Below are 72,089 nucleotides of genomic sequence, written 5' to 3'. Positions count from 1 at the left end.
TATCTGTCTATCCATCCTTCCTTTCATCCATCTCCCTACAGGGTGAGAATATATGTGCAGATAAATAGCACACATAGGTACAATATCCATCTCCAGCTCTATTTTGAAATCCCACATATTCTATTGAACCACCAGTCTTCTGTCTCGTTGACCATCCTCGCCATCAGACCATGGGTTCTTTGGTGGGGGAATCTGTTCTTTCTTTAGTATTTCAGAAATGGTTGTATTAATTTTATTTTTGGCTGTCCTAGGTCTTTGTTGCCGTGGGGGTCTTCTCTAGCTACGGTGCACGGGCTTCTCCCTGCGGGCTTCTCTCGTTGTGAGGTGAGGGGTCTAGGACATGTGGGCTTCAGTAGCTGCGACTCCCAGGCTCTCAAGCACAGGTTCAGTGGGTGTGGTGCACAGGCTTCAGTTGTTCCACGGCACGTGGACTCTTTCTGGACCAGGGATCGAACCTGTGCCTCCTGCATTGCAGGTGGATTCTTTACCACTGAACCCCTAGAGAAGACCACCTATTCTTTTTTCTCTCTCTTTTTTTTTTTTTTTAACAAAATTGCACTACTTCACAAGTTTTCAAGTCAAACTCCTCTTTTACTGTAAAATGCAAAGTCCCCCTTCTCCCTTTCTCACAACAGGAGGGCTTTGCTTAGGTCCTTCAAGAAAATAGATGGAAGCTCTGACGCTCCACGGGGTTCCTGGTTCATGGTTTGGGAACCACTGCTTTACTGTGTGCTGGGAATGTGAAAGTCTCTGCCCTCAGACTGGGGTCCACGTGGGAACCGTTGGCATCCTTCTGCTTGATGTGATATTGGGAAAGCCTTCCCTTTAATGGGATGAAAACCTCTCATTCCATAATCAGAGGAAAAACAAAACAAAACACCCTCAGCTTGCACTCACGCTCTGTGGTAGGTGTCTGCTCTGCCCTTTGGGTCAGATGGAGTTGTGGTGGGTGGGATGACCCCATCCTGAACGAGATAGTGAACTCCCCTGGAGAGGGGAGAAGCGAGCTTGGCGGTGCCAGAGGTGGGGTTCTCCAAGTTCACGGTTTTGACCAGGGCGCGGTCTGCTCCCCCTGCCCCGAATGCTTTGTAACTGTTTTTGGCTGATGGACATGGAAGTTTGCATAAAATAGGCTTATTTAATGAAGACTGCCCTTGATCTTTTTCCAGGCCCACGATGGAAATTTTCAATAAGAAAAAGTCTGCTTAATAAATGCATTTGGTAAACATTAAATTGACTTCACCCCAAGTATTTTTTTTTTTACTTTTATGTAGCTTTCCACAATAAGTTCCATCTGGGAAAAGCCACATTTTCCGGGGGGTGGGAGTGAATTTCTTTTCTTTTATTCCCTGGGGAAGTCTGTGAAATCCTGTCTCTCTGGTTCCTTTGACCTTCCATGAGATGATGGGGTGATGAGGGTGCTCGTGATGAATCAGTAGCAGTTTCTGCACGAATATTCAATTTTTAATACTGACAGTTGATTTCTTGACCAGAGTGTGCCTACTGGAAAGGGCAGGACCTGCAGTGGATTAATGACCTAAAATCAGTGTTCAGTTTTCCTCTCTCTCTCTTTCTTTTTTATGTTAGGTTATCTCTTGAAGAAATTTAGTGTATTAGTTGCTCAGTCGTGTCCCTCTTTTTACGACCCCAAGAACAATGGCCCACCAGGCTCCTCTGTCCATGGAATTCTCTAGGCAACAATACTGGAGTGGGTTGTCATTCCCTTCTCCAGGGGATCTTGCTGACCCAGGGATCAAACCTGCATTTCCTGCGTCTCCTGCACTGCAGGTGAATTCGTTACCATTGCACCACGTGGGAAGCTCCTTACTGGTGGCTGAAAGTCAAAGCGAAAGTGTTAGTTGCCCAGTCATATCCGACTCTTTGCAACCCTATGGGCTGTAGCCTGCCAGGCTCCTCTGTCCATGAAATTTTCCAGGTAATTATATTAGAGTGGGTAGCCATTCCCTTCTCTAGGGCCTCTTCGCCACCCAAGTCTCTTTACCATCTGAGTCACCAAGGAAGCCCATACTGGTGGCTGGGGGATCGCTTTTCTTCCAAAACATTTAAAAACCTTTTTCTGTGTTTTAATAATCTACTGTTGTATATGAATCTATCTCAAAGTTTTAGTGGTTTAAAGCAGCATGACTTCTCAGGATTAAGGAACTCAGAGGTCCTGCTCCCCGTGAGGCTGGCTGGGCTCAAGATCCCCGTGTCTATACTGGGAGTGAGCTGGTTGGGCCAGGTGGGCTTGTCCACAAGTCTGCCTCACCCCCAAATTGCCCTCTTGCTCCATGTGGTCAGGTTAGGCCTTCTTACCACATTGGCCTGGAGGTGGTCAGAACTCTCGTGAGGTGATGGGCTTCTAAGGAGGAGGACAAAGAAGGCTCAAGGGTTGGAAGAGCACAGCATTGCTCCTCCCGTGTGTTGTCACTCAAAGCAAGAGACAGGGCCAGTGGAAATACAAGGAGAGAGGAAAGAGGTCCCTCCTGTGGACTAGAGGGGCCGTGTACGCTCAGAGAGAGGTAAGGAATTGACGGGGGCGGTCCTGGGGGACTGTGGATCCACTCTGAACGGCAAGCTCATGTCCCCATAGAATTCATCTGCTGAAGCCCCAATCCTCTCTGCAATTCTGGGAGGTGGGGCCTTTGGAAGGTAGTTAGGGTGGAATTGGTTCGTGAGTGTGGGGCCCTTGTATTGGAATTAGTGGCCTCAAGAAAAGAAGAGACACAGCATCTTTCTCTCTGACACGTGAGGGCACAGCAGGAAGAGGGGAATCTACAAGCCAGGGAGTGAATTCACCAGACACTGAATCTTCTGGGACCTTTATCTTGCACTTTCAGCCTCCAGAAGTGTGAGAAATAAAGGTCTGTTGTTTAAACTGTCATGTTATCTATGTATTTTATCTAGTTACAGCAGCCGGGCTGAATAACACCACGGCAATGTATGTTTTCAGCCATAGCCCTCACCACCCAGGGTATCCTGAGTACACCACTTTCTCTTGCAAACAGACAGAGCCCCTGTGCCCATCACCTTTCTTAGCCAGTAAATCCTTCCCCATGACCTAACCCTGTTTACTGGAGCCCTGATGCATGCCAGGCTTGGGCGGTGGTGGCGTCTACACACATCACTGCTCAGAAGAAGACCACGCTGCAGTCGGGGGTGCACAAACCAAGAGTTAAATAATAACGTGAGCTAGCATTTGAAACAAGGAAGCCTAGAAGCTGGGAGAAGACTCTCCAGAGTCCCTTGGACATCAAGGAGATCCAGCCAGTCCATCCTAAAGGAAATCAACCCTGAATATTCATTGGAAGGACTGATGCTGAAGCTGAAGCTCCAATACTTTGGCCAATCTGATGGGAAGAGCCAACTCATTGGAAAAGACCCTGATGCTGGGAAAGATTGACGGCGGGAGGAGAAGGGGGCAGCAGAGGCTGTGATGGTTGGATGGCATCATCGACTCAATGGACATGAGTCTGAGCAAACTCTGGGAGACAGTGAAGGACAAGGAAGCCTGATATGCCGCAGTTCATGGGGTTGCAAAGAGATAGACATGACTGAGCGACTGAACAACACAACAAAAAGCAGAGAAGGATGGAACAAAAGATGAGGCTACTTGAGAAGCAATGAAATAGGGCACCCATGAAAGGCTTGTGGCAGAAAGCTAGGGGGACACGCCAGTATGCTTCTCTCCTTTGTATTAGGGAAAGCTCTTCTTAAAAAATAAAATTTCACTGAAGTATAGTTGATTTACAATGTTGTGTTTCATTTCTGCCGTAAAGCAAGATGACTCAGTCATATATTCCTTCTTTTTCATATTCTTTTTCATTATGGTTTATCATAGGATATTGGATATAGCTTCCTGTGCTATACAGTAGGACCTTATGGTTTATCCATTCTATGTATAATAGTTCGCATCTGCTAATTCCAAACTCTCAATCCTTCCCTCCTTCACGTCCCTCCTAGGAAAAACTCTTTGGGGATCGCTTTTTAAGAGGCCAAGTTCTTTCATAAACTAGGGAGCTAGGATTAATTTCCTTTGAGGCTGAAAGTGCAAGTCTCCTAGGTTGAAGCAGGCACTTGCTTATCCTGGGACATGACACATGGCACGGAGAGTCTTCTGTGGTCGGGCCCTGTTCTTGGCAGCTGGGATGCAGAGTGACTGACGCAAGGTGGAGGAGGCAGGAGGCAGCCAGTTCTCATGGAGACTGCGCTTGAAGTTCAGGAGGAGGCTGCTTTCTTCTGTTATGAATGTACCTCAATCCATGAAAACCCCATTGGCTTCCTCTCCCTCCTTCCTGCCTGCAAGCTCCGCAGACACACAAACCCACAGCACACACGGGGCTCCGTGCCACCCCCCAGGGGAGGAAAACACCCTGTAACACCTCCCACCCCCGCCCTTCCCCTCTCACCCCTGGGCCCACTTGTCACCAGCTACTTCCAGCTGAAAGGCATGGAGCCTCTCAGCAGGTAGGTTCTTCTGGTTTCCCTCGGGGGTGTGTTTTGTTTTTGTTTGGAAGACCAGCTCCCGTCTGGTGACCATATGTATTCTCCCTGGCTTCCCAGAAACCACCGTAATGACAGGGCAGGGCTCATCAGATTATCTGAGTTTTCCATCCATGGGCTAATTTGAATTTGAGATGTATTTTATTCATCATGTGGAGAAGATGGGACCCTCAAGTCAAGTTAACTGACTGGTACGTTTTTTTGCCCTTCACAGACTCAAAGCGTTTTTCTGCTCTGCCTTTCAACACCTCTCTCTATCCCCGAGGCCCTGATTTGGGGGTAGGGCTGGGTTCCTTCCACGCCATCTATCAATCACTTTTGCTCCTTCTGCAAACACAGACAGTTTTGTCATTATTCCAAAAATAGGCACTTTCAAGAAGGCTGGTAACCAGTTTATCTTGCTCTTTTCCGTGGCTGTTTTTACTTGTAGAGCAATAACAGGGCAGACCCACTATTTTTCAAGGCAGTAATTCGGTTCTCTTGCTGATATAAACAACTCACCTTTTGGCCTTGTAGTGTACTCACTGGGGAGCATGATTATTTTTTTTATTGCCTTGTAAAATAGCTCGCTTGTCACATTACTGCTTAATTGGGAACACAAAATAATAAATAATTTAAAATAGGGCTACTGCTGCATATACAGGGAGGCGAATAAAGCAAGGCCGGATCAGGTCCCTTTCGAGTCACTCAAGGGTTCTGGAATATTAGAGCTTTAAATAATGATCTGGGGCCGAAGATGACTTTGAAACTTTTTCTGAAGTCGTTTCTGCCTCTCATTCCTCCGTAGAAATGCATCAGAAGGTTTTGTGTTTCTGGAAGCAGGTTGAAAATTTCCTGTCATCACGTGTCTTCAACAGAAAGGATCTTAATAGCGCTTGTGTCCTCACCGTCCTGCCTCTAAGGTGGGCGCCGGAGAAAGCACCCGTGTCACAGAGCTGGTGAGAGAACCTCACAAGACCGTCCACCTGGAACACTTATCACGGGGCCTACCAGAGAGCAAAGAGCAGGTAAATGCCAAGGATTAAAGAAAGTCCAGTCCTTTCTTGCAACCTTAGACCTTTTGGTTCAAACAGGACCAGTGTCTGTCCCCGAGAGGATGAGGTCGGCCATTTAAAGGGCTGATCTCTCGGGAAAGAAAGAAAGGGTCTGGGTGTGTCATTGTCTCCTGTGTCGACTTGGCCAGACTGTGGTGCCCAGTTGGTTGGTCAACAACAATTGGGTACCACATATGTACATATATAGATTGATAGGCAGATAGATATACATAGAGGATGCTGTGAAGGTATTTTTCAGATGTGACTAATATTTACAATTCATTACAAATGAGCTTACTTATAAAACAGAAATAGATTCACAGACACAGAAAACAAATATATGATTATCAGAGAGGGTCATGGGGGTGTGGTGGGGGGAGATAAATTAAGAGTTTTGGATTACCATATGCACACTGCTATACATAAAACAGGTAGCCAACAAGGACCTATTTGTAGCACAGGGAACTGTACTCAATATCTTGCAATTACCCATAATGGAAAACAATCTGAAAAAGAATATATACATGCGTGTATTTATACATGAAAGTGAAGTTGCTCAGTCGTGTCTGACTCTTTGCGACCCCATGGACGGTAGCCAACCAGGATCCTCCATCCATGGGATTTTCCAAGCAAGGATACTGGAGCAGGTTGCCATTTTCATCTCCAAGGGATATTCCCTACCCAGGGTTCAAACCTGGGTCTCCCGCATTGTAGGCAAAGCCACAAGGGACGTCACTGTATTTAAACATGGATCATATATATATATGTGTGTGTGTGTGTGTGTGTGTGTGTGCATGGATCACTTTGCTGTACACTTGACACAGTGAGGATGTGAAGCAGAGTCTGAGAAGCATCTTTGTTCAGTCCCTGAGTGTGAACGGTGTCAGCTGCAGACACACCTCAGGCATCCAAGGGGGTGTGCAGGCTGGTGTGTGCCTTCCTGCCAGGCATGCGCTAAGTAGACTCTAATTCCTGACATTGCTCTTGGCTCCCAAACAGTGTCCACTGTCAAGATGCAAAATGTGGCTTAGTGATAATCTGGGGCCTATTGCACATTGTCAGGACACCCTGAAGTGGCTGTCATGGAATAGGTGAAATTTTTTCTACAAAAACTTAACTTTCTGAGGTTTGGGGATGGTTTGGGGAAATCTAGCCATTTAACTAACTTTGGAACCCCAACTTTTCTGGACCCCATTCTTGCTTGAAAATGAGAAAGTTGGAAGGAAATGATCTTTTCAATTCCTTCTCAAGTTGCGCAGGGTGAGAAGTCCCCATGGATGCCACACTGCCTGGTCCAGCTGGGACATGTGGACTGCGGACCTGGGGGGCTGGGTGAGCTGAGGATGCAAGGGTGGTCCAGCCCTGGCCAGCGCTTCCTCTTAGGATGAGGAGTGAGGATGAGGTGGTTTGCCTGGAAATGGCTAGTCAGCCAGGGACAAAGTAGGAAACCAGAAACAGCCCTGAGGTTGGGGACCGAGGAAAAGGTCAGTAAGTTGGACGCAGTGAAGCAGAGATTAGGAGAGAGGTGCATGAGAAAGGAACACAGACATTACACATCAAATGTCAACATTATGCACAATTAATGGTCTGGACCTTGGAATTTTGGGTCAAAGCACTGATTTCCCCTGAGTGGCTGTTTTGTGCTGGGTACTTCTCATGCCGTATGTTATTTAACCTTTACCAAAAACCTATGAGGTTGGCGTTCTTGTCCTAATCTTTACAAGTGATGATCCTGAAGCTCAGAGTTTTAAACGGCTCTCCCAGGATTAGAATACTAACCTGGGAAGCGATGGAGCTAAGATTCTGACTGTGGTCTTTCTGACTCCCAGGTCCACAGGCAATCCCTTGCATACCTGTGTTTTAATGATGAATGAATGAATGAAAGCATCTTTCCATTGATGAATAAGAGAAAGATGCGTGCATCTTATCAAACAAATTGGCTTGTTTGATAAGTGACACCAATAAATTACCCCATCCTTTGCAAAACACGCTTCCCTAGTGGCTCAGATGGTAAAGAATCTGCCTTCCATGCAGGAGACCTGGGTTCGATCCCTGGGGCAGGAAGATCCCCTGGAGAAAGAAATGGCAATCCACTCCAGCATTCTTGCAGGAGAATCCCATGGACAGAGGATCCATGTGGGCTACAGTCCATGGGGTTGCAAAGAGTAGGACACGACAGAGCGACTAACACTACGCTTTGCATAACAGATTTAGGAATAATTTTCACAACTGCACTTACAAGGATGGGGAGGGGCCTTTAATCAATGTGGAGCTTTGATGTTGCAGACTCTCTGAGGGCAGGAACAGTGGAGAACCAGTTCTGTCTTTTTTAGTCTGAGGATTTGGCCGAGCAAGGCCTGGGGAGCCGGTCAAGTGTGGAGAAGCGGTGGTCTCAGAGCCACAGAGAGCTGCCCAAACGGACCGCTGACTCCTCCGGGCACTTTGTCTGCTCTTGCCCTGGGAATCGCGGGCAACCTAGCCCCGAGCAGACGCGCTGGGCAGGGGAGACACGGCGTCAGCTTCCGCCAGCAGCTCCACTGCCTGGTTAGTCACGCGCGCCTGCTCCTACGAGGAGTTTCTGAAGGAAGAATTCGAGACCACGTGGCCTGACTCGGGAGCGAGGGGTGTAGACAAACCTGGGCCCAAGTGCTGCTAGCACAGGGGCCTCAGACCTGGTCCCCGGGAACAAAGACAGCAGCTCCCTACACACACACACACACACACGCACACACAGAGTCACATGCTCACCCATACACATATGTACACACACAGAGAAACACACACGCACACATTCTTACACATACATATACTCAGAAACATGCAGACACACACACATACATTCTTACACATACATACATACTCAGAAATATACATACACATGCACACACATATACATACACTCATATACACTCACATACATGGTCACACATACATAGGTGTACAGACATACTCAGAAACATACATACACACACATTCACACATACACACTCAGGAATATGCATACACACTCTTACACATACGTATACTCAAAAACATACACATATACATACGCTCAAACACACACATTCACATACATATAGGCATACATACACACTCAGAACAGGAGAAGGCAATGGCATCCCACTCCAGGAGTCTTGCCTGGAAAATCCCATGGACGGAGCAGCCTGGTAGGCTGCAGTCCATGGGGTTGCGAAGAGTTGGACACGACTGAGCGACTTCACTTTCACTTTTCACTTTCATGCATTGGAGAAGGAAATGGCAACCCACTCCAGTGTTCTTGCCTGGAGAATCCCAGGGACGGGGGAGCCTGGTGGGCTGCCATCTATGGGGTCTCACAGAGTCGGACACAACCGAAGCGACTTAGCAGCAGCAGAACACACTCAGAAGGGCTTCCCTGGTGGCTCAGCTGGTAAAGAATCTGCCTCGAATGCAGGAGACCCCAGTTTAATTCCTGGATTGGAAATATCTGCTGAAGAAGGGACCCACTCCGGGATTCTTGGGCTTAACTTGTGGCTCAGCTGGTAAAGAATTCACCTGCAGTGTGGGAGACCTGGGTTCTGATCCCTGGGTTGGGAAGATCCCCTAGAGAAGAGATCAGCTACCCACACCAGTATTCTGGCCTGGAGAATCCCATAGTCCATGAGTTTGCAAAGAGTTGTACACCACTGATCAACTTTCACTCACTCACTCACACACTCAGAGACATAGACACTCACATATATACTCAGACACTCACACATATGCACACATGCATCCACATACGTACACAGACTCGGGAACAAACATACATAGACACACTCACACATATACTCATACAGACAAATGCACACTCACACACATATGCTCTCACCCACACATACACACATTCCTCTTTGGTAGAGAAAGTGTGTCTCTGAGAGACAGAGGCGGGGTCTTGTCTCTACATCATCATTGCTAAGCTCTGCCTTTTTTTCCAAATAGCAGAGGACTGTAGGGAGTGGGCTCCTTTCAGCCAGCCCTGAGGCTCACACCGTTGTCTTTGGGGTCACGTTCCTGAGTCACCCGGGAGAAGGGCCCTGTGGCCTGAGGGGCCGGGGGAGCTGAGCAGGGACCTGCGGGGTGCGGACCGGTCTTCTGGGTTTATCCAGTAGGCAACATGGTCCTGCCGGACTTTGCATGTTTTTTAGGCGGCTTGCAAAATGGGAGCAACTAATTGAAAAAATTGAGCTTGTTACTGATTAGAAGTGTAAACCGATTGGTGATCTCAGTTGTGAAGAATTTCAATAAAAAGCATCTGGGCCTCCTTTGAAGGTTCTGTGCGCTTTATTTGCGCTGTCGCTGCTGGCTGCACCACGTTCAGCCTGGGATTGAACTGGTGCCCCTGCAATGCAAGTGTGGAGTCTTAACCACCAGCTCACCAGGGAAGTCCCTCTTTTAATGTTACAGAACACATTTTTCAGAGGGAAATATGGATGAAGGTTGAACATAATTCAGGAATGATGACCACCTCCTCTCCCTTGTCTGTTTGGTTTGTCTGCCTAGTGATGAGTGGAGGAGGCCTGGGAAGGGTGTTCAGATGAATCTCCCCCACTGGGATCCAGGTCTAAGCAGCATATCCGGTCTCCACCCAGGAGATGCCATGGGCACCCTCTCCCTCTGTGAAAACCAAAAGCATTGTCTCCAGATACTGTCAAACATCCCCCCAGGGGTAAAAGTGGCCTTTGAAGACCCTGCTCTAAACCAGTTTCTTCCTCTCCAGGCAGCATGGACATTTCTTCTCCACGGATATGCCCAAGGCAGCTGTAACCAAGCAGACCAGCATGGATGACACAGGAGAGATGCACTCCTCTCCAACAAAAGCCATGTCAGACCCTGGTGATTCATGGTCCTTTGGAGGAGCTCCCCTGGGTGTCTGGAGCGGTCTCTCTTCCTTCACGGCACAATGGCCGTTGTGAATCTGTCAGGAAGGACTCTCAGAGGTGGAGGTGAGTGGAGGTAGGACTTTACATGTGTCCCAGAGATGATGCTGATAGGGTGGACAACAGTCCTGGTGTGCCAGGCCATTCCTGGGAATAAGCCCTGTGATCTGGGAAGCCCCTTAGCCTGGGGCAATCTGGACAGTTGGTACCACGCAGCTTCTCTGTTGGTCTGTCAATCAAAATGGCTTTGGCTGCTTGATGGTCATTTTAAGTTGGAGACACTAAAGTGAAAGTGAAAATGTTAGTCCCTTAGCTGTGTCTGACTCTGTGACTCCATGGACTGTAGCCCGCCAAGCTCCTCTGTCCATGGGATTCTCCAGGCAAGGATACTGGAGTGGATTGCCACACCCTCCTCTGGAGGATCTTCCCAACCCAGGGATCGTACCCAGGTCTCCTGCACTGCAGGCGGGATCTTTACTTCTGAGCCACTAGGGTTCAGACACTGATGCTCCCCCAATCGGCAGCAAGAGAGGAGGGGTCCACGGAGCTGGCTTCTCACTGGATTTAGGGGGCAGTGAATATCCTGGGCTTGTTGCTGCAATTGTTTCTCTCCTTTGGGAAATTGGGGAGTTGCTAAGATGTGAGGCTAGGTGAGTTTCCAAATAAAGGGAGGTGAGTGGGAGGGGACTAAGACAAGCCTGTTCTTGAGTGCTTGCTGGAACCAGCATCTGTTCATGCCAAGACCAGGTGGCCTCTGTGAGCACCCAAGTCTGAGTGCTGGAGCCAACTACCTGGGTGTCAGTGTGCTCTGGAGAGTGCTCTGTCAGCTGCTACAGGTGAGGATATACAGGAGAGGCTGTCACAGGTGAGAGGGGTGTCACAGGTGAAGTTGCACAAGTGAGGTCTCACAGGTGAGGATGCACAAGTGAGGATATACAGGTGAGGGTGTCATAGGTGAGAGTGATGTCACAGGTGACAGTGGTGTCACAGGTGAAGTTGCATAGGTGAGGATGCACAGGTGAAGGTGTCACAGGTGAGGTCGCACAGGTGAAGATACACAGGTGAGGGTGTCAGGTGAGGGTGCACAGGTGAGATGTCACAGGTGAGGGTGTCACAGGTGAAGATACACAGGTGAGGGTGCACAGGTGAGATGTCACAGGTGAGGGTGTCACAGGTGAGGATGCACAGATGCGGTGTCACAGGTGAGGGTGCAAGAGTGAGGGTGTCACAGGGGAGGTCTCACAGGTGACCGCACCAGTCTTGGTTGCGAGTCTTGCAGGACCAGTACTTGAGGAGGCTTCTCAGAGCTTGTGCACTGCTGAAACCCTGCTGACCTGGGGACCTGGGCTGTCCTCCTGCTGCTGGTGACCTGGAAGATCATCTCTGGAGCGAGGGCTTTGCATCCAGTCCCACTGGGAGCAGATTTGCTGCTTGTGTCTCTCCTCCCCTGCTGGCAGTTGCTGTTTGCCTTAAACTTAAGCTTTTCTAGATTCCTTAAGTTTTAAGGGAAAAAAAAAACCTCTCCATTTTGAGTGAGAAATGATTGATTTCCCCCCTTAAATTATGTAGATGGAGATATGTCTGCACTTGGTCAGTCTCATGTCTACCAAGATGTCATTACTTACAGAAGAGCCTGGGGTTTTCAGGAATAGTAACATGGTAATTTGTCTTTCAAATACTGTTTTACTTATAGCAGCAATAACAGGAAATGTGTACTATTTTTCAGTGTTATAATCTGATTCATCCTTTGATATAAACAGCTTTATCTCATCTCATTGTTTATATCACATTCCTATTCCTCTGGAAAGAACAATATTTTCCCCCTGAAAAGTAATATATTCTTGTCTAAGAAGGGCTTAAATAAGTAACAGATGGTCTTTTGTGTGTGTATGTGTCCCCTACTCCCACTCACTCTCAGAATTTGGTCAGATATTAAAATCACCATTTTCTGAAGCATTGAGCGTTCCTGAACTTACAGGTTTGTTTCCAACTTCACTTATTTTATTTATGTGATGGTGGTATTGCTGGGGGAGTTTTAGAATATAGGCAATTGAATAAATTTATTTGCACTTGTCAGATGGATTATACTTGAACAAAATCCCTTTTCTGGTTCATCGTTACGGAGGATCATCATGGGAAAGGCAGACTAGTCAGCGTGCCACATGACCTGGCCGTAAAACAGAGACTGCTGTGTAACCAGCCCTGACCATGCGGCTAATTTACAACTTGGTTCTAATGTTAACATTTGTTCTGGGACCAGGACTGAATTTTTCTTGTCAACAGAAAGTTTCATTCCTTAGCTTGATTCAAGGGAAAGACATGAGATCAGAAGCCAGGAGGTTTTGGTTCTTGTCTTGCTCGTCTGTGAGTGAAGTCGTGGGACCACCTCTTGTCTCTTTTCATATCTACAGAATGCAGACACCTAACCTATTGCAAGGGTTGCTGTGAATGTAACACGGGTTGATAGTTAGAAAGATGCTTTAAAGAGTCAAAAGCACTGTAAGCCTAAGGTATCTATTTTTAGATACGCAATTAGCTCTAGATGTTGCTTAATGATAGACTCTTATCTATAAACTATGGTTGGTAGATTAGCCCTGTCATCAAATGTCCTTCTTTCAAAAGATATGGTTTCTTCCCAGTGATGGCACCCAGGACAGAAATGCAAGTGTGTGGAGTTGCCACTGGAAGCTTCTGTAAACCATCCCCTGGATGGTTGGGGCTGAAATGATGGTTCTTTTCTGCACTTAGACCCCACAATCCTTGAGCTTAGTAGGTACTTGAATGTACATTGAGCAAAAATATGGCTAAGCTACCATATGTTCCTCTACAAAAATCTTTCAGTTGATACGCTTTATGCTCTCCATTTATCCATTTTTATCATGACTGAAATTCTCTTTTTTCCCTGCTGGATAGAAAGTTGAGATCATAACCCCTATGTGAAAATCTTCTCTTTGTCTGCTTGTTTTTGTAGCCTGAAAACAGCATTTTTCATACCTTTACAGAGTTTCTACATGATAATTGTAGAAAAATTGAAAAATAAAGGCAGAAAAAAGGAAAAAGCCATCTATCAGCCCACAGGTGTCAGGGACAGCCCTCCAACCTGTGTTGGTCGAGTATTAAGAAAGCAAGTCATGGACTTCCCTGGTGGTCCAATGGTGAAAACTCTGGGTTTCCACTGTGGGGAGCATGGGTTCAGTACCTGCTTGGGGACCTAAGGTCTTGCATGCTGTGCCCAGGGCCAAAAAGCAAACAAGTCACAAAACGGTACTTATATATGACAGCAATTATGTTACCAAGTCCAAGCTCATTCTGCTCGCTGCAGGACATGCCAACAAATCAGGAGATGAGGTGTTGGGGCAAGGAACAGTGGCTTTATTGGGAAAGTCAGAAGTTGGCAGACTAATGTCCTAGAGAACCATTTTACCCAAGTCAGAATTGAAGCTCCTTTCACACTGAAAGCGGGGCGGGTGTGGCTGGTTGTTGCACGTCTCTAGGTGTCAGAATCCTCTGTTCTCACCTCTGTCCGTGTGGATCAGGTCACCACATTCCTCTAAACTTTCAGCAGGATGGATGTTATCCTCTGCTCTGCAGCTTTTCATCTCAGAGCCTTGAGAATTGTGTTGTCCTGTATATTCTAAGCTACAGTCAACATTCTCAGTTCAAACTAACACAGTAGAATACAATGGTTAGGGACTTCTCTGGGGTTCAGTGGTCGAAAAATCAGCCTTGCAATGCAGGGGACGTGGGTTCGATCCCTGGTTGGGGAACTAAGATCCCACATGCCGCGGAGCAACTAAGCCTACATTCCACAACCAGAGAGCCTGCCTGCCACGACGAGAGATCCCGACGACACAGCGATGACCCGGTGTGCCAGTGAAGACCTGACCCAGCCGAAGAAACAAGTAAATGTCTTTTCAAAAGAATACAAAGGTTAAGGTGAAAGGAACAGGTTCAGTATGGAGTGAGATTTGTTCCTCCGTATTACACTTATATAAGGAAAATGTATACTTTTATATATGCATACGGATGTATGTGTGTCCATAAGTGGATATCTGTGTATGTGAATGGATAATAAAGATAGGACGGCTACATTTTAATGCACAGATTATGTTTGGAGAGACAGTGAACTGGAGAAATTCCGAGAGAGGGAAATCCTTATGGACAGGAATGTGTGGGGATTTTACAGAGGAGGTTGGATTTGAGTTGAGCTGGAAGAACAGGTACGATTTTGATAAAGAGAACGGGTTGAGGAGCACTTCCTGGTGGGGAGCAGCCTGTGAATAAAGATGTGGAGTGAGGTGCTGGGGTGGGGTGTTTCTGGTGCATGAGAATTCCGGCCTCTCACTGTGCAGGAGAAAGAGGAGCAATGCTTGGAAAGCTGGACTGGGGGGATCTTGTAGGGATGACAATTCCAATTTGAGGTGCTGAAAGCTTTGAAGAAGGCAAGTGAAATGAAAGGAATTTCTTGAAGACCAGTCAGGCGGTATTTAGGTGGAATGAATTGCAGTGGGGAGAGACGAGGGGTAAGGAGATGGATGAGGAGAGGATTGTGACGGTCCAGCTGGGAGATGAGGGGTCGCCAGAGGAGGAAAATGCCACTGGAGATGGACAGGATGCACGAAGGTGGGAGGCCTTCAGAAGAGGTGATGGGACTTGCTGTCTGATGAGATACGGGCACACAGAAGAGGGAACCTAAGGTAACAGCCACAGAGTCTGAAGCCCAAGGGATTGTTGACAGAAAGTCAGAGGCTGTGTTGTATACAAAAATACTTGATCATTGTATTTTTTTAGTGGAAAAGATCTAAATGTCAGGAGTCGGTGTGTGGCTTAAATGATCAAGATTCTAGACCCCCGGCTCGCGGCAGTGTGCTAGAGTGTGGGATGTTGCTGCAAATTAGGTTTACTGACTTGGTGTCGTCAAGAAATATGACACCTCCCAAATAGGCAGACTAGTGAAAAAGACACCCCACTGACAGATATGGATGCAACCATAGGATTTTCTAGCACCGAAACACACAAAAACCTAGCAATGTTGATGCTGGGACAAATGAAATTAAAGCAACCTTTTCTTTCTCCAAGCCCATTGGATAGGAAATCTATGTCCTCCTGGTTCCCCACCTCTTGTATATATAATGCATATGGTGGCTCCTAATGGCGTATGGGAGAAAGCAGATAACCCTCTCCATTTTTTGTCATTGAGATTTCACAACTATACAATAAGATCTTTATTTATTTTTGGCTTGGGAAGAGGAGGCTAATAACTAGAGGCTGCGATTTCAGGACAAAAGGGCAGAGTGAATCAGAGATGACCAAGAGGAAAAATCTGGAAGTGCATTTACTGGCTTCCTGGAGTGCTCACGAATTTTATTGCTCATGGCCCAATACAGTCTTCAGATGAACACAGCTGTCTTTCACGGCAGGAGCTGTGTTTGAGAATCTGGCGGGAGCTTGTGGTTTTTCAGGATATTTATGTGGTTTGTAACCTCTTATATTTTTCTACCACTTACTTCTCTGGAATTGTGTTCTCAAATATTTTTTCTGATTAGATTACTATAAACTATGAAAACGGCACACATTTAAGATATTTAACTACTAAGTTTAGCTGTAAAACATTTAAAAGCCATCTGTTAGCATAGTTATAATCACATTAAGAATGACAAAATTTTTGCGATAAGAGGACCCAGATATTTGTTACTATTATTTTTGCCTGAATATAGATACGTGCCCTTTAAGAATTACACTTTAAAATCATCTGGGTAAACCAGTTTCTTGTCTTTTGGTATCAGTGAAAGAGTATTCCTGGCATTGTGAGAAATAGGCAAGGAATGCATCGTTTTAAAGAGAAATCTGCTGGTTCTTTTGGTGTTTGATATTATTTTATTAGCTACCAAAAAGTGGATCAAACTAGTCAATCCTAAAGGAAATCAACCCTGAATATTCCTTGGAAGGACTGACTCTGAAGCTGAAGCTCCAGTACTTTGGCCACCTGATGGGAAGAGCCAACTCATTGGAAAAGACCCTGATGCTGGAAAAGACTGAGGGGAGGAGGAGAAGGGCGGGTGACAGAGAATGAGGTGATTGGATGGCATCACCAACTTAATGGACATGAGTTTGAGCAAACTCCAGGAGACAGTGAAGGACAGGGAAGCTTGGCGTGCTGAAGTCCACGCGGTTGCAAAGAGTCGGACATGACTTATGGACTAAACAGTAACAAAAAAGAGGGTGAATTTATTATTAACCAATTCGGTTATTTCATTTACACACAATGGCAATTTGCTGAAAGTCTGCCTGAAACAAGTCCTATTCGACGGCCATAAGATCATATGGACATTGGATAATATTCTGAGCTCCGAGCTGCTAGGACATCTCAGCTGGATCTCCTTTTCTCCAAGCCCGAGGATGGGTAGTTTCTGGGCTGTTCTAAAGAGGTCCCCTGCCCTCAAGCTGTCCCTCTAAAGCTCACTCTTTGCAAGGCATTTGTCCTTCTGGGTTATTCTCCAAGGAACTAGTTCATCCTTTGCATGTGTTTGCCTATTTACCTGGGCTTTCCTATGGCTCAGATGGTAGAGAATGTGTCTGCAATGCAAGAGACCAGAGTTTGATCCCTGGGTCAGGCAGATTTTCTGGAGAAGGGAATGGCAACCCACTCCAGTATTCTTGCCTGGAAAATTCCCTGGACAGAGGAGCCTGGCGGGCTACAGTCCAAGGAGTCACAAAGAGTCGGACACGACTTATTTTGTATCTGATCAAGTTGGATCTCAGTTGATGGTTTGGGGAACTAGCCATTCTTCTGTTGAAATTGATGCCCCTTATGGAGACAGCTGTGTGGGTCCTAGCCCCACTCACTGAGGGGGAGTCCCCGCCACATTGGCAGGAATGTGTACTCTGGGCATCTGATGCAGTTGCCCCCGCCTCCTTTGCAGAAATTGCCTCCTTGTCACTGGCTGGAGAGGCCCCAGGTGCTTAGGTGTGGGGTGGCCCTTCAGCAGAGCACAGGCTGTGTGGTTTGGCATAGCGTTAGGGAGGGGCCTCACACGTGCCTCCTCTGGGGTCACCGTGTCCTGGGCTTTAAGGCAAATGCCTTTGTCTTCCAGGGCAGCCAGAAGACAGTCATCAACCTTGATTCTTTACCCCCTGGTTTTTTACTGACCAGTCCATTTGCTGTTCTGGCCCAACATTCTCAGGATCACAGTCACCGAGCCCTCAGAATTCAGGCAACCAGTAACATGCATACAAACTTCTTAAATAAAAATGCCTCAAATGTGACAAGCATCAACAGTTACAGAAGGTAGAGAGTATTTTTTCCCCCATGTTTCAAGGTTGTCATTTACCATTTGCTCAATTCTGAAAGATATTCAGATATCATGCTTCAAAAGCCTTTCAATCTGTTACCATTGTCTATTTCTGGAGAAATATTTTGCTTAAGAGGATTAATATACATTTGCTTTAATTACAGAGTAAGCTATTAAAAAAGTATACAGAATTAATATCCAGATTCTCCATAAATATTCTTAAGAGATAAACTCAAATGAATCCAATTAATCCAAGATTCTAACCCCGAGTTACCACAGCTAATGGAATATGTGTTTGGTATTCATAGTAATTTGTCAGTAGGTAGAACCTCCATTAAATTCACTAATAGCTTTAGTTTTAAGCTACAAATTAAATGTGTTCAACCTAATTAGGTACACAACCTTTTCTCCTATTCATATTTCTTTATTGTTGATTACAAATGTTTCATCCGAAGGATCAAGGTAATAACATCACTAGTTTGCAATACCTTCCTTCCTTTAAATAAACGATTTTCTAATATTTTTAAAAACTTTAATTTTTTTTTTTTTTTTTTTGCTTTTTGTGCTCTTTTCCAAATAAATGTAGGAAAGTCTCCTGGTTTCCTGAGGGATCAGAAGAGACGATGTAATCCTTAGCATGTTCTCTTTGGCCATCACCCGCCCTGCATCTCACTGTTAATCTTTCCTAAGAAAAACAAGTCTTTCCTCTTGAAAGTTTGGGGCTTTAAAAATAACAACTACAAAGTGTTTTAATGTGGTCAGTGCTCATCATAAATTATTTGCTTTCCTGAGCCCTGCAGTGTCTCTCCTGGAAGAATGGGGATGGGGGAAGTTTGTATTGCGATCCACCCATCCAGGGTACGATGGTTTGGACTAAATTAACACATCCTGGGGAGATTTTAGTAATTCTCTACAAGGTGAGCCAGTTCCTATGACTATTCTTAAAAAAAAAAAAATCAATCCTCTCATGGGAAATACACCCCCGCTGGGCTGAAGCAGGAAGAAAAAGCTAAGCTTTGTTTAAAATCTGGACGCTTTGACCCATGAACTTTCATCCTTTTCCCAAAGGCTTCTCTGAAAGCCGTTAAGGACCAAGAGGCAACTTCCACTGCCAGGCATGAACACAATCAGATGGAGGCTGATTTTCAAGACCCTGGACTATGATGATGCTTCTGATTATTACCAAGGAACCAAGAGAAATTCTCCTATGTGGTGGCCAGTGATACAACGATTCCTGTCCAAATGATTTGGTTCTTTGAAATAGGATGCCTTTAGCAAAGGTTTTCTTGCAATTAAAATCCCACTGAAAACAAGAGAAGGGCTGCAAACACACAGAGATGTGGATACACCCACTTAGACACACATACACACACCATGTAGCCAGAAGTAAACTGAGTGTTGCTTTTGCACTTGCTAGCCTTCACTGTTTCAGAGGCTAAAGAATTCTACATCAAGTGATGAAATGGTCTCCCACTGGTAAAACCTTGGTTGACTGGGCTTTTTAGAGCAGAGGTGAAGACCATACACGAGACAGGGCTGTAGGGAGAGGAGAGAGCATTCCCACGGGAACAAGTGTTTGTCCACTCGGTCTGTTGATGTTTTCCATAGTGTAGGGGTGACCTCAGTCCACAGTGGAGCATCTGCTCTGGAGGCCTCACACCGAGCTGAGGCCCAGTCTGGCACTCCCTGGGAGAAGCTGGAAGCCTTTGCAGTACAAATAACATTCAAACGCCCTGAATCACAACAACAAAAATATGAAGCTGATCAACTCGGTTTGCTGATGCTGTGCTCCGGGTCCAGGAGACAATGGTGCATGCATCAGGGGACAGATGTGTTCACACCATGATGGCAGAAACCACTGGAATGAGTGAAGAAGGCATTTTAAACAAGATGGCAAATCTTGAAGCTGTAAAAACGTTGATCAGTTTGTCTCAATGGAAAATTCAAATTCCATGTCAAGAAGCTACCATAAAACCAAAACACAAAAGACCTGGAAACAAAGGAAAATGGACAAATGATATAACCAGGGATTTCAAAGAATAAGAAATAAGAATATTCCATAAAAAATATGCTAAACCTCAGGAAATCCATATCACTACAAAAGACATATTTAAAATTTAGAGTTGACCAGAGAAATAGTCACATACAAATTTGGTCATTCTCCATAGGGAGAGGGTTGGGAAACAGGCACTCTGATATGTTATTGATAGTATATAAATTAATATAAAATTTTTATTTGGCAGTATTTATTTTAATTTAAAACCGTCATAACACTGAACTCTTCCTGCTTTTCAAAGTCTAGTAATTATCTTATAGACATTCTGTCACAAGTGCAAAAACAAGAATATGTAAGTTGCAGGATTATTTGTGATGGTAAAAAGGTAGAATTATCCCAAATATCTATTATTACCAGGAGAAGGAAATAGCAAACCAATCCACTGTTCGTCCATGGGGTCACAAAGAGTTGGATACGACTGAGTGGCTAACACTCAGTTCACTTCAGTTCAGTCACTCAGTCGTGTCCGACTCTTTGCGACCCCATGAATTGCAGCATGCCAGGCCTCCCTGTCCATCTCCAACTCCTGGAGTTTACTCAAACTCATGTCCATCGAGTCGGTGATACCATCCAGCCATCTCATCCTCTGTCATCCCCTTCTCCTCCTGCCCTCAATCTTTCCCAGCATCAGGGTCTTTCCAAATGAGTCAGCTCTTTGCATCAGGTGGCCAAAGTATTGGCGTTTCCCAAATCTGTGTTTTAAGATACTATGTATAATTGATAAAAAATATAGTGCTCCATATACTGACTTGAAAAGGATTTAAGATGAAGCAATAAAGACCCCACTTTTATTAAGATTTTTAAATATAGTGAACATGTTAGGCAATCTTGGAGAAAACGTCCCCAGACTTGTGGTAGCGCTTAGCTTCAAAGTGAGAGGGAGGCACAGGTTGAAGATTAAGGGAGACTTTTAAACTTTTTTCTATTAAACTTTATTTCTTTTTTATACCAAGAACACATGGCTCTTCTAATCAGAAAAAAAGCTGTATATTGGGTTGGCCATAACATATGGGAAAAACTGGAATGAAATTTTTGGCCGACTCAATAAAATAGAGAGATGACACAGCGGTGCTGATGGCCAAATCTGGATTATCTATGAGGTATACTCCTCCTTTGGCATTATCTGGATAATGCTTAATAGCAATCTTCATCCATTTCTCATGGTTTTGCTATCCCATAAGAACAGTTGAACACAATGAGAACACGGGGAAACTTTTGGCTACTCCCCTCGGTCTTGGAAGAATTATCTAACTTATTATTCTGACAGAGAGACAGAATCTCTAAAAAGGAAACGTGGCCTAGGCTGCTACATAGCGTTTGGTAAAATGCCAGTCACTCATTGGTGATGCCAGCAGGTCCAGCTCCACCCACAAGCTGCCGGTCATCTCCGTTGGTCTGGGGGGAGCTGCTGGAGTGAGCCCCGGAGTCCGTTCTTTCTTTGGTTTTGACTGTGCTGGGTCTCCCTTACTGCACCCGGGCTTTCTTTAGCCACAGCGAGTGATGGCTGCTCCCCGGGTGTGGTGCTCAGCCTCTCATCGTGGCGGCTTCTCTTGCTGCGGAACATGGCTCTCGGGTGTGTGGACTTCCCTAGTTGACCACTGGCTTGTGGGACCTTCCTGGACCAGGGATCAAACTCACGTCCCCTGCGTTGGCAGGCAGATTCTTAACCACTGGACCCCCAGGGATGGCCCAGTTTCTGCCCTCTACTCAAGGGAATATATTATTACTTTGTATATAAGACACAAGGCTAGCTAAAGTAATAATCATTTAAATCTCTCATATACATGAATATCAATACTTAAAATGTTCCTCACTTCTGGGATGATGTGCACAGGGCTGAATCAAATGAGTTGATTAATTAAAAACAAAACAAAACAAAACACTTTGAGACAAGTATATTCATCTTTATTGGTGAAAATGCTGGGGTTACCAAACCAATGGTCAAATGTATTTGTGGGTTGGAGAGAAGCAGCAGGGCAGGTGAGGGAACTGCTTCTGAAATGAATATATTAAAATACTCAAATCTCATAATGGCATCTTTGCTTGGATTTTGTATTTTCACTTTTCTCAGAACGTGCTATGCACATACAGCTGATTAAAAAAAAAAATTTTTTTTTAATGTTAATATGGGATTCCCTGGTGGCTCAGATGCTAAAGAATGTGCCTGCAATGCCGGAGACCTGGGCTCAATCCCTCCGTCGGGAAGGTCCCCTGGAGAAGGGAATGACTACTCACTCCAGTATTCTTGCCTAGGAAATCCCATAGACAGAGGAGCCTGGAGGGCTACAGTCCATTGGGGTTGCAAAGAGTTGGACACGACTGAGCAACTAACAATTTCATAGTAAAATAGACCTTTCATTATTTTGATGTACAAATTTTAGCATGTGTAGAGATTTGTGTGACCATCACCATAATCAGGAACCAGTGCCATTCCACTGCTCCCCAAAGCTGCCTATTTGTGGTCATACCCACGGGGTTGGCTTTTGTTCCACTTGGAGCTCTCCATTTTCTTTAAGTTTCTTTATGGTCTTTTTAGACATAGGTTTCATTTGAAACTGTGATGTTTCTTCTGCTTGCTGAAAATTAGTCTTTTTTCCCCTTTTGAAGGACTAGAATTGAAATGTACATGATCAGAGGTGATGGGATTAAAGAATTTAATGAATTACAGAAGTATTCTATTAAGGACTAGAGATTATTCTTATACACCATGAATTAATTTTTATGAATTAGGTCCAAAGAGCTTAAGTAAAACACAGCTAATATTTCATGAGTAATTTCAACCCTCTTTAATAGTACAAGTCTCTGGTGTGTAATATTTAGGTAATGATTATCATAAAATAGACATCTTTTGAGGGCAATTACGTGTTCTCAATACTTCTTTATGAGGGTGCTGGGAGGAGGGTGTCATTACACTTGACAGTGTATTTATCTCACCTAATATTCATGATATTCTGATGGAAAAGCGGTTATCTTGCTCTATAGGAGTGTATTTCTGGAAGTCTGAATACTGATGCTGTGTCACTTGACTTGTTCAGATGTGAGAGGCAGTGCGAATCAACCTCCAGAGTACTGGCTGTTTCCAGGCATGCAGAGCCGGTGGTTTTGTTTACGAAAATAACAGTGCGTCTGCAGAGTAAATTCTCCTGGGGATAGGCGGCCGGCTGGGGAGAGGAGAGAATAAAGATGCTGCACAAAAGGAAGCCGGGTATCTGGGCCGTGTCTGGGAAGTGACACATGCATTGAAGATGAAGGTGAGGATGTTAGGGTCTGGATTGTAAAGGAAATTGGAGTGGACTGGGAAAGGCCCCCAGGAGAGGCAGTGAGCTAAACATGCCCACACTTATTTATTTATTTTTTCCTACTCTTGTTTTAGGACTAATCTTAACATGGAGAGTCTGACATTAGCTAGCGTTGCTGTAATGTTTTTAGGTTTTCATAACCATTTGGGAATATTGTATTTGAAACTCTCAGTATTCCAATGGGAAAAGGAGGGGCTATTGTCCCTCATTTATAGGACTGAGAACCGAGACTCGGAGTTGTAATCCAGTTAGCGCATCATGAAGTTGGAACCGAGAACCCCCAGACAGGCCTCCAGAATCCTGAATCTGCCATCAGATGTCAGGACCCTGTCTGGAACATCCTACAGACTTCAGGGATCACCACCATACACACCCCAAAGCTGGGCCTTGGGCTCTGATACTGCCAACACAGCCAAGCCTCAAGAGTCTGTACAGAGTTAACTGGGTCATCTCATGGCTCAGAAAGATTCTGTTCTTTTGCTAATGAACCTATTAAGTGTGTTATCCAAGTGTGATTAAAAAAAAGGGGGGGAATGGAAGAAGAGAAATTATTGAGTTCATTTTTTGCTTTTTAATTTTTTACAATGTTGTGTTCATTTCTGCCATCAGATCAGATCAGATTAGATCAGTCGCTCAGTCATGTCCGACTCTTTGCGACCCCATGAATGGCAGCACGCCAGGCCTCCCTGTCCATTACCAACTCCCAGAGTTCACCCAGACTCATGTCCATCGAGTCAGTGATGCCATCCAGCCATCTCATCCTCTGTCATCCCCTTCTCCTCCTGCCCCCAATCCCTCCCAGCATCAGAGTCTTTTCCAATGAGTCAAGTCTGCATGAGGTGGCCAAAGTATTGGAGTTTCAGCTTTAACATCAGTCCTTCCAATGAACACCCAGGGCTGATCTTCTTTAGGATGGACTGGCTGGATCTCCTTGCAGTCCAAGGGACTCTCAAGAGTCTTCTCCAACACCACAGTTCAAAAGCATCAATTCTTCAATGCTCAGCCTTCTTCACAGTCCAACTCTCACATCCATACATGACCACAGGAAAAACCATAGCCTTGACTAGACGGACCTTTGTTGGCAAAGTAATGGCTCTGCTTTTGAATATGCTATCTAGGTTGGTCATAACTTTCCTCCCAAGGAGTAAGCATCTTTTAATTTCATGGCTGCAGTCACCATCTGTAGTGATTTTGGAGCCCAGAAAAATAAAGTCTGACACTGTTTCCACTGTTTTCCCATCTATTTCCCATGAAGTGGTGGGACCAGATGCCATGATCTTCGTTTTCTGAATGTTGAGCAGCCGTAATTATACATATATCCCCTTCTTCTTGAGCCCCCCTCCCTTCCCCTTCTCCCATCCCTCTAGGTCATCACAGAGTACCAGAGTGGGCTACCCTACATTTCAGGAAAGAAGGCATATAGAATCTGGAAATCCCAATAATTGATTTTCTAGTTTCCTTCATAGTTTGGGATAGCCTTGGGATGTAGTTCTGGGCCAATCACTTAGGAGTATGTCTCTGGGGAGAACCATCATTCCCTGATAATCAGTGGAAGCACTAAGAAGGGAAAACCTTTTGTCCCTTATTTTTCATCTTATTATGCATTTGGACTTGATTGCTGGAGGTGCAGCAGCCATCTTGTGATTCTGAAGCAAGAGTTATTAGGAAAAGTCAAGGAAGTTGGAGAGACGCTAGCCAAGCTGCTGAACCAAGACCACTGACTTCTGCATGTCGAAATCTATTCACAGAGGTTACTGTTAATCCGGCAACCTGTTCTTAGCTGATACACATGTACAAAATTATTTTTGAAGCATCTATCTTTTTGATGGTAAAGTGATGTGCCAGATAAAAAGGAATAAATATAAAATAAACTGCCTACATTTCAAAAAGGCACTTGGTAAAAGTACTTTCCTTAACTCTGAAAACTTGCCCAAAATTCAGCTTTTTTTTTCTTTCTGTTTGAGATTCAGAAGCAATCATTTAGTAGCTGTGACTATACGGCTGTCCATCGGTTGGCACTGTGCCTTTCCAGGGTTTGAACAGAAAAGCACATCTACTCCTGAAGATGAAAGATGGAGGCTTTCCGTCCGTCTTGGAGTCACCCAGGTTAAATCGTATGGTTCCCATTCCTGATGTATATTAAAAGCATCTATTGCTTTATTCTGTGACGTGAGTTCACCTCAGGTCTCGTGAGTCTGGGGATATGAATGCGATCCCACTGACAGGAGAGGTTCAGTTTCATGAATGTGAGTCCCTGGAGGTGGTGGCCGGAGCCTGCGACTTCTCCCTACCAAAGTCCCAGCTCCCAGTTTCTGGAGTTTTCTGGGGGTGTTTCACAGGGGATGTACCGGTGCTCTCTGGCACCCCCCACCCTGACTGTAATAATGCAGATGCCTGTGATGAAACTGTGTGCAGCTCCGGAGCCCTGACCTTGGCTGAACAGAGAGAGAGCAGCCTTGGCTGTCTTCCAGGTGTCCGATCTGTGCCATGTCCCCTGGGGGCCACAGGTCCACAGATGGGCTGAGTGCCAGGACCAAGTGGGGAGATAGCCTTTGCCACCTGTATTCCTGCACCAGGTCTGCACCCAGGTTGGGACCACGGTGTCACTTAGTTTTATTTATTTATGTATTTTGGGGCTTCCCTGGTGGCTCAAAGGTTAAAGCGTTTGCCTGCAATGTGGGAGACCTGGGTTTGATACCTGGGTCGGGAAGATCCCCTGGGGAAGGAAATGGCAACCCACTCCAGTATTCTTGCCTGGAGAATCCCATGGTTGGAGGAGCCTGGTAGGCTACAGTCCATGGGTTCCAAAGAGTCAGACACGACTGAGCAACTTCACTCACTCACTCATTTATGTATTTACCTTTGGCTGTGCTGCGTCCTCATCCTTGCACGGGCTTTTCTCTAGTCGCCGTCAGCGGGGGCTGCTCTCTGGCTGTGACCTGCCGGCTTCTCACCACGGTGGCTTTCCTTGTTGTGGAGCACCTGCTCTAGGGCCTGCAAGCTTCCGTAATGATGGCTCACGAGCTTAGCTGCCCCCAGGCAAGTGGGATCTTTCCTGATCAGGGATGGAACCCATGTCTCTTGCATTGGCAGTGGGATTCTTTAGCACTGGACCACCCGAGAAGTCCCAATGTGTTATTTAAAACAAGAAAGGTCTACAAATAATAAAGAGTAAATGAGACTGAGCATGATTTTTTTTTTGACGTATAGTTAATTAACGATGTTATGTTAGTTTCAAATGTTGAAAATGACTTTTTTCTGTCTGTATTGACCTTGTTACAGTACTGTTTCTGTTTCACGTTTTGGTTTTGTGGCCACGTGGCATGCGAGATCTTAGCCCCCTGACCAGGGATTGAACCCCCAACCCCTGCATTGAAAGGTGGAGTCTTAAGCACTGGGCTGCCAGGGAAGTCGCAGAGCCTGATTCTTAAAGAGATAGTATAACGAGACAACTGTGAGTATGGTGGATCTGCCCTGGAGCTCAGCGCACCCTCCTCCCGCCTCGAGCACCCTCTGTGGCCGTGGGAGTGGCAGGCGGAGCCTGTCTCAGGCTGGGCGGGTCCTGGGCAGACTCAGTCGAGCACGTGGACCACAGTCCTTGCCGGTGATGGATGAGAGCATCCTGCTGAGAGGAAGTTCAGCAAAGGAGACCCCAGAGAAGTCAGGTAGGAGCTCGGTAAGATTTTTTTCTTGCAGATAAACATTTCCCCAGAAGTGATGGCGCCTTCTCTTGCATCCCCACTGTTGGGTATGGACTTTCCACCTGGAATCGAGGAGCAGCCAAACCACATGTGCATTTGCCACACAGAACAAAATCCATTTTTAAGACCCCCCCTCCCCATTGTAAAAAAATATTTTCTGCTATAATTGCTTGATACTCATTGTAATTATCTTCTTGATCTGTTCTTTAGTTTTGAAATGAGCAGATAACACTGTCAAAAAAAAAAAAGCTAGCCTTTCGAAAGATAGTCAACTTCCATGAAATAGTTCAGGTGTGAACTGAAGTTGGAACTTATGGAACAAAAATATTACATCTTGGATTAGAGAACAAACTTATGGTTGCTGGGGGGAGGGGAGACTGGGGTGGAGAGGATAGTTAGGGATGGACATGTACACTTTGCTGTATTTGAAATACAACAAGGACTTACTGTATAGCACAGGGAACTCCGCTCAGTGTTATGTGGCAGCCTGGATGGGAAGGGAGTTTGGGAAAGAATGAGCGGATGCGTACATAGGCAAGGCCGAGTCCCTTTGCTGTTCACCGGGAACTACCATAACATTGTTAATCAGCTATAAAGTGGAGTCACTCAGTCGTGTCCGACTCTTTGCGACTCCATGGACTGTAGCCCACCAGGCTCCTCCATCCATGGAATTTTCTAGGCAAGAGTACTGGAGTGGGTTGTCATTTCCTTCTCCAGGGGATCTTCCCGACCCAGGGATTGAACCCTGGTCTCCCCCATTGCAGGTAGATGCTTTACCGTCTGAGCCATATACCCCAATACAAAATAAAAACTTAAAGAAAATATTACATCTTGGGTCTCTACTGTTTCACTGTTAGATATTTTAATCTCTCAAGGTTTTCATGTAGGTTGATGGAAGTGAGGTATCTCAGACTCTGGTGTGTTCCCTGGCATTTCAGACAGTAAAAAATCTGCATGCAGTGCAGGAGACCCAGGTCACATCCCTGGGTGGGGATGATCCCCCAGAAAAGGGAATGGCAACCTGCTCCAGTGTTCTTGTCAAGAGAATCCCATGGACAGAGGAGCCTGGTGGGCTACAGTCCATGGGGTCGCAAAGAGTCAGACACCACTGAGCATGCACATATCTCAGACTCTGGTACGTATACAGTCTCTGCGGTCTCAGGGATTACTTCCAGCCCCTGTTTAAATGCTGGAATATTTAGTGTCTGAGGGTCTGGGGACCTGGGCTGTGTCTGCTTGAGCTCAAACTATTCCAAATTTTTAGGAATCTCCTCTTGAAACTTCTGTGTAGTACTGGTTCCAGCTGTCTCAGGCCAACCCAATATATCACCAGGGATTTTCTGATACTTTATTAAGGGATAATTAATAAAATGTGCTATTTTTAAAAAACGTGTTAGAGGCTTTTTTCTCTGAATGTATTCATCCATCAATATGTTTATCAATACCAATTATGTAGAAATCACCGAGGTAGGCAGAAAAGAAAACCCACAAAAATAAATGGCACATTAACTGTCCTTACAGAGCTATTAATAATAGTTCATTTGGGGAAAAAAGTTCATGCAGCATACTTGTCGTTTTTCTTTTCTTTGGAGAGGAGATAAATTAGGAGTTTGGGATTACCAGGTACACACTACTGTGTATAAAATGGGTAAATAACAAGGACCCACTGGACAGCACAGGAAACTAATAGCATAATACAATGTTAATGCCCCAGAAAGGAAAAGAATCTGAAAACGAATAGGCACACAGGTATAACGGAATCACTATCCTGTACCCCTAGAAACTAATGCAACGTTGTAAGTTCAGCATACCTCAGCTTTTAAAAGTGTACCAACGCGAAGCACGCATGGATCCTCAAAATTCAGCCTTTACCTGAGCCGTCTTAACACATGGGGAACAGAAGCTTTGTTCTAGGAGGAACATTCTCGACAAGGACACTGTTCAGCTTTGCAGCAACCAAAAGCTGGCTTTAAGTCGGTTTTATGACTGTTGTCACGTTCACTCAGGACAATGAGCTCCCTGCTCCCTGCTTTAGGCTGGGGGCCCCCACCTTGCCCTTGGCTCCCTGCAGGGGCCTCGTCGAAGCCCTGGGCTTCCAGCCAAGGTCAAGGCCATGCAGAGGAGACAGAACGGGCAAGCTTTCCAGGGGTGGCAGGGGTGGGAATGGGGGTGGGAGGGTGGGGGTGGGGGGAAGAGATGGGAAGGAGGGAGGGGTTTGTCTGGGGCCTCAAGAGTGTGCGCTCTCCTTACTGGTTAAACCACATTCGGTGAAGGTACTTGGGTTCTTAAAGTGCAACCATCTAATGGAGGAGGCCCAGCACCTGGCCCTTCCTCCCCTCCCCCGACTCAGCCCACCGTGTGCCTGTCGGCCCTCCTGGGGGCGCCGGGAGGTCAGGTCCAGGGACCAAAGCCCAAGACTCTCTTGCCCCCCGACTTCCGGTGGGTTGACCAATAGGAGGACTGTGCAGTTTTGATGGGGGTAGGAGAGGCAATGGCACCCCACTCCAGTACTCTTGCCTGGAAAATCCCATGGATGGAGGAGCCTGGTAGGCTGCAGTCCACGGGGTTGCTAAAAGTCGGACACGACTGAGGGACTTCACTTTCACTTTTCACTTTCATGCATTGGAGAGGGAAATGGCAACCCAGTATTCTTCCCTGGAGAATCCCAGGGATGGGGGAGCTTGGTGGGCTGCTGTCTATAGGGTCACACAGAGTCGGACACGACTGAAGTGACTTAGCAGCAGCAGCAGCAGGAGCTTGGAGGCAGCCACTGATTTACATCCTTTGTTTCCCGATAGCTGGCTCCTGGAGGAGTTCCGGCCAAGGCTGCAGCTCTGATTCCTGGGAAAGTCCCGGTCTCTACTTCTCAGGGCACTAATCCCATTTGGGAGGACTCCATCCTCATGACCTAATCACCTCCCAAAGGCCCCGCCTCCAAACACCATCCCGCTGGGGACTAAGGGCACAGTTGTATGAATTTTGAAGGGCCACATGGTCAGTCCATAGCATGGAGGCTGAACAGCTGAGATCGAGGTGCCAGCAGAATTGGTTTTTCTGAGTCTCTCACCTCAACGTGCAGATGGCTGCCCTCTACTGCAGCCTCTCTGAGCCTTTTCTCCATGTGCGGGGACCAGTGTTTAGCTCTAGGTGTTGTCTGGGGTGTGGGCTTGAGCCATCATTTTTCTGCTAGGAGACTGGATGGTGTGAGAGCGGGTGACAGGCTCAGGTGTATCAGTGAGAAAACTGATGCGGGTTCTGCTCGGGGACCGGCTGCCATTCCTTCCTGCAAGACCCTTCTGCTGAGATGGGTAAATATCTATTACTATTAATACCTTCCCTCTCTTCACAGTTTCCCCTGCCACTTGCTAATCTTAAATACTGTGGAAATCCTTCTCTTTTGCTAGTCTCCGGGTCCCCAGCTCCCAGACTTTTTCTGGGTCAGTGTCCACGGCCTTGAGCTGCTCCAGTTCAGGCTTTAGGAGTCTGGCTGGGCGGTAGCTACCAGTAGCAATTTCAGTCATCGATGTATCTTATTTTTTAAAGAGGCGATTGCCCTTACTAGCACAGTGAGCAGTTTCAAGCAAAATAAAGGGAAATTCTATGAGTTTCTTTAAGATAAGGCAGATAAGATGGTCTATGGGAGTGGTTTTCAAAAAAGCATCTTGGCAGCGGAGTCTTTTTTTTTTTTTTTTTTGCAAAAGAAATTTTACTTGGAACTTCAGCATGGAAAACAGAGAGTAGGAGGGGTCCCAAGCACCTTCCTGTTTCCTTTCCAGCTCAGGGGTGAAGTCGGGGGAAAGGAGTAGCTCACACAAAGCGACTGACCCCCAGGCCGCACGTGACAGCCACTGGAAGTCGCTGAAGTAAGGGGGTTATTAATGTCTTCGTGGTGGACTGGCCAGGGCAGATTAAGGGTAATGCGAGGTCAGTCTTGGAGAGATGGATAATAATCCATCACTGAGTAGGATAATGAGGTTAAGAGCATCCTTGGTAAGGTTGTGTCTACAAAGTAACAAACTGTCAAAGCGGAACAGATTGAGAAGGGCTAAGGGCAGCCACCTTGCAGGGCTGTGCCTGTATTAGTCAATGAAAGTGGGTACTGAAACGCTTTTTCCCTTTTTACAGGTGCTAAAAATAAAAAAGTTGGAGGTCTGAATTGGCAAGACTTTCATGCTAATAGTTAAATAATTTATTGGTGAAGTAGAAGAGTTAGGGGTGACTCTCATCTCCAATCTGAACCATAGCTGTCCAAGGCCTATTGGCAGGGTGACATCCACAGACACTTTAAGTAACGTTTTGCATTTAGTATATAACTTGAGGACTGTTTATTGAAATACGGATAGGCTTTATTTTTAGAGCAGTTTTCAGTTCAGAGAAAAACTGAATAGGAAGTACAGAGCTTTGCCGAATACCTGCCTCAGTCTCCTTCCCGACCTGGTTTCCTCTATTACTAACATCTTGCACTAGTGGGGTGTTTATTACAGTTGATGGGCCAATATTGATACATTACTATTAACTAAAATACATACAGGCATCTCTTGGTATCTGCTGGGTATTGGTCCCACGATCCTGGAGGATAACAAAATTCAAGATGTTAAACTCTCTAATATAAACAATGTATTATGTGCATATAAGTGCCGAAGAATGGATGCTTTTGAACTGTGGTGTTGGAGAAGACTCTTGAGGGTCCCTTGAACTGCAAGGAGATCCAACCAGTCCATCCTGAATTAAATCAGTCCTGAATATTCATTGGAAGGACTGATGCTGAAGCTGAAACTGCAATACTTTGGCCACCTGATGCGAAGAACTGAGTTATTTGAAAAGACCCTGATGCTGGGAAAGATCGAGTGCAGAGGAGAAGGGGACAACAGAGGATGAGATGGTTGGATGGCATCACTGACTCAATGGACATGAGTTTGAGTAAACTCTGGGAGTTGGTGATGGACAGGGAGGCCTGGCGTGCTGCAGTCCATGGGGTCATAAAGAGTCGGACACGACTGAGTGACTGGACTGAACTGAACCTAATCACAACCTTTCATATACTTTTTTCTTTTTAAAAAACTTTTTGTTTTGTATTGGCGACTAGCCAACTAGCAATGTTGTGATAATTTCAGGTGCACAGTGAAGGGACTCAGCTGCGCATACACATGATCCATTCTTCCCCGAGCTCCCCTCCCATCCAGGCTGCCACACAACGGTAAGCAGAGTTCTCTGGTCCTTGTTTGTTTTCCATTTTATTTTATTTATTTATTTATTTTTAATTTTAATTTTTTGGTTTTGTTTTAATTAATTTTATTTTATTTTTAAACTTTACAATATTGTATTAGTTTTGCCCAACATCGAAATGAATCCGCCACAGGTATACCCGTGTTCCCCATCCTGAACCCTCCTCCCTCCTCCCTCCCCGTACCCTCCCTCTGGGTCGTCCCAGTGCACCAGCCCCAAGCATCCAGTATCGTGCATCGAACCTGGACTGGCAACTCGTTTCGTACATGATATTATACATGTTTTCCATTTTAAATATAGCAGTGTGTACATATCTGTCCCAAACTCCGTAACTATCCATTCCTCCCATCTTTTCCCCTCGGCAACCATAAATTCGTTCTCTAAGGCTGTGAGTCTGTCTCTGTTTTTTAATAACTTCATTTGCATCATTTCTTTTTAGAGTCCATGTCATTTCTCCTCCTCTCCCTGACTTACTTCACTCAGTATGACAATCTCTAGGTCCAACCATGTTGCTGCAAATGGCATTATTTCATTCCTTTTAATGGCTGAGTAGTATTCCATTGTATATATGCATCACATCATATAATTTAAATCATCTCTGCTGCTGCTAAGTCACTTCAGTCGTGTCCGACTCTGTGAGACCCCAGAGACGGCAGCCCACCAGGCTCCCCCGTCCCTGGGATTCTCCAGGCAGAAACGCTGGAGTGGGTTGCCATTTTCTTCTGCAATGCATGAAAGTGAAAGTGAAAGTGAAGTCGCTCAGTCATGTCCAACCCTCAGCGACCCCATGGACTGTAGCCCACCAGGTTCCTCCGTCCATGGGATTTTCCAGGCAAGAGTACTGGAGTGGGTGCCATTGCCTTCTCCAAATCATCTCTAGATTATTTATAATACCTAATACAATGTAAATGCTACATAACTAGTAGCCCAGGTGTGTGGCAAATTCAAATTTTGCTCTTTGGAATTTTTTGGAATTTTCAAAGAAAATATTTTTGGTCTGAGGTTTGTTGGATTGGTGATGTTAGAACCTGAAGATACAGGGAGCTGACCATAGTTTCCATAAAATTCGTCTTTGTGTTGGACATGTTATGAGTGTTGAAAAATGCACAAGAGCATATAGCCATCATTTCAGTCTCATCCAGAATACTTCACTGCCTGAAAAGCCCCTGTGTCTCACCCCTCCATCCTCTGTTTCAACCCCAGAACCCAGGGAAATGCTAATCGGTTTGCTGTCCCCAAAGTTGTGCCATTCCCAGGACGTCATATAGTCAGAATCACACGTCCAGTGTGGTGTTGTTCTGTTGCTAAGCCGTGTCCAACTCTTTGCGACCCCATGGACTGCAGCACGCCAGGCTTCCCCGTCCTTCACCATCTCCTGGAGGTTGCTCAAACTCATGTCCATTGCGTTGGTGATGCCATCCAACCATCTCGTCCTCCCAGAATGTCAGTCACACCCACAGTATGTAGCTTTCTCAGATTGACAGGTTTTCTGCAGTAATATGCGTTTAAGATTCCTCCTGGTCTTCTTGCAGCTTGGTAGATCATTTATTGTTATTGCTAAGTAATAGTCCACTCTCTGCATGGGCCACAGCCTGTGTATCCATTCACCAGGTGAAGTCCATCTTGGTTGCTTCCACATTTGGGCAATTAGGAATAAAACTACTATTCATGTTTACATCTTTATGTGGGCATAAGTTTTCAAGTCCTTGGGGAAAATACCAAGGAGCACAAGTGTTGAATTTTATAGTAAGAGTGTGTTTAATTTTGTAAGAAAACACTGAAGTCTTTTCCAAAGTGGTTATTAACTTTTTGACTTTTTTGTTTTCATTCTTATAGCCCTGATTTCAATCTTTTTGTTAGTCAGATGCTTGCAACATTTATGACTCTTCTATTACTTCTCTTCTCTATGTTTTGCTTTCTAAAAAAAGAGAGAGCTTAGAGAACAGATGTATTTTCAAAATTTTAAAAATAACTAATTTAAGGTAAGGAAAAAGTCCAAATACAAGAATTAAAGTCCCCCCCCCCAACATATATTACTTTCTTAGAGGTATTAATAAATTTTAAGTTAATTTAAATTTAAATTTTTATTGTATTTTTAATACAATATTCGGAGAAGGCAATGGCACTCCACTCCAGTACCCTTGCCTGGAAAATCCCATGGACAGAGAAGCCTGGTAGGCTACAGTCCATGGGATCGCTAAGAGTCAGACATGACTGAGCAACTTTACTTTCACTTTTCACTTTCCTGCATTGGAGAAGGAAATGGCAACCCACTCCAGTGTTCTTGTCTGGAGAATCCCAGGGACGGGGGAGCCTGGTGGGCTGCCGTCTATGGGGTCACATAGAGTCGGACACGACTGAAGTGACTTAGCAGCAGCAGCAATACAATATTTCAAAAGTCCTCTCCAATTTACTTGTATATACTTATTTGTAGTTTTCCCTTTTGCTTTACATCCTTAGCTTAGGAAAGACCAGAATAGTTAAGTTTTTTCAGTTGTTTGTATTTAATACCAAACGAAGCCACTGAGTTAGTTTGGTGGCCTAAACTCAGTCTAGACTTTAGGACTCCAGCTTCATATTTTAGTGCTTTATCAATTAAACTCACTGGTTTCCCAAAAAGGAAGATATGAAAGGTATGTATATGTTTCGTTGCAATGCCCGATTCCAGATCACCATGAAGTTCCATTACAGACTGATAAAGTCTTATCAAGCAGGAAAAACAGAACAACCAGGAAATTTGAATGATGAGATTAGCTGCATATCTGAGGCCATTCCTGACGATTAGCTAAAGCTTTCAAAACTGTTTCCAAGATTGGGGATCACTTCTCCTTGATCAGTGAAAGCGATTTCTGCTCTGCTGCCCGGGGGTGCCTACGTGCCCTGTGGGGCCCAGCAGACCCCAGACCCCAGGAATTGATGGTCTGTGATCTGTCTAAGGCAAAAGGAAAATCTCTTTCGATTTCTGGTGAAACTCAACCTTTGGAGGGCTTCAGGGATTTAAAGGTTGCTCTCTGCTGGAAACAGTTCACATACCTAAGGGAAAAAATGAGAAATTTAATTTTTTTTTCATGGAAACTTTAGACCTGATGGTGATAACACACCAAAAGAATCCAGCTATATGTTCAATCTAGGAAAAATAATTTTAGAAAGTCAATTTTATAATATCAGATCTTGACGAGCTAATTTAGTGAAAAGCCAGGAAGTATGCAACAATTGAGTCACAGAGTTGTGACTTCCAAGTGTCTGATTCCAAGAGACGAAGAGGTGCAGCTCTGAGCTGCATGGTGAGCTTGAGAAAGCCGTCATAATGACTTTCCCATCTGGAAAATGGAGCTGGATAAAGTCCTCTGCTTTTTCATCTTTTTTTAAAAAAAGATTCGGGTATTACTTGTATTTCATATTTCTTGGAATGTAGGTGGCAGTGAGGTTCGTAGGTGAGATGCCCTGAGTGAAACCTCGGGTCCACGGGGGGAAGAGAACCAACTCTTCACCCATTTATTTGCTGTCACTGAGCTAACTGGCCAGTGTCTCAGACCAGAGGATGTGATGGGAACGTCTTGGTGGACAGCCTCCGAATTCTGTGTAAAACCCCACCAATGCTTTCTAAAAAGTGTATTTTGAAGCATGTGGAGGAATGGAATTGCATGACTGTTTTCCCAGGAGGCTGAAGATGGAGTCCCCGTCACAGAGACAGATCTTTGGTGTCCCTCACTTCTGTTTCAGGGAGGCAAAATGCCTGTGCTTTGATTGAGGGTCAAGTGCACACGGCAAATCTCTTTCTGGAGAAGCCCCTTTTGGGTGATTTTCAGGCAGCCTGGGGGTGGAGAGCGGAGGGGACTGAGCAGCGTTTGTTCCCAGGGGCACCCCTGGCTGGAGTTGGGTGCGGGCAGTTTGCAGGCACGTCACACAAAAGGAAAGCCAGGCAGGGCCCATCTCCTTTGATACAGAGTTTGCCACCATTGTTCCAGGTATCCAGAGCTTATTTCCATTTGTATAGAGCGACAATCTGCTTTCTCCTGCCTGTTAAACTGTCACCTAAGGTATTTTTAGAAATATATAATCTAAAGAAGACAGAAGATGAGGCAGGAAATCTTACAGCGGCAACATCTGAACATCCCCCCGCTCCCCCCCGCCTCCCCCCCGCCACTTGAAGAATGTTAATTAAAAGAGAACCTCATTCTGCTTTTAATTGCCAAGCAGCGGTGGATTTTTTTTTTCCCCGACACAAAATTTAAACACCCGGCTTGGGTGTGTAAGCTGTTTGCTCCTTGGCTAGGTGTGTGTCTGATGAAGACTTAAGCCTCCATCACGTGTGGACCGTTTAGGGGAGATTCGCGGCCCCCCACCCCAACTCTCCGTCCCCCACCTCGCTCTGCGCCGCGAGATGTCATGTCAGTATCTTTCTCCCAGATGCCTCCCAGATGCGGAACATGTGGTTGTCAGAGAAACACAAGAACGTATCATTAGATCTTTCATAATTAGGCAGAGCTGATATGTGCCAAAGGTTCAGAGCTTAATCAGAAAGTTCTTATAGAGGCTTCTGCTGGCGATGAATTGGAAACCCAACAAAGGCAATTCTGATGTCTGCCGTGCAGGATAACAAAGGCAAGACAAAGGCAGACGGATTCTGCCTTAAGGTTTCTGTGCGGCTGTGTGTGTTTGTGTGTGTGTGTGTGTGTGTGTGTGTTTTAATTTTTTTTTCTTTTTGTAATCATGTGACTCCAACAGGAGGAGGGGAATTAAAAAGCCCAGCTTGCCCGTGGAAGCCGGGAGTCCCTCCGAGATCCTCCTCCGGTCTCCTTGTGACTGAGTCACTTCGCGGCCAGGTGCTGACTCAGGCAGAGGGCTGTGGGAACCTGATTTCATGGGTCTGGCACGAGCCTCTCCAGGTAGAGCCGGCTTCCCCCGGGGAGCGCCCCGGTTCCCTGAAGTCACAGAGCATCTCTCGGACTCGGAGATAAAAGCCGGGCCGGTGTACCTTGGCAGCCTGGACCGGGGCTGCGGGGGCGGGGAAAGAAAAAAAAGCGAGCGCGCAGCGGCCGCGGCTGTTTTGACAAAGTGCTGTGTGTGTTTTTCTGCCCGCGTATCTGGCAGCGCAGGTGAGACAACGTGCGGCTGCTATCTTGGCTCGCCGCTCGCTCTCAGGCTCCGCTGGGCCAGCCCGGCAAACGTTCCCAGCAAAGCTGTGAAAACAAACGGGCCGATTAGTTGGACAGGCTCCCCGGCTCGGCGGTGCTAACTGCCCTGGCTGCCCTCGCCTCCCAGCCCTTCCCATTCTTTGATTCCGCCGGCCGTTTGCACTTATCAATTAGCACCGCGGGGACCGCGGTCCTCTGCCCCCTCCTTCTCATGGAATCCTGCTGCACCAAGCAGCATCTCTCAGCCGTGGCCCTGAAACGAATGCTGATTCGGAGGTTTTTATCTCCAAACATAATATATAATTCATCATTTTTTTTAAAATAAGGGCAACTTTCATTATTATTGTTATTTTTTAAAAGCAATCCGTGTTCACCCTAGTGTGTGTGTGTGTGTGTGTGTGTGTGTGAGTCACTCAGTTGTGTGCGACTCTTTGCGAGGTCATGGACTATATAGCCCATCAGGCTCCTGTGTCCATGGAATTCTCCAGGCAAGAATACTGGAGTGGGTTGTCATTTCCTTCTCCAGGGGATCTTCCAGACCCAGGGATCGAACCCAGGTCTCCCACATTGCAGGCAGATTCTTTACACTCTGAGCCACCACACCCTAGAGACATGAGCAAATGCAGATACACAGGGGGAGGGGTCTTTAAAGTATGCATATCTGATGCTTAACTTAAGAGTTATTCCATATGACAGGAAGAGTTGTGTATGTTCCATGTCACACTATTTAAACTTAATTCTTTTTTTTCTAAAAATTCTTCTGACTTATCCCATGGCTGATAAGGACCATCGCTTTCCGTTTTTGCTTTTTTTTTTTTTACAGTATAGTTGAGTACCGAAGTATATGTCAATTTCGAAAAGGGCTCTTCAAATTCACTTGACTTTTTTTTGCCTTCTTCTGGCTTGATGTGAGTCAACCAGGGATAAAGGGAAGTTGGGTGTCCCTTTGGAGGTGAAATCAGAGTGAATTAAAAAGAATGATCCCACCATTCTTTAATCAAAAGCTCCAGAGATCATGTTTCTTTTAAAAAAGAAACATCAAGAAATAGGCTTGGAAAATTACTCTCATATTTTCTTGAGCATTTCAGAGCTACAGCACATTTTAAGAGTTGTCATTTGTTCTTAAATATCAGGCCCTGGTATCAGCCTTTTGTCTGCTCCTGTCCTTCAGTGTATCAGGAGGTATTGAGCTTGCCCTTGCTTTGTCTTGAGCAAGCACAAGCTGTCAAATGACTAATGCTCTTGGAATCTCACCAAGGCATTTATCCTGTCTCTGTTGCTATGAGCCCTGTGTTCATTTCACAGTATAGGTATAGGTAATGTATCTAAAGTAAGGCCTTGACCAAAAGGGACTTAGTTGGAGCATCGCAGTTTTGCTTGAAATAATAATAGAATGAACAGGTTGGCCATGTACACTCGGGAAGGTTGTGCACTGCACAAGGCCAGAGCTCAGTTCTCTTCATGTGTGAGAACGAGCTTAAAAACAACAGTGTCTGTGTGTGTGTTTGTAATTAGTCATATGGACTCATTAACTTCAAACAGGGTTAAAACAGTAAAAGAAAAAGACACATCACATAGACAGTGTTTATTCAAACATTTCACAGCAACTGGCAGGGGACACTAGTCCTTTATGGAACTTAAACAATAACAACTTATTTGAAATCACATAATTGACATGAACAGTCTTACCTGTTGACTTTCTTCTCTGCATTATTAAAAAATAGATTATATATTTTAAAAGAAAGGCATCATCAGTTGTTAAAAAAATTAAATTGATAAACAGCTTTTAAAAATAAATATTTCCTGTGATTTCCAGGAACTTCGTTGATTAAAGTCTTCACACGTGCCAGGTCTGGTACTTTAATTTGTTAAATAATAGAGAAAGGAATAGAAGATTTGTTTTTGTCAGAAACTGTGGCTGTTGCCATAAGATGTTAAGGGAAAACCCGAATGAACGTTTTGGCCTACCCAATTAATGTGTGTTAGTTGATTAACCTGAGACATTTAAAAATTAGTAGAGGCCAGAATCAATTAGTAGTGTCAGATTTTGGCCTCTCTCTCTCTTTTTTTTATTTTACTTACTCGTGTCCGTTTTAATTAGAAAATAATACAGTGACATTATTAATTTTACCTGGCAAACTCGATTACTGGTACAACATTGGCATCATAAGAAATGGGACTGGTTTTGCTTTTTTCATAGAGATGGTAAGAATTCTTACAGTCTAAAAGCTGTATTGCCCTTATGATTGTTTTCTAACCATAGATTGTTTAAAAAAGCCCTAAATAATTAATTTTTTGAAGACTATTTGAAAGTAAGACTAAGATTGTCTTATGTCCAAGAAAACTACAGACTGAAATTAAAATAAAAAATCCTTTTATTTTTATTTTACATTACTCTGTTTATTGGCTGATTTTTTATTAACATTTAAAATATAAAGTTAATGTTCTCATTTTCTTAATATTTCTTCAGAAGTTGTGCAGATGACTGCAGATGACATTTTAATTCATTGCACATATTGACAGGTATTTGATGTTAGACTGTCTAAGATGAAGATAAAACATTTTTTAAAATATATGTAAGTTAAGGGGATGTCCCTTGATGTCCAGTGGTTATGACTCTGGGCTTCCAATGCAGGGGGCTCACGTTCAATCCCTGGTTGGGGAACAAAGATCCCACGTGTCATGTGGACTAATCAAAAAAAAAAAAAAAATTACTACAACTAGAAAAAATATATATATGTGTAAGTTAAGAAGAATTTACATCAGACAAAATTTGAGTTAAATATTTCCATCAAGCTTGTTTCAATGAAACCAGCCTAGGTATTACTTTTTACTAAACTGTTTTTTTTTTTTTTTAATAGTTTTGAATTCTTCTCAACTTAGCCTTTTATTCTTTCTTCCATCTAGATCAAACACTGTATTAAAACAAAGAAGTGAAAGCCTCTTTATTTCCTTCTTTTCCCATCATGGGTTCTGCTTGTTCACTAAATATGTTGATGGCACTAAGTTCATATATAAATGAAAGACAGTGAGTAACAGTAGAATACACACATCATGCATGTTAACAAAGTAACTTTAACACCTGGTGTTTAATTAAGTGCAGCTTATCACTGTGATTGTTATTAAAGCCTCAATACTTACGTGCCTGATACATGCATAAGACACCTATTAAGTTTGTTCCAAGAGGTGGTGGGGAATGGTATGCCATTTGTTCAAACAAATCCGCACATTAACTGCTTCAGCATAATTTCCTTTTCAAGGCAGAGGTTGAATGTGAGGTTTAATTACCTTCCAACAAAAGGCACAAGACACCAACTTCTAAAATCCAGGTATGGACTTTCCTAAGCTAATAATTAGTTATGCTCCTAAATGAAGGCAGAATTTGAATCTGAACATTTTTGATACCAGTTCTTTTAATTACTCTTTTATTTTTATGAGTCTTTAAAGCTAGAGTTTAGGTAGAACAGAAAATCTTTTCTTGATTTTTTAAATCACATGCATGACCTTTATAAAGAAGGGTCAGGAATTAGGATTCCTGGGTAACTCAGTATTTGTGTTGAACTGCTTCTTGGTCATCATTCCCAGTACTTAGCGCCGGCTTGGTTTTTATAGGCAAAGGCAAAGCTTGCCTAGGTTTCAGTGACTGATTGAAGCAGATATCATACATATTTCTCAAGAATGCTCATAATTACCTATTTTTCTTGGCAAAAGTAACACGGCTTTTGAATGTGTTACATTTTCAAAGACTATTTTTCTTTTTTTTTTGAGGGGTATAAAACATAATTCATTACTTTAAAATGTATTTACTAATTTTACAAAGTAACTTCTTAAATTGGGGCCAGGACAAAGTCTCTGGTTATCAATGAGTATTATTTTTTAGAAGAGCCATCCTTTTGTTGCATTTTCCCTGTTTTAGTTTGAGAGCAATACCTGAGGGTCACTGAATGCAAATTGCATTGCCTTCACTTAAATAAAGTTTAGAGCATTTTCAAAACAATTGTTTTACTAAGAGAAATGATAGCTACAATATTCGAACAGTTGAGACCTAGTGGGCGACTAACCTTTTTATGCTGTGGGTTGATTTTCACCATGAATTAAATTAAAATAGTAACGGGGTGGTGAAAATTATTAGATTGGTCCACTAAAAGAATTTCATTTAAGATGGTTTCTTCTTTTAGCTATACGTACAGTATCAGGCAAATTGTATAGGAATTTTTGTTTGATTTTACTTTTTCCAAAAGTGGAGTTTGTAAATAAAGAGCAAAGCTTTTCTCAGGTTTTTACCAGTAGTCACGGCAGGTTTTAAAATATATCTGTTGCAAATGTAGACTCTATAAATGTCTCTCAAATTTTAAGGTGTGTAGTTTTGCCAGGGACACACGTACACTTGTAGTGTTACTTCTGGGTCATCTGGTCATATTTTATAGGCTCAAAAAAGACATTTCCAAGGGGAATATACTATAAACTTATGAAAAGAGTCCTTCAGAAATTATCTCTTCCCAAAAAGTAAAATTCCAGATTTCAGGAAACGGCAAGCAATAGCAGCTGCAAAAAACATTCAGGTTGAAATTGTGATCACTTTTCTATGAAGACGAACTTAAAAGTAACGTGGAGGTCATGAGCAGATCCACTGGGCTGTATTTGGAAAACTGCTTTTCCTGTTAACAGGCCAGTAGTTCTTCACCAGGTGGATTAATCTGCCTCCTTGGCTCTTCTTCCATTATAATATTTAGAAGATTTTTTTCCCCTCCTCATAAAATTGGCACAGTTTTAAAGAAGAAAATGCAGTCCTAAGAAATTAAATTTTCTTTTTAATTTACTTTGTTTAGATTTGCATGTTTCTTACAAACCTCCCAGTGTCTGCCAAGTTTCATCTCCTGAAGTCAGGGCTGGGATGGTGGCCCAGCAGGGACCCAGCGGCCTGTGACTTCCCCAGGATATATTAGGACAGCCAGCCTTTGGAAAAATAAAAACAGTCTTATTTATAGTGAGGAAACCCTTGCTATTTCCTTGTCTCTGGATGCCAAGTATTTTATAGGATTTCTCCCTTTACAAATCAAAAGCAGCGTTTTAACCTGAGAAATCCTATAAACTCATGGCTGACTCCACATCTTCTATGAGTCTGTTTTTCTTTATCTAGTGTTAAATTTTTATGGTCTTGGGTGATAACTTTAAAGACCTATCTTGAAATCGAATTTTCGTTTTTCTGATTTGCTCTCGTAAGAGGAAATGCCATGTCTTTCCTTTTTCACTTGTGAAAAAGAAGAAGAAGAACAAAAACAAACCTTCTGCAGGTCCCAGAGCTGAGAGAGGTCTGCTGCTCTGGCTACACCCAAGTGCCTGATCAGATTAGGAAACCCTCAGAGAGCTCAGTCTCACTGAGGCTGGAAATTCTAAAATGACAGTTGGATGTTTAGGTTTTGAGATTGAAAGATGACTGATGCTAAATGCTGATTCAGGAACAGCTACTGTGTTTTCACTTCCTGGGTTTGAAACATGAGTTTGAGCAAACTCTGGGAGATAGTCAAGGACAGACTAGCCTTGCTGCTGCATGCAGTCCATGGGGTGGCAAAGAGTTGGACACAGCTTAGCGACAGAACAACAAGAACTGTGCTTCCACTTCTCAGGTTTAGAACAGCCAAGGTTTAGACACTGAATACTGAGTGACCACTGGGCAGGGTTCTGGAGGGAATTGAAGATGTGACTGCAGCTAACCCTGGAAGCTTTTCTTATCTTGATTTCACGTCAGGAGAGCAGTATCTGGCTTATACAGCCAGGATCTGGGGGCTGCGGGTTTACTTGCCCGGCTCTATCTTTATTTCTTGTACCTAGATATCAATTGCCTCTAAACTGGGGGAATAAAAAAAAAAGGTTGCAATTCCCTTTGATAAGGGGATTTTGGACCTCCAGCTCTAGTATATAGGCGCTAGATAGACATCTGCTCCTGGGAGTTGCCTGGGGGAATAGATAATGGGAAAAATCTACATGGAAAGCAAAAGGCTATGTTTAAAGTCAATAGGATAAGTGGAATTGAATCAGGAAAGTCAGCATCTAAATCAATTTAGCCTTCCTACTCTTTTTTATTTGCCAGTAGGGATGGTGAGCTGCTGTCTTGCCTACGTGTACAGAGCAGAGTCCGGCTGTACGTCTGTCTCATCTCTTAGTGATCAAAGTGGACTCCAACACCAGTTTATGGTAGAAGCAGATTTATGTTCCCAAGAGCTCTATATTCCTTCAGGCTCCTCCTAATTTTTTGACCTTCAAAGCCCGTGTTAAGTCTGAAAATGTTAAACCACTTGTGTCTGGCCCCTGGTCTTCCCAGGTGGGAACCTGGGTATAGAACTGCCTGCCAACACAAGAGACCAAGAAACTAGGGTTCAAGCCCTGGGTCGGGAAGATTCCCGGAAGAAGGAAATGGCAACTCACTCCAGTATTCTTACCTGGAACATTCCATGGACAGAGGAGCCTGAAGGGCTACAGTCCGTGGAGTCGCAAAGAGGCAGACACGACTGAGCACGCACGCACACATCTGGTGTCTACTGCATTGCTTTAGCCACGTGAGAGCTGTGTGATCTTGGATAAAATCCTTAACCTCTCCATGCCATTCTCCTCTAGGAAAAGGAGAGAATGATGCACACACCTCACAGGGCTGTTGGAAGGCTTACATATGTCACTGTATACAAAGCACTTAAAACAATGCATGGAATGTTGCACGTCCTCTTTGTGTATAGAACATCTTGCTTTATCCTCACTTGCCCTGGGAGGTTAGAAGCATTCTTTCTTATCTTCTGCCTTAGCCTGGGGTCCTTTAAAAGCAAAAGTGAAGTCGCTCAGTCGTGTCTGAATCTTTGTGACCCCATGGACAGTAGCCTACCAGGCTCCTCTGTCCATTGGATTTTCCAGGCAAGAGTACTGGAGTGGGCTGCCATTTCCTTCTCCAGGGGATCTTCCCAACCCAGGTTCTCCTGCATTAAAGACAGACACTTTACTGTCTGAGCCACCAGGGAAGCCTTTGTTTAAAAGCAAACCCTGTGGCCAATAAATAATCCCTGAAAGGAAAGGATTGGGGAGGGAAACAAGGAAGGAGGGAGAATCAGTATAAGGTCATCTGGGTGTGATTCCACGGGGCCTTTTGAAAAGGCTCGGGAAGTGCATCCAAGATCTGTCTACTTGGGGAGCAGAAGAGAGGAAGATTTATCCATCAGCTTCCATCCTCCCATCAGTCAGGGCTGGTCACTGCCATACTCCTCCCATTTATACAAGCTTGAGTATGTCCTGTGGGCACCATCCGTAGAGATGCCAAGGACACTCTGACCCAAGTCTGTCCTGAGTGGCTGCCCTTGTACCTCCTCAGAGCTGGTGGGTGCTGAGCCCAGCTGTTCTCTCCAGCAGTGACGGAGTAAGGGGTGGGGAAGAGAGTATATGGAGTCACATAAAAGTGTCTAACACATCCCCATTTTATAGATATGGAAACCGAGTGTCTCAGAGTAACTGAGGCCACCTGGCTATTAACTCACAGAACCGGGTTTCATGATTCCAAACCCTGGCTTTTTCCATTCTGTCATATAATCTCCGTCTGAGCCCCCAGGGAAGCCCATAAAAATATCCTTGTGTGTGTGGAGTCACTTCAGTTGTGTCTGACTCTGCTGCAGACTCCTCTGTCCATGGGGATTCTCCAGGAAAGAATCCTGGAGTGGGTAGCCATGCCCCCCTCCAGGGGATCTTCCCCACCCAGGGACTGAACCTGAGTCTTATGTCTCCTGCACTGGCAGGCAGGTTCTTCACACCTGGGAAGCCCATGTAATCTCTAATCCTTAGCAAGTCTTCTCCACTATGCTTTCTTTCTTTTTTCCCCCTCCATTATGCTTAAGGATGTATTCATTTCTGCTTAAAAGTATAATTTTTGCACACTTTTAGATGATTGGGTTAAAAAGTAGTAACATGATTGAAAAATGCTTGAGATTAAAACAGGAAGCATTTTTATATTGGGGAGAAATTCAAATGCCAAATTGTAACACATCATGAACATCTCCAAATTTTCTTTAACTCCTTTTAATTTCTGTTGAGCTTTCATTTTCTAAAATGATATTCTGTTTAGTAGAGATGAAATGAAATTCAATGAAAAATGGGAATGTTGCCAGTGGTAAAATTTTAACCCGAAATTACAATTACTAAAAAAATTTCTTTTTTGTTCTCGCTCTCCATTCTTTGCCCTAAGTAAGGTATATATGTTTTCCTAGGCTACTAGGGGCTGTGATATTTCTCAGGGAAATGATCTAATTATGACACCATTTTCAAAAGACATGTACCAGGGACTTCTCTGGTGGTCCAGTAGGTAAGATTCTGAGCTCCCAGTGTGAGGGGCTCTGGGTTTGATCCCTAACCAAAACTAGTTGTGGAGTCTAAAAACTAGACCCCACAAGCTGCAACTAAGGCCTGGTACAGTAAAAAAAAAAAAAAAAAAAAAAAAAAAAAAGACATGGCTTTGTTCTTGAGCAGGCCAGGATAATCTGTGATTTTATTGTAGTTAAATATGCAATATCTTTGATCATATATGTAATTTGAGTACTGTTTAAGACACGACTGGCATTAGATGGAGCCTATTATTTCTCCTCAAAACTTACAAATGAGACGTCTCTAGAATTATAAATATTAGTCTCTGACTTAGACAAGTAAATAAGAATACAAGTCTTGATCAGATCCATTAATTTATCTGTTCTAAAAATCCGTGTGGTGAGCTCAGTGCTGGCGAGAGAAAGATGAAAGATGTTCTCGCCCTCTCGATGTTCCCTGTGCCTTTGAGAAGTTAGATGACACTGAGTAGATATGGAGATCATCATTTCTGGAGTATTATAATAGTTTATTTTTTTTTGCCTGATCTTTCTACCACTCACCTGCCTTTATTGCTGTCCCTACCTGCCTTTACGCTCTCCCCTGCTCCCAGCTACTGCGCACACCTACCGATTATTCTGTTCCCCTACTCTGTCCTACGAATCTGTTTGAATCTGCTGCCAGGAAGGTCTTTTCCCTTTCGAGTTTCCCCTGCCACTTCCTTGAGAGGAAGTGTACAGCTCCTCCCCAGACTCAGGATGAAGGCTCTAGACGCTGGGCTTCCTGTCCGGTTGCAGGTCTTCCAGACCTGAACTATTGGTGCCTTCCCATTCAGGCCTCTCTGCCTTCACATTTCTGCTTCTGAGTGTATTCGAACAGGGGGTGTGTTTGCTGATTTTGCCGTGAAATGAAGACTTCCGCTTCGCTACTGGTTTTGATTTTACTGAGTCTTTGTGTAGTTTCCTCATGTTTCTTTTTCTGAAATTCGTTCATTCATTCATTTTATCTTTGACTGTCTCGGGTCTTCCTTCCTGCAAGCGCGCCTTCTCTAGCTGCTGGCGGGAAGCGGCTCCTCTTCGTCGCCATCGGGGGCTTTTCATGGCGGTGGTTTCTCTTGCTGCGGAGCTCGGGTTCCAGGCCCCAGGCTCCTTTGGTTGCAGCACGCAGGCTCGGGAGTTGTGGCCTGAGGGTTCTAGAGTGTGAGGCGCTGGAGTGTGAGCACGGTGGTTGTGACGCCTAGCTTTGGTTGCTCTGCGGCACGCGGGATCTTCCCTGACCAGGGATTGAACCTGCGCCCCCTCCTCTGGCAAGCGGATTCTTATCCACTGTAACGCCGGGGAAGTCCCTCACCTTTCTTTTGTTTGGGGTTATTGAACTTACGGGTATGTGTGTTGAACTTGGATATGTGAATTTATATAGTTTTCATCAAATATCAAATGATTAAAAAAAAACTCATTATTTGTTTGATATTACTGTAGTGTGTGTGTGTGTGCACGCGCTTGCTCAGTCACTAAGTCCTTTCTGACTCTGTGCGACCCCATGGACTGTAGCCCTCCAGGCTCCTCTGTCCATGGGATTCTCCAGGCAAGGATACTGGAGTGGGTTGCCATGTCCTTCTCCAGGGGATCTTCTGGGAGCACGGAAGGAACCCAGGTCTCCTGCGTTGGCAGGTGGATCTTTACCACTGAGCCACCTGGGAAGCCCAGAGTAGCCATTCTTCTTTTTACCATCACCTTTCTACCATGATTCTTTTGATAGAATCAGCACAGTATCTTTCTCATCCATTTACTTTTAACCTACTTAATGTTTTATATTTAAGGCGAAGTTTTGTTGAAGGCAGCGTATAGTGAGAACTTGCTTTTTTTGCTCTATTTTGACAACTACCGCATTTAATTGATGCATTCAGACCATGTATATTTAAAGTAGTTATGATTGTGTTTAAATCTGCTACCTTAACTTTGTTTTGTATTTGTCTTATCTGTTCCTTGTTTTCTTTTCTTTCATTTCCTGCCTTCTTTTGGGTCAATTTGTGTTTTTGGTGATTCCATATTATCTCCTTTTTGACTTAGCAACTAATGTGCTGCTGTGATTTGTTGGGGTGGTTGATTTATGTCCTATAATGTAATTTAAACTTGTAACAATCCTCGTTAATAGTGTAAGAATCTTGTAACCATAAATTTCCACTTATTGCATCTCAATTTTGTGCTATTATTAAAAGATGTTTTATTTATGCATTCATTATAACTCCCTCAAACCGTTTTATTATTTTTTGTTTTAAACAGTCTTTTAAGAGATTTAAATAGTTTCTTGTTTCATTACTTTAGAGATACTGTTCCATTATCTTCTGACATTGCTTTCAGTGAGTAATCTATTATCGTTCTCATCTCTGTTTATCTGGGCATAGTATGTCTCTTTTCTCTACCTTTTAAGAATTTCTCTTTTTCCCTGGTTTTGGGCGATTTGATTTTGACATGTCTCTGTGTAGTACTCTCCAAGTTTGAATTGCTTGGGGCTTGTTAAACTTCTTGGATGTGTGCGCATACAATTTTCAGTACATTTGGAAAGCTTTTTGGCTATTACTTCAATTTTTTAAAATTCTCCTCCTTCTCCCGTGTCTTTATGAGGCCCACAGTTACACTTACATTAGGACTGCTGGAACCGCCCTGTAGCTGAGTAGACACTCTATCCTGAGCACCCTCAGCACCTTCAGACTTACCCAGCTTTGTCTCCTCAACTCACCGAGTTCTTCAGACTCCGCCTGGGTTGATCCCCTGCACGGACTCAGCCCGGCAACTTTCTCCAGGCAGTCGCTGCAGCAGCCATGGGACGCAGCCCATTAGCGTCGTCTGCCACTGTTACTCGTCGCCTAATGTCTAAGGTCTTGAAAAATCATCACTTCATGTATAACTTTCTGGTTGACTAGTCGTTTCAGTTGAGAGGATAAATGCAGTTTCTGTCCGTCTAATTTGAACTTTCACTTTTCCTACACCTACTATATACTTACACCTAAATTGTAATCTTGAAACCAGCAAATAATCAAATATTTATCGTTTGGAATACTTACCCTGTGTGGAAGAGAATTAAGGGAGATTGTGGCTGAAAAATTAAGTAGAAATAAGGTCAAATTCCAGCTTTAAGTTCCCAACTGCTATTTTTTAGACATTCCAGTATTCAGTGATGAAACACTGAAAGATTTTGGCCAGAAAGTGATGGAAGTTTTGCTGATAAATACAGCCTAAGGCCGAGACACACCATAACATCATTAGTGAGGCACTCTAGACAGCCTGTCTAGGTATGAATCTTGGTTCTACCATATAATAACAGTGCAACCTGATTAAGTAACTTTTACTTATCTCACTTCCCTCAGGAACTTCCCAGGTTACTCAGTGGTAAAGAATCCACCTGCCAATGCAGGAGATGTAGGAGATACAGGCTCAGTCCCTGGGTCAGGAAGATCCCTGGAGAAGGAAATGGAAACACGCTGCAGTGTTCTTGCCTGGAGAATCCCATGGACAGAGGAGCCTGGTGGGTACAGTCCCTGGGGTCACAAAGAGTCAGACACGACTGATTTAGTTTGGTACAGCATAGCCCACATGGTTCCCTCAGGCTTAAAATAGAGTTCAGTTTGGTTCAGTTGCTCAGTTGTGTCCTACTCTTTGCGACCCCAAGGACTGCAGCACGCTAGGCCTCCAGGTCCATCACCAACTCCCAGAGCTTGCTCAAATTCATGTCCTTCGAGTCAGTGAAGCCATCCAACCATCTCATCCCCTGTCGTCCCCTTCTCCTGCCTTCAATCTCTCCCAGCATCAGGGTCTTTTCCAGTGAGTCTGCTCTTCACATTCGGTGGCCAAAGTATTGGAGTTTCAGCTTCAAAATCAGTCCTTCCAATGAGTATTCAGGACTGATTTCCTTTAGGATTGACTGGTTTGATAAAATAGGGTAATTGTGAGCATTGTATGAGCTTGTGTTTGTGAAATATGCAGATAAATGCCTGGCACACAGCTAATGGCTACGGCTGTGGATGTGGATTTTTCCATAAGAGGTCCAGATGTGATGCTCAGAAGGGCAGGAGAAGCAGTTGTGTATCCCAGGAGAGGAGCCCAGGCTGAGAAATACTTATCTATGAGATGACCCTGTGAAAATGATAGCTGGAAAGGTGGGGTAGAGAGAAGATGGCCCTAGAATGACTTGTCAGGAATGAGATGGAAGCGTTCAGGAGACATAGAGAAGCACACGTGAATTAAAGAGGAGAATCAGGACCACGCAAGGTGACATAATTCCTGGGAAACAGGAGTGTCAAGAAGCAAGGAGTCTATAGACTTAGGGAAGAGAAAAAGACACAGTGTGCGAAGGATCCTTGGTGATCTTCAAGGAAATCATTTCAGCCAAGTCTTAAGTATCAGAACTGATTGCAGTGGGCATGGAAGGATGGTGAAATCACAGAGCGTTTGCATAGCCTGTTTCTCAAAAGATTTTGTGCTGATTAGATAACATCGGGAAAGCAGATTGAAGGTTGAGTTTGGTGAAGTCAAAAATTCCCTTTCCGCCCCGCCCCGGCATCACAATTTTACAAGGACAGATTGGAGACAGAATGTCTAACAAAAGAATTTCTGACCTCAGAGCAGGCTGGGGAGGGAGGTTCTCTTTGGCAGTGGTGGTTTTTCAGCATTCTTGTATTACCTGACACCTAGGGCCTCTCAGTGCCTGCCATCTGTGTTTATATTTGCAACACTTTGTTGCCTATTTACTTTTGCGTCAGATTCACCTGGTGAGCTTGTTAAAATGAAGATTCCGGGGCCTTCCTTTAGAGATTGCATTTCAATAGGTCTGGGGTGAGGTCCACGAATCTGCATATAAAAATGTTTTATGCAGGTTTTGAATCAGCAATACAGTCACATGGCCCCAAAGGTGCAAAGTGATGAGAGTGAGATCCTTCTTTCCCACACGTGTTCCTCAGCCACTCAGTCCCTCTATTCCAAAGCATTTATTTAGCAGGTTCCTTTGTAACCCTCAGGGAATTTCAAAACCACACTTGCCCTTCGTTGTTCTTGTCTTTAACAAATGGAGAGACTTGAGCTTAAATATAATCACAGGGTTGGAGCTGTTAGCTGAGGGAGAGAGTCTGAACAATGCATGTGCGAAAACAGCAGTCGCTGAACTTATACACATGATCGATGGTTGGTGTGAAGGGTAAGCAAACCTCCCCTCTTTGGACTTCTCATTTGCAAACTGCAAATTGCAAACCTGTCTGCCAATGCAGGAGACATGGGTTCGATCTTCGGGTTTGGGAAGATCCCCTGGAGAAGGAAATGGCAACCCACTCAAGTATTCTTGCCTGCAGAATGCCATGGACAGAGGAGCCTGGTGGGCTACAGTTCATAGGGTCATTGCAAAGAGTTGGACATGACTGAGTGACTGAACAACAATAAAAATAAGACCTGGAAATATATGGTCTTCACTTACTGGCTTCCTGACTACATCAGCTTCAGTGGTAGAAATCTTTTTTTTTTTTTTTAAATGATAGCTGCTTATATATTTATTTATTTCCATTGAGGCATGTGAGGCTTCCCAGGTGTCTCAGTGGTAAAGAATCTGCCTGCCGGTGCAAGAGATGTGGGTTCAGTTCCTGGGTCAGGAAGATCCCCGGGAGTAGGAAATGGCAACCCACTCTAGTATTCTTGCTTGGAAAATTCCATGGACAGAGGAACCTGGCGAGTTACAGTTCATGGAGTCACGAAGCGTCAGACACGGCTGAACGACAGAGCACACATGTGGGAACTTAAGTTGCTCCAGGTGATATCTAGCTCCCTGACCAGGGATTGAACTCAGGCCTGCTGCATTGGGAGTGCAGAGTCTTAACCACTGGACCACCAGGGAAGCCCTTTATAATTAAAATAAAAAATTTTTTTTCTTTATTATGGGAATCAATCACTTTTAAGGTCTTTATTGACTTTCCTGCCTGTTTCTGTTTTATGTTTTGGGTTTTTGGCCAAGTGGCATGTGGGGTCTTATCTCTCTGACAGGGACTGAACCTTCACCCCTTCCATTGGAAGGCCAAGTCTTAACCACCAGATTGCCAGGGAAGTCCTCAGTGGTAGTAATCTTGAATGTGTGTGAGAGACCATAGTCAATTGCATGTATGATTCTTCTTCTTTTTTTAATTTTTCTGATGAAGCATCACTGATTTACAATGTTGTGTACATGTATGTTTTTTCTTGCTTACTCACTTTCTATTTTTTAATATCAACATTACTAGACTGAAAAGTGATTAGACACATGCCCCTCTGGTTCTCTGAAAACATGAACTCTATACATCTTTCGTGATTTCCTTTGGATGTCAGGCCATCTGCTGTCACTGAATTCAAAAGATATGACTTCACAACGTGAAAAATATTTCAATAAATAAAGACCAGCACATGCTGCTGAATTCCCCTTGGTTCTGTCGTGTTCTGTTTATCTACCCCACCCTCTGCATTTTAAATAATGCTTCTGTCAACATTGTGAGTGTTCAAGTTTCACTATTATCTAAGAGAAAATGACCCTCTTACTAATAAGACTCTCCAGTTCTCAGCATATTTTTGGTGAAAGATGGCTATAAATATACAATGATGATAAAGAGTGAAGATTCTGGGTAGTTTTGTGGAGTTCTACTTTGGGCAAGAGAGTTACATTTTAAAAAACATTTCTTGTTCTTTAAAGTTATTTTAAAAACAGTAGTAATTTTGGAAAGTCCAACTCAAGTGGCTTAGAATGAACATTTCTTCTTGACTCATTTAAAGTCTCATGCAAAAGCTCAGAATGCAACCATCCCAATTAAAAAATATTCCCACTGAGCTAGTACTAAACTCAAGGTACATGGGGGATGGTGGTGCAGATTCACAGAAGGGATCTTTGAAATGAGCTGGATATAGATTCAGGCTGAAAACTGTCCTGTAAAATCTTAACAATGACTGGATGTTTCAGGGGGAAAAAAGAAAGGAATGAGGTGAAAGATTATAATAACACTAAGAAGGAAAAAAAATCCAATTCCATTAAGTATTCTTTCAAAGGTTTATCCTTTTAAATTATCTTGAAGATAATTAGTTTGTGAACACTGTGGTTATGGATGTGGGTTTTTTCCCCCCACCAATAGGAAAGACTGAAAGCAGGAGGAGAAGGGAATGACAAAGGATGAGATGGTTGGATGGCATCACTGACTCAGTGGACATGAGTTTGAGCAAGCTCTGGGAGTTGGTGATGGACAGGGAAGCCTGGCGTGGTGCAGTCCATGGGGTAGCAAAGAATTGGACACGACTGAGCCACTGAACTGAACTGAATCAATATTAGGTTAATTTATATTTGAAAATCTGTTAATGTCCTTTAAGGGATGGATAGTCTATTTAAGATGAAGGTAAGTAGGGGACATTAATTCACTTAATTGAAGGGATGCTTAAAGATGGAGTGATTTTTCCTGGCATTATAAAGAGAAAGAAATTTTTGTTAGCGTGTTTTTGTATTCACCTTGCCTTTGAGATTTATACTAAAAGCAGTATAAAATAATTGAAGGAGTAATAGAAAAATGGATATCTAAGACTTTTGGGGTGGCATTCTTTGGCATTATTCATAAATAGGAAAAATTGAAATAAACATTTGGTAGTACTCTTTGAAGGATATTACACATTTCTTGCATTAGCTAAAATACAAATATAGCACAATAAGCAAAAAATATATAACACTCTTACATTCCCTACAGATAGCAAATGTATAAACATTGTAGATTATTGGAACTATGAAACGATGTTTTTTAAGTTTGAGAGAACACATAGTAGTGACCTTTTCCACTTATAAGGAGTCATGAATGTGAATTTGGGACTGCATCTTTGAAGTTGATGCAAAACTTTCACAAATAAGTGATAGAACAATCACCGTAGATATTTAGGAAGTAAGGAGACCAACGAACTTGATTGGAACCAATAATACCTCTCAATTTGCCATTTCAAAAAAGTCACAGACTTCTAATATGAATAATATATAAATATGAAAACAGGAATCTGGAGGTAGCTTACCACATTTCACCCAGAGCAAAACAAAGTATAATCAATGTCCAAAAATAGTTAAGTGTTAAGGAAAATAATGAAAATAAAGTCCATGTTAGATTTTAGTCCTAAAGTGAAAGTGAAAGTCGCTCAGTCATGTCCACCTCTTTGCAACCGCCTGGACTATACATGGAATTCTCCAGGCCAGAATACTGGGGTGGGTAGTCTTTCCCTTCTCCAGGAGATCTTCCCAACCCAGGGATCAAACCCAGGTCTCCTGCATTGCAGGCAGATTCTTTACTACCTGAGCCACAAGGAAAGCCCTTTAGTCCTAAAGTAATCATTAAAGAATGAGAGTTTGGGATTGGCATGTACACTCTGCTAAATTTAAAACAGATAGCCAACAAGGACCTACTGTATAGCACAGGGAACTCTGCTCAATATTATGTTAAAAAAAGGAAAGAAAAGAACAATATGAGTAATCTAATATTAAACTATGGTCAGTGATGGTTTCCAATATTATAAGCATCTCCATTTTGGAACATGGCAGTTATACCATTGCCCAAGCCATTGTGGTGGGGAAAAGGGCCACAGGAATGTAAAACAGAGAACAATTTGTTAGGTGAAGTCATGGTCTATCTTACGCATTTTAATATTGGTCCTTGAAATTTAATTTTGCTCTAGAAATGAACAGAAACCTAAAAATCAGAGTGCTTGTGAAAAATGTCTACTTTTTTCTTTAAAAAATATTTTTGCTGCAAATCTTAAAATCCCATTGTATTCAAAAGGCCAAAATCTTGCTACCTGAATGATATGACATTTCAGATCACCTCCCCTAAAATCATCTTTCCTGCCTTTGTGGCCCATTGATGGCAAAGATAGTCTTTTTGGACTGATGATAAGTCATTCAGGAGATTTATTTCATCAGTTAATAATCAAAGAGAAAGGAAAGCAGGGTTGAATTCTGAAGTTCAACACTAAAAAATCATCCTGCTTAGATGGACCCATTTTAGCATTTTGCCAAAGTGGGCTACAATATCCAAAACCACTACAGTTTCAATGTTCTTGTTTTTTCTAACCACTGGAGTCTGCTTAGAGGTGAGTAAGTGGACAAAAAATTGTTATGAAAGAAATTCACACAGAAAATTGAGTATCTTCTGCATTAATGACTGTTCTGAAACCATAAGGCACAGTTCAAAACTTTATTGTTGGATTAAGTATGGGTTTGGATAACAAGATAAAACTAAAAACAATTTAACCTCAATGCTTTCCTTTACAAGGAGACAAAATTTTATTGTTATAAATATTGGTCCAAAGAATTAGTATTAATATTTTTAGGATTGTTTTATGGTGAAGAAAAGTGAGACAGGGTATTTAGAAAAAAATTTACATCTGTAAGTATTGGAGAAATTTTACCTTTTAAATAAATACACTGTTCTTTAAAACATCAATAAATGACAAATTTTTTAGTTTTTCCCTTATGAATTGTCACTACTTTCTCAATGAAGACTCTGGCTTATTTGGTATAAGGAAACTTTATTATTGTTCAGGCAGGTGTAAAACAAAATCATCTTTGCTTTTCATTTATCTTAACAGAAAATAAAATAGATGCTTTAGAAACACTATTTTAAAAGAAAAGCATTAATAAAAGGAATGGACTTTTTCAGATATAAGGATATTCTCCATCTTTTATTTTTCTGTCCTCAATGTGTAAGTTCTTAATTTATTCTTTGAGTAGATGAAAATGAATCTTGCTGAAAGATTAAGAAAAGATTTTAAATATGTGGGTTATGTAATGAGGCTTCTGCTTAATGAGTTCTCTGCCTTGGGGCAGGGGGTGGGAGATTGATTTCCCATTTCCTTGACTCAAGGAAGCGCTATTTCCCCCACACTCAGTTCTTCTCAGCTCTCATCTTCCACTTGGATACATGCCTTCCAGTGTCTCCTTAAGTAAAATAGACACGGTTAACGATTCCAAAATCACTGCAGATGGTGACTGCAGCCATGAAATTAAAAGACGCTTACTCCTTGGAAGAAAAATTATGACCAACCTAGATAGCATATCCAAAAGCAGAGACATTACTTTGCCAACAAAGGTCCGTCTAGTCAAGGCTATGGTTTTTCCTGTGGTCATGTATGGATGTGAGAGTTGGACCGTGAAGAAGGCTGAGCGCCGAAGAATTGATGTTTTTGAACTGTGGTGTTGGAGAAGACTCTTGAGGGTTCCTTGGACTGCAAGGAGATCCAACCAGTCCATTCTGAAGGAGATCAGCCCTGGGATTTCTTTGGAAGGAATGATGCTAAAGCTGAAACTCCAGTACTTTGGCCACCTCTTGTGAAGCGTTGACTCATTGGAAAGGACTCTGCTGCTGGGAGGGATTGGGGGCAGGAGGAGAAAGGGACGACAGAGGATGAGATGGCTGGTTGGCATCACTTACTCGATGGACATGAGTCTGAGTGAACTCCGGGAGTTGGTGATGGACAGGGAGGCCTGGCGTGCTGCGATTATTCATGGGGTCACAAAGAGTTGGACATGACTGAGTGACTGAACTGAACTGAACTGAAAAGTTTCTGAACTGTTCCAGGAAGCTTTTCACTCCTTTTTCTTTCTCTGTTATTTTTTTTGCTCTGATTAAAGTAAAACAGACTAAAAAAAAAAAAAAATAGAAACAACTAAAAGGAACTAGACAAACATTGTAACTTTTGCACTATTCAAGAAGTTTTCCACTGGTGAATGGCTTGGAAGGACCTATTTGCATTAGAATGACCCCTCTCTGGTTTCCTTGTGTCACATTAAAAATCGCAGTGTTTCCTTAACGGAAGCCCAGACAGTGTATGGTTTGTAAAATTACCACAGCTGTACAACTAGGTCTTTACTTCTATGTGAATTGGTCACTTCGAATAGTGTCTTAGAATAAGAAAAGTCCCCGCTCCCTCAGTGTGTGTGTGTGATTTTGTTTTGTTAACAAGAGAGTAAGGGTGGTATTCTTGCTACACAGTAGCATTATTCGTGGAGCTCCAAAATTTACAGTGTGAGCAATGGCTGCCTGGATCTGGTACAAGCTTTGTTAGTAGGCGATTTAAGCAATTTAAGAAATGCTACTGAAAAAAAAAATACGCATAGCCAGGTGGCTCAGTGGCGAAGAATCAGTCTGCCAATGCAATGGTATCAGAAGATGAAGATTCAATCCCTGGGTCAAGGAGATCCCTTGGAGGAGGAAATGGCAACCCACTCTAAAATTCTTGCCTGGAGAATATCATGGACAGAGGAGCCTGGAGGGCTACAGTCCACGGGGTGTCAAAGAGTCACACAACTGAGCACGCATGTGCTGGAAAAACAGCAACAAGGACAACTCAAGGAAGATAGAAGTGTTTTTGACTTGGTGCATACCTACAATGTTTTTAAAAATAAAGAGCTACATTACAATTTTTTGACAAAGTAGGCTCAGTGAATGTATTCATAAGGAAAAACATTTATAAATCTTTTCTGCACATTGTTAATGCTTGATATACACACACAATTCAATTAGAGTTTGGTTTTTCTTTTGGAAAAAAAAAGAAAAAAGGTGGGTACCTCATGCGAAGAGTTGACTCATTGGAAAAGACTCTGATGCTGGGAGGGATTGGGGGCAGAAGGAGAAGGGGACGACAGAGGATGAGATGGCTGGATGGCATCACCGACTCGATGGACATGAGTTTGAGTGAACTCCGGGAGTTGGTGATGGACAGGGAGGCCTGGCATGCTGCGCTTCATGGGGTTGCAAAGAGTTGGACACAACTGAGCAACTGAGCTGAGCTGAGCTGAAAACCCTCAAACACAGAGGATCTTTCTTCTTCACACAAGTTACACCAAGAAGAAATATGGATGCAATGTTATGTAAATATTGCTAGTAAGATTCGTTGCATGTATTTGTTGCACAAACAAATATTGATGCAAATATTTGTCATGTGGATCAGTAGTTTACTTATTAAATTGGGTTGTTGTTGTTTATTTGCTCAGTCGTGTCTGACTCTTTTGTGACCCCATGGACTTGGACCAGCCAGGCTCCTCTGTCCCTGGGACCTCCCAGGCAAGTATACTGAAATGGATTGCCATTTCCTTCTCTAGGGTGGCTTCCTGACCCAGGGATTGAACCCAAGTCTCCTGCTTGGCAGGTGGATTCTTTACCATGGGCCACCTGGGAAGCCCTTTTAAATTGTGGTAAAATATAAATAATAGTATTTGTCATTTTCACTATTTGTGTCAGTTTAATGGCATAAAATACTTTCATAGTGTTGTGTAACCATCAACACTGTCTATACCCTAAACTTTTTCATTGTTCCCGATGGAGACCCTTTGTCATTAAACAATCAAAATCTCTTCCCTCACTTCTTATAACTTCTACTCTATGTTCTGTCTTTATGAATTTGCCAATTCAGTTGCCTCCGATGAATGAAATCATAAAATATTGGTCCTTCTGTGTCTGATTTATTTCACCAAGTATAATGTTTTCAAGATCCATCCAAGCCGTAACATATATCAAAATTTCATTCCCTTTATGGCTGAATAATATTCCATTATATGTACAAACCACATTTGGTTTATTTGTTTACCTATTGATGGACACTTGGATTGCTCCCCACTTCTGGTTACTGTAAATAATGCTGCTGTGAACATGAGATACTGATGTCTATTGGCGTCCCTGATTTCATTTCTTTAGGATTCTGTATCTGGGAGTGAACTTGCCGGGTCTTGTGATAGTTCTGTGTATAACCTTTTAAATATTTGCTACACTGTTTTCCACAGCAGCTGTACCATTTTTTTTTTTTTTTTTTGTAGAGTGAAAACGTAGACTCAGAATCTGGTTAAATTCTAAAGTGCCTTTTGCCATGAAAAGAAGGCAGTCGTTTTATTTCCTCCAAATATTTCTTATTCATCGTGCTAATGGAAATGTACTGATTATAGTTGAATCTCTGATATTCTGGGAAATTCATTTAAATTGTTGCCTGGATGAAAATGATTTTAATTAGATTATTCTACAGAGAACATTAGAGAAATACAATGGTCCACATCTCAGCACTTTCCGAGGTAATTTTTCTCTCTTTCCACTGCCTCTAATCTGGGGCTTCTCTCTTTCTCTCTGCTTCACTGGCAGACTAGGTTTTTTCAATGACTTTTCATTTTCTGCAAAATCAAGCTGAAACCCTGAGCACAGTATTTATTGCTCTGTCCAAATCCTCTGAACTATATTTCCTATTCTTCTTTCTGTATCTAACCCTACGGGTATTCAAAGTTGATGGCAAACCATAATTCTTGTTTGCAGTTTTCAACATTTGGTCTTGCTATGACTCCTACAAAGAAGAGCACATCTACTCTTCATTTAGTCTTTTCTTTTTTTTTTTTTGGTGAATTAAAAAAGGTTTATTGAGGTCTAATTAATTTACAGTGTTGTGTTAATTTTTTCTGTACAGCTAAGTGACTCAGTTACGCACATACATGTTCTTTTTCATATTCTTTTCTACTACGCTTCGTCACAGAATACTGAATATAGTTCCCTGTGCTATACAATAGGACCTTGTTGATTATCCATCCTGCGTATATTAATAGTTTGCCTTTGCTAATCCCAAACTCTCATTCCTTTCCTTTATTCATTTTTAAATCTCAGGCCCCATGCCACCTCCTTCATGGAACCTTCTGTTTCAGCTGTGTTCAATTCTCCCTCCGAGTCTACCATCTCTGGCTCTCAGGATGCTGTCTGGTCTACATGGATGGGTCCCCAGGCCTGTGGGGAACCCTGGCGGGAGGTCAGAGGAAAGAGGGGCAAGAGGTCAGGGAATTTCGTCCTTGGCTCCCGCTGGGAGGTCACTTCTGGCTGGTCATGGCCTTTGACTAAAGCTTGCTGCTTCTCGGCCGGAATGCACCCATGCCCCTCAGCTCTGAGTGAACACTCAGCCCTTCAAGCTCGGGTGGTAACAGCTCCTGCTGCTAGCGGCCCTGGGGTGCCGGGCTGTGCTTCCCCAACTCCCACACCTCTGTTTACAGAGCTCCTTCTGTAAATAAACCCTCTCAAAATTCCCTCACTTGCAAGCCCCTTTGTTTTCTCCAGGGACACTTCCTGCCTCACCCTCTTTCCTCACACAGGGTGGAAATCGATCTCCACTCCGTCCAAGTCCCTGGAGTCACTGATCCCTCTTTTATGAAACTTAACACAGAACATATTTTAGTGATTGGTGCATCTATTAATATTTTAACTCTCATTTTCAGGTGATAAATTTCCTATGGGAAGATATTGTATTCTACTTGTTTTTTACATTTCTTGTGCTCCATCTCAAGGATGGTTTTTTTTTAATGACTATTATAAAAGCCACACTACAATGAATACCATTGGTTGTGGGTAAAGTGTTTGACAGTCATCATATACTCATCATGCCCATGGAGGATATACCCTAAAAGGTCATCTAATTTCAAAGAAAGAAAAATGTCGAGATGCGTTAAAAACAAATGACAACAATATTATTGAAATAGTTGTAATGACCTTTATTAAATAGAGACTTTGAAAATTAATAGCTGCTTCTGCACAAAGTCATTTTGAAAGAATATGAGGTTGTGCTGTTTTAGGCCCCAACAAATAGATAATTAAACCCACAGCAGAGCATTTCTTTTAAGCAATATATTGGGCACACAGAACTTACCGATGGAAATTTATGAAGCAACATCTTGCAAATAACTCTGATCAAATTGGGAATTTGAGGTTGTTTGCAAACTCTTATTCCTCCCTGCTGTGTTATTTCTGCCAGTTCACAGACACGGGGTGACATCAATCAGACAAAAACTAACTCTTCCTTAACCTAATATCCCTTCGCAGAGTCGTCTCTGTAGTGTGCAGTCACCGTCATCAATCCCGACTTCCTATGTTCCCTGAAATAAATTCATTCCAACCAAGTGCCGGCCCCAGTTCCTTCTCTAAGGCAGCTCTCGTCAGAATCACCAAAGAGCATCATGGGAAATTCAGCCATCCATTCTGGTTCTCCTCTAGATGGACGGCTCAGAGGCCTCTGATAGGTTGGACCAGACTTCCCTTCTTAAGATACAGTCTTCCCTTGACCCCTGGGTCAGCGCCTTCCCTGACGTCACCAGCTGAGCCTCTGTACACGTGTTTCCCGTGGGATGGCCTCGGATCTCTGCTTCCTTCTCTGTGTCCTCTGTCTCTAAGGGTTCATCCTGTCCAGTGGCTTAGAACGCCAGCTATTGGCGGATGATACTCATCTCCGGCCTGGAGCTCGCTCTGCGGGTGAGATGAGCACAGATGCTAGCTTGTTCCCCTGCCGCATCTGGAAGTCCAAGAGTCTCAGTTAGTTGGGGCTCCCCGGAGGAAGAGAACCAACAGGAAACGGAAGGTAGAGGTAAGATGAGATTCATTATAGGAATGGAACCACGTGCTTGTGGAGGCTGGGAAGTCCTCGGGATCTACTGTCTGTAAACAGGAGACCTAGAAGAGGTGGTGGTGTAATTCGATCTGACGACCAGCAGCGCCGGCATCAGAGTGCAGGAGAGATGGACATCCCAGCTCAAACCAAGAGTACGTTTACTATTTTCTGCTTTTCTGTTCTGTTCAAGCCCTCAGTGGATTGTATGACACCCTCCTGTCTTGGTGAGGGTGGTCTTCACTCAGTCTACCAAATCAAATACTAATCTTCCCCAGAAATACCCTCATAGACACACCCAGAAACAATGTCTTACCAGCCTTCTTGGTGTCCCTTAGCTCAGGCAAGTTGACGTATAAAATTGACCATCACTTTGATGAAGAGCAACAAAAGATTCATCCTTACTGCCCTCCCAGTCCACACTCACACCTTGCTCCTTCGAGGGCAACCCTGTCATGATTAATCTGATAATCATTACCCACCCAGTTGTTAGTTAAATCTTAGCTTTCTTCCTGGAGTTCTCTCTCTCCCTTTTCTTCACAAATACAAATTTAAAGAACTTTACTTACTTATTTTGAAGTCAGTTGATGTGTAGGTGAGGCTTCCCTGATAGCTCAGTCGGTAAAGAATATGCCTGCAATGCCGGAGACTTGGGTTTGATTCCTGGGTCGGGAAGATCCCGTGGAGAAGGAAATGGCAACCCACTCCAGTATTCTTGCTTGGAAAATCCCATGGACAGAGGAGCCTGATGGGCTACAGTCCATGGGGTCACAAGAGTTGGACACGACTGAACGCTATCTACCTTTTCTTTTATTTGATATGTAGGTAAATAGCAGATAATTTCCCCCCACCTTTCTTTTATTCATCCAGTTCCGGCTCCTAACAAATAGCAATTATTAATCATTTATCTATACTTCCAGACTTTTATATAGGTACATAAAAAAATGAAAACATATATTCTTCATTTTCTCTCTCTCTTTTTTTTAACCCCCCAGGTAATATATGACATGTTCTTTTTCCCAAACCCTTTCAAAGTTGGGTTTCAGTTCAGTTCATTTGTTCAGTCGTGTCAGACTCTTTGCGACCCCATGAACCACAGTACGCCAGACCTCCCTGTCCATCACCAACTCCCGGAGGTTACCCAAACCCATGTCCATTGAGTCAGTGATGTTATCCAACCATCTCATCCTCTGTCGTCCCCTTCCCCTCCTGCCTTCAATTTTTCCCAGCATCAGGCTCTTTTCAGATGGTTCAGCTCTTCGTATCAGGTGGACAAAGTATTGGAGCTTCAGCTTCAACATCAGTAAAGCTGGGTTTATTCAAGTGCAGTTTATATTCAGTAAAATGGACCATGACAATGTGTATTTTTCTGTGAATTTTGATGAATGGACCCAGATATGTAAGCACCACCCCTGAGACACTGAGTGAGCCATCCCCCTTTATAAAAATTCCTTCGTGCTTCTTTGAAGTCAGGCCTCCTCTCAACAACCGGTCATATGAGTTCTGTCTCCATGGTTTTGCCCTGTTCAGGGGCGGGTGTAAGCACAACCATAAGGGGTGTAGCCTCTTTAACTACGTGCATACATTAGTTCATCTAAGTAACTTGTAGTTAGAAGTTCTTCTTTAACTTAGTGTACACGTTACCTCTTCCTCCAGACTGACCAGGTATCCCTATTATTCCTTTTTACTGATGGAGAGCATTTCATTGTATGAACGTCACACCTTGCTTTTCTTAGTCTTTCCTTGTCAACCTCTGGAAAACTTTTTCTTTCCACAGCTGTGAGGTTGTCTACGGATGCACCATAATTCCATGTATCCTGGAATCATACCCACTGCTGTGAGGTTGTCTACGGATGCACCATCATTTAATGTCTCCTGGAATCCTACCCCAAGCTCTGTTTCTCCCATACCCTTCCCTGCCCAATGCTGGCCCTGACCATTTCTGGTGGCCCCAAGTCCACTCCTGGTCTTCCTCTGTGAGCCCATCACGACCTTTGGTCCTGATGCTCTTCTCTAAGGGGACTCCAGCTCTGCCTGACCTTGGACTTCTGCCGACAGTTCTCTGAACAGTCTGGTCCTTTTCTCCATTTGAGTTGCCTCTTGAATGTCCTCTCCTTGGGCAAGCATTTCTTGATCACCTCCTCAGCCCACCAGACAGGCCGTATTATCTGATCACAGTTTAATTTCTTCATAAATGATACAACTCTCTGAATCTACACCATTGAGAATTTGCTTGCCCACTCATGATCCTTGCCCCCACCCCATCCAGGAAGGTGGCTCTGTGTCCTGTATTATATCTCCATCACCTAGAATATTTGCAGATACTCAGTGGCTATTTGTGTAATGACTGAATGGATGTGTTTTAGGGGCTAATAAAAATGACAAATTTGATGTGTCTTGTGGACACTGAGCACATTTTGGTGAGCATATGACCATTCTTTATACTGGCCAGGGTCCAAGATGAGAGCCATGAGACCACGAGGCAGCGTTTCTGTGTCCTGGAGGAGGCAATATTTCACAGGGCTGGTGGAGAGAGTTCCGAACAGTCACGCTGGAACCTGAGTGACTTGTGGCTTGCATGTGAAATTTCATCCACGGCCCAAAATGTTATCATTGATTTAAGCATGATCCTTTGGTTTCACGGATTCAGTGATACATCCGTTAACCCACAGGTAACTAAACACTTACAAATGGAGTGTCCTGGCTGGGACAGAGCCATTACTGCTCGAATAAAACAGGAGACCAAATGTGTTAAGAATAAAATATGCTTCGAGAACTTTCCATACTCATCAAAGTCGGAAGATAAAGAGAAATCTGTATTTTCTGTGCAATGTTGGTCTGATAGAATACCCTATGAAAATACATGCTTGTTAGATCAGTTTTTCCTTTTTTTTTTTTTTTTTTTGGTAACTTGATGATTAACATATCTTTACAAGCGTCAGTCCACATCTGTTACGAAGCTGAGTGGGAACTCTTACTCCCACTGATGTAACCTTTAGGGGAATGAAATCACCCTCATCATTCCTCTTTATTTCTTTTTTTTTTTTTTGAGTCAGCAGAGTAGAAACCAGATAAACATTGATATTAAATGATTAAACCAGCTAATTGTTTTCAATTCTGCTTTATTTTCCTGGAATTGCAGTCACTGAACTGGACATGGAACAACAGACTGGTTCCAGATAGGAAAAGGAGTTCGTCAAGGCTGTATATTGTCACCCTGTTTATTTAACTTATATGCAGAGTACATCATGAGAAATGCTGGACTGGAAGAAACACAAGCTGGAGTCAAGATTACCGGGAGAAATATCAATAACCTCAGATATGCAGATGATACCACCCTTATGGCAGAAAGTGAAGAGGAACTCAAAAGCCTCTTGATGAAAGTGAAAGTGGAGAGTGAAAAAGTTGGCTTAAAGCTCAACATTCAGAAAATGAAGATCATGGCATCCGGTCCCACCACTTCATGGGAAATAGATGGGGAAACAGTGGAAACAGTGTCAGACTTTATTTTTCTGGGCTCCAAAATCACTGCAGATGGTGACTGCAGCCATGAAATTAAAAGACGCTTACTCCTTGGAAGGAAAGTTATGACCAACCTAGATAGCATATTCAAAAGCAGAGACATTACTTTGCCAACAAAGGTTCATCTAGTCAGGGCTATGGTTTGTCCTGTGGTCATGTATGGATGTGAGAGTTGGACTGTGAAGAAGGCTGAGCACTGAAGAATTGATGCTTTTGAACTGTGGTGTTGGAGAAGACTCTTGAGAGTCCCTTGGACTGCAAGGAGATCCAACCAGTCCATTCTGAAGGAGATCAGCCCTGGGATTTCTTTGGAAGGAATGGTGCTACAGCTGAAACTCCAGTACTTTGGCCACCTCATGTGAAGAGTTGATTCATTGGCAAAGACCCTGATGCTGGGAGGGATTGGGGGTGGGAGGAGAAGGGGACGCCAGAGGATGAGATGGTTGGATGGCATCACTGACTCGATGGACATGAGTCTGAGTGAACTCCGGGAGTTGGTGATGGACAGGGAGGCCTGGCGTGCTGCGATTCATGGGGTCGCAAAGAGACGGACACGACTGAGCGACTGATCTGATCTGATATTTATTAGAATACTTTTAACCTGTTACAGTATTACTTCAAAATTCTGAAGTTTTTCTTTACTACTTAGTACTTTTCAAGGATGATTTGCATTTAAACTCGTTTACTAAGATTTTTGCTGAAGAATGTTCATCTGTAAAAATTATCACCAGCTGTTAATTGTCCCAAGGTTCCTTTTGGGTTTGAAGATGGGGAGCTTCTCTGTATTTATAGTAAAGTTAATTTAGTTAATTCTAACATAATTTTTATTTGTCTCACAAGTTGAAGCAGTCCAATAATGATATAGAGAAAGTAACAATGGATTTGATTCTTTAGGAAATTGTGTAATTTAAATTTATTCCTTCTTCAAATGATGTGAAAATCTATTTGTTGTCTTACCTATAGAAATGGAATGAAATTAAATAAAAAAATCTATAAAAGCAGAAAAAAATCGATTTAGGAATATCTACTTTGTTATTTTTGAGGGGAGAGACCTGAATATTTTAGGGTTTCTTGCCTCTTAAAAATATGAATTTTTTTGGTGTCAGCATCCACTGTATTTATGTACTTTATGTATTAATATTAACACCATACTTACTTTATGTTCATAGAGCCTAACATTGCATGTAGGTACATACTCACCCTCAAATTGAAAATATGAAAAGTGATATAAAATTATTTAAAATAAACAAGCAAGGTGAAATTAAAGAGTTAAGAAGAGAGACAGCTGTGGTGTGGGTGCCAAATGCATTACTTTTTGAACTCTTTCTGTGGTCAATTACCTTAAGATGCCTCAGAGTTTAAGATGGCTTTGGCTGGGTTGAGTCAATGAAATATTTATGGATCAAAGGTCCTGGAGATGCTTCCTATGGGAACATGTATAATAATATAGTATTTATATAGCTTTGTCTTTGATGTGCTCAAAGACTTTTTACAGACATTATATACTTCATCGGCACCACCCGTGAAGCAAGCTGGGGTTAAGAATGAATCTTGTTTACAAATGAGTAAAAGGAATATAGATCAGGACTCCATGGAGGCTCACAGGAGGTTAATGACAGAGCTGGAACCCCTGTCTGTTCAAAGGTGCAAGGAAAGAGATCTATTTCATCCTGTCCACAGGGATTTTCCCCTCTGAACCTCTGATTTCCCTGGACACCCAGTAGCTTGTACTTGATGACCTTCCCGTTTTAACATTCTGCCATGGATTCTAGAATTACAGGTTGTGTGATTGAGGGAGAGAGGTCAGGCTCTGGGAACCAGGTGATTCTGGGTTTGAATCCGAACAAGTTTGTTCATTTCAGCTTCAGTGTCTTCTTCCACGAGATGAAAATTTAATGTCCATCTCATGTGCTTGCATTGAGGACCAGGTGAATGAGATGATGTGAAAGAGCGTGGTCCCAGGGACTAGCCCATAGTAAAGGGAAAATGTTGGTCCCTCAGTTGGTTCTCCAATTTTTTGCAAACTCATCGACTGTAGCCAGCCAACTTCATCTGTCCATAGGATTTTCTAGGCAGGAATACTGGAGTGGGTTGCCATTTCCTTCTCCAGAGGATCTTCTCGACTCAGGGATTGAAGCCAGGTCTCCTGCATTGCAGGCGGATTCTTTACCATCTGAGCCACCAGGGAAGCTCACATAGGTCCTCAACAAATGTGCCAGGGACTGTAGCCCGTTTGTGAAGATGGCAGAGGTGGAAGGTGGATTCTCTCCTGCTTGTTCTTTGTCACCAAAACACTAGGACCCAGGCCTCTGGTAGGTTTCTACTACAAGCTAAAAGTTGGCAATTCTGTCCTTTCTCATTTCAAAGTCCCATGTTTGAGATCAGTTTTCCTTTTTAGACAGAGTTATTTTATGGATGTGGAGAAGGCGATGGCACCCCACTCCAGTACTCTTGCCTGGAAAATCCATGGACAGAGGAGCCTGGTGGGCTGCAGTCCATGGGGTCGCTAGGAGTCGGACACGACTGAGCGACTTCACTTTCACTTTTCACTTTCATGCATTGGAGAAGGAAATGGCAACCCACTCCTGTGTTCTTGCCTGGAGAATCCCAGGGACAGGGGAGCCTGGTGGGCTGCCATCTATGGGGTCGCACAGAGTGGGACACGACTGAAGCAACTTAGCAGCAGCAGCAGGAGCAGCATTATATGGATGACTTAATTAAACATGATACCTCCGAACCTGGCATGTGTCAATAAAGTGTGTGTACAGATAGCAGGATGTGTGGGTGCTTAGTGGGGGGCTGGCCCCAGGGGCAACTTGGTGGGAAGATTTCATGACATCAGTGGTGGGGGTGGGAAACTGTTCTAGGTCAGGCATCCTGAGCGGCTTCCTCTCCCTTGGAGGACCCCATGGAATGTGGATCGGGAGAGAAATGGAATTTAGTATGATGATCAGACAGAAAGGACTCTGGGTCTAAAAAGACTAATAAAAACCTAGCCTATTAGTGCCTAAAGAGACATCTGAAGTCCTGTCTTTCGGCACCTCCTAGAACACTTCCAGAGTGGGACAGTGTTCCTTCTGAAGTACCTTTTGGTGGTGAGCACCCCACCAAAGAATGTCAGTGATGTTCATACTTTACTAACAGAGAAGTCAGTGCATATGATTGGAGAGTGAAGAAGACCTCACAACAGTCATTTGTGATATCAAATTTATATCGATAATTCTGATGTCATCAATTTAGTATTATATTCAGTGATATAACTTTACACTCACTGAGCTTTATTAATTGAATTTGGTACAAATATAAACATGTTTTCAGTCGCTCAGTTGTGTCTGACTCTTTGCGACCCAATGGACTGCAGCCCACCAGGTTCCTCTGTCCGTGGGGTTTTCCAGGCAAGAATACTGGAGTGGCTTGCTATTTTCTTCTCCAGGGGATCTTCCCAATCCAGGGATTGACCCTGGGTCTCCCAGGTCGCCTGCATTGCAGGTGAACTCTTTATAGCTCAACCATTGGGGAAGCCCACATATAGACGTATGTACATTTATAAGCATACTTATGTACATGTTTACATAACATGCAACTTTAAATTTATGCAACATGTAAATTTTTCTATGAAAAACTTGTGACATCTATGACATTTTGGTTATCCTGTATGTAATAAAGGCTAGTTAGAAAGTATTTATTGAACATACATTGTAACATTTATAATTAGCACAGTGAATCTTTAGATATTTTGCTACTGGATGTGGTAAGAAAAAATGATCTCTAAAGAGAAAAAAATATTGTCTCAAAGTATATGCGTTGAATAAATATACTTACAGGGTCGGATTCACCACTGGTGCTCTTATTACAGACGGTCACATTTCTTATGAGCCAATGACAAGGGGAAGGTGTTTGTATTCTAGCAAAAAATGAGCCCTGATTTGTGGTGTTTGTGTAAATACATGTTTCAGGTTGCCAGACTGAGGTCACTGCAGATGGGGTGGGGGAGAGAAGGGAGTAGTCAGCTTCTAGGAAAAGGAAAAGGCAACCCAGTCCCGTATTCTTGCCTGGAGAATTCCATGGACAGAGGAGCCCGGTGGGCTACAGAGTCAGACACGACTGAACGACTAACCCTGTCACTTTCTTTCACTTAGAGCTGTGGTCCCCAACCTTTTTGGCACCAGGGACCAGTTTCATGAAAGACAATTTTTACATCCCAGCGGGTAAGGACGGTTTCAGGTTGATGCGAGAGCATTACACGTGCTGTGCACTTTGTCCCTATTATCATTACATCATCAGCTCCAGCTCTGACCATCAGGTCTTAGGTCCCGGAGGCTGGGGATCCCGCCTTAGAGTACTACTCCACACAGCACAGCGAAGTCTTTGTGCTGTTACTGGTGAACTGTGTACCATTCACTTCAAGAATGAAAAGGAGTAAAGAAAGCAAAAGTGAGTAGAATGAAAAACCAGCCAAAAAGTGGTTTGAGATGTAAATGGTGCTAAAAATTTAGTCATTTAGAATGACTTGTTTTCTGACAGTTTCTTACAAAAAAATGTAATGTTCTTACTTTTCAGGACTAATTTAATTATCATGTATCAGAGAAAAAGAGGAGTGTAACCTTAGCAACAAAAAAAATGCCTTCTTAGAGGAAAGGGTGGATTATTGGTGATGATATTGTTAGTACAGAATGTGTGCGTGTGTTCAAGCTTGAAAGCAAATGGCCTTTGTTATAGCAGTAATGTGTGTGTGCATCAGATAAAGAACCTGCCTACCGATGCAAGCAACCCACTCCAGTATTCTTGCCTGGAAAATCCCATGGACAGAGGAACCTGATAGGCTACAGTCCATGGGGTCGCAAAGAGTCGGACATGACTGAGTAACTTCACTTCACTTCACCAATGCAGGAGACGTGGGTTCAGTCCCTGGGTTGGGAAGATTCCCTGGAAAAAGGAGTGGCTACCTACTCCAGTATACTTGCCTGGAGAATTCCATGAATAGAGGAGCCGGGTGGGCTGCAGTCCATGGGGTTGCAAAGAGTCAGGTACAACTGAGCGCTGGGCTTGTCTATATAACTGGGGGCAGTCCCCTGTGATGTTTTAGCTTTTCAAGCAAACCTGTAACTTTTAACATGTCCTGAAAGGACCCAGGTTAAAATACCACCTTGAAATCTGCCTTGCTTTGTTGTGTGTATTTACTCTGGACTTTTTTTTTTTTTTTTGCTTCTATATCCATGTTTCAGTATTAAGCCAACCATCACAGACTGAAAAGACTTCTGACCTCTTAGGGGGTGAACTCCCAGGTTGAAGGCCATTTCTTCAAAGCTTCGATAAATATGTCTAGTAACTCTTGAAGAGCGAAAAAGAAAAATGGTCTCTCCTGATTCTGGAAGGTTCACTGGTGTTTCCCTTAGGAAGGGCTGACATTGCCTGTGTGATAAAGAAGAGAATTTGCCCACTTGCAGTGTCTTGCTCTGCAGGACACCCTCAAAGGTAAACTGCAGTGTGAACTCTGAATGCAGACTGCAGAGGAACCTAGACATGCAATCAAATTCAGCTATAAAAATACACCAGATCATGCACCATATCTTGGAATCACAGTACTTTGGGTCCTTTTTACGATGACCATTGAAAACTGTCCATGAACTCTGAGGGCCGGGGAACTTTAGGTGAACTGCCTGTGGCATAACTGTGTTACCTGTTCAAAACCTCTTTCAAGACAGAAAGAGAATCATGTCGATAAAGACCAGCAGCTCCAGAGTCATGCAGGTGCTTCTTGGATCTTAAGAAAAATCCTTCATGAAAATATAAATCATGGAGAATCATAGAAACCTATTGCTTCAGAAAAGTAGAGGCTCCAGTCTCCAGGGGTTACGAATTCTCAACATTTCTGGTATAGAAGAGCCACTTGGAGACCTTGTCAAAGTGTAAATTCTTTAAAAAATTTTTTAAAAAATTGAAGTAAGGGCTTCCCTGGTGGCTCAGACGGCCAAGAATCTACTTGCAACACAGGAGACCAGGGTTTGATCCCAGGGTTGGAAAGATCCCCTGGAGGAGGGCATGGCTACCCACTCCAGTAGTTTTGCCCGGAGAATCCCATGGACAGAGGAGCCTGGTGGGCTACAGTCCATAGGGTCACAAAGAGTCGGACATGACTAACACTTTCATTTTCATTGCAATGCTGTGCTAGTTTCTGCTGTATAGCAAAGTGATTTAGTTATATATATATATATATATACACACACACACATTTTTTCATGTTCTTTTCCATTATGAATTATCATAGGATATTGAATATAAACTATACAATAGGACCTAGTTGTTCATCCATACTTTATGTAACCATTCGTGTCAGCTCACCCCAAACTCCTCACCCACTCCCCTCTCCAGAAGCCCCCACCCGCTGGGCAACTGCAAGCCTGTTCTCTGGGTCTGTGAGTCTGCTTCTGCTTTGTAGATAAGTTCATCTGTGACGTGTAAAATGTGGATTCTGATTCACCAGATCCAGGGGTCTTAGGGAGACCTAAGACTGCATTTCTAACAAGATCCTCAGCACTGCAGGGCTTCTAAAGGCCAGGCACTGCCTTACTCATCTTTGTATATCAGTGTGGAGCCTGGCAAATATCTCTGATTAGCTGATCAACAAATGCTTGCGGGAGTGATGTGAAGGCAGGGTGTGAAGCTGAGACAAATGAGTTTTGTTTTCAGTTCTCTTCATGGGGCTTCTGAGATGCTAGGCTTACAGACAGCTGTAGAGCAGTCACCATACTGAAATTGTCTATGGGTCGGACAAGAACTGATGGTAGGTGGCAAAAGGGAATTTTTATTCAAAACAAGAACGCCCTTTCTAAGAATAACAGTTTTCAAACATGAATCTGTCACTGGGAGTGTTGGATCCCAGGCAGGGCAACCGCTGGGGGTTTATTATAATGCAGATCTGAGTAACTGGCTGATTGGACTAGAGAACATTTAAGATTTCTTCCAGTCCTAAAACCTGTGGAGATAAAGGATGGAGCTGATAGAGGTCAGTGAGGCAAAGCAGACAGCTAAAGTTTAGACTTTATAACCCTTCAGGCAGTGATTTGCATTCTGGCAAGTTCCATCTCTGAGCTTCTGTTTGAGTCTCTGAAAGAAAAAAAAAGAAGGCAATATCAGTGCCTGTTTCACAGTGTCAATGTAAGAATTAAGTGCCATGATTTTTCGATGACCGTGGCACGTGCTATAGTAGACATTCAATAAACTGCCGCTTCTCTGACCAGTGACATGCTGGTCAGTGTTTAACGATGGGCTCCCTTGCCGTCGCCCAGACCCCAGTTGTAATCTTTGCTGATTTCCATGGGGAGAATTGTCTAAATTTTCCTACTATGGTCAATTTCAAGCTAGCAATGGCTTAGCAGCCTGCTTGCCAAATTCTTGAAAGTTCACCAGTGGGCTTTTGTGACCCCTGAAGTGAATCAGCTACAGCACAGGGATACCTTGGTTATGACCCTTTGTGATACTGAATCATAAAATAACATCACTTTTCACCTACTGTTATGCCATGACACGAAACAGACTCAGAGCTTTAAGGACCTCCACCTCCTGTATTGGATGAGGAGGAGTGAACCTAAGGCAGGAGAGAGCCTTGGATTGGAGATATGCATACTGTTGTTTTGCTCAGTCACTAAATTATGTCTGCTTCTTTGCGC

The 72,089-nt window shown here is 43.5% G+C and overlaps 2 long non-coding RNA genes across 4 annotated transcripts; one reads left to right on the top strand and one right to left on the bottom strand.

Moving 5' to 3' along the window:
• Nucleotides 1-29,749: 29,749 nt before the first annotated feature.
• Nucleotides 29,750-52,277, top strand: LOC129624197 (uncharacterized). Of its 3 annotated transcripts, none has more exons than XR_008700815.1 (3): nucleotides 29,750-30,091; nucleotides 31,898-31,980; nucleotides 51,735-52,277. It is a non-coding gene; the product is annotated as an uncharacterized LOC129624197 (long non-coding RNA). The 3 variants fall into 3 exon arrangements; XR_008700814.1 differs by lacking the exon at nucleotides 51,735-52,277 and adding an exon at nucleotides 48,103-48,842; XR_008700816.1 differs by lacking the exon at nucleotides 51,735-52,277 and adding an exon at nucleotides 32,111-32,377.
• On the bottom strand, nucleotides 39,003-43,725 carry LOC129624198 (uncharacterized). The gene is made up of 3 exons (XR_008700817.1): nucleotides 43,588-43,725; nucleotides 41,998-42,103; nucleotides 39,003-39,836 (listed from the first exon to the last, which is right to left on the bottom strand). It is a non-coding gene; the product is annotated as an uncharacterized LOC129624198 (long non-coding RNA).
• Nucleotides 52,278-72,089: the final 19,812 nt, after the last annotated feature.

This window comes from Bubalus kerabau, chromosome 12 (assembly GCF_029407905.1).
Source record: "Bubalus kerabau isolate K-KA32 ecotype Philippines breed swamp buffalo chromosome 12, PCC_UOA_SB_1v2, whole genome shotgun sequence".
NCBI lineage: Eukaryota > Metazoa > Chordata > Mammalia > Artiodactyla > Bovidae > Bubalus > Bubalus kerabau.
The sequence above is the reverse complement of the archived record's forward strand: the minus strand, read 5'-3'. Positions and strand labels throughout refer to the sequence as shown.